Source organism: Bufo gargarizans, chromosome 6 (genome assembly GCF_014858855.1).
Source record: "Bufo gargarizans isolate SCDJY-AF-19 chromosome 6, ASM1485885v1, whole genome shotgun sequence".
NCBI classification, from domain to species: Eukaryota; Metazoa; Chordata; class Amphibia; order Anura; family Bufonidae; genus Bufo; species Bufo gargarizans.
In genome coordinates, this window is record NC_058085.1 from 286,520,983 (window position 1) to 286,593,071 (window position 72,089).

At 45.3% G+C, this 72,089-nt stretch overlaps 3 protein-coding genes across 4 annotated transcripts in view; all 3 read left to right on the top strand.

Annotated features, from left to right (window-relative positions):
- Nucleotides 1–28,030: 28,030 nt before the first annotated feature.
- LOC122940260 (MRG domain binding protein) lies at nucleotides 28,031–37,104 on the top strand. Its single transcript, XM_044296803.1, has 5 exons — nucleotides 28,031–28,220; nucleotides 29,260–29,381; nucleotides 29,498–29,579; nucleotides 32,483–32,557; nucleotides 35,803–37,104. Exons 1-5 carry the CDS (start codon nucleotides 28,082–28,084, stop codon nucleotides 35,991–35,993), a joined length of 609 nt encoding a protein of 202 aa, XP_044152738.1. The 5' UTR covers nucleotides 28,031–28,081; the 3' UTR covers nucleotides 35,994–37,104.
- A 4,584-nt stretch (nucleotides 37,105–41,688) lies between these two features.
- Nucleotides 41,689–48,918, top strand: LOC122941580 (opioid growth factor receptor-like protein 1). Of its 2 annotated transcripts, XM_044298929.1 has the most exons (7): nucleotides 41,689–41,721; nucleotides 43,176–43,292; nucleotides 45,974–46,040; nucleotides 46,278–46,356; nucleotides 46,697–46,763; nucleotides 47,175–47,323; nucleotides 48,322–48,918. In XM_044298929.1, exons 1-7 carry the CDS (start codon nucleotides 41,704–41,706, stop codon nucleotides 48,662–48,664), a joined length of 840 nt encoding a protein of 279 aa, XP_044154864.1. In that variant the 5' UTR covers nucleotides 41,689–41,703; the 3' UTR covers nucleotides 48,665–48,918. The 2 variants fall into 2 exon arrangements, with proteins under 2 accessions (XP_044154864.1, XP_044154865.1); XM_044298930.1 differs by lacking the exons at nucleotides 41,689–41,721; nucleotides 43,176–43,292 and adding an exon at nucleotides 43,529–43,774.
- Nucleotides 48,919–65,175: 16,257 nt separating this feature from the next.
- The window catches only part of LOC122940200, a 17,908-nt gene continuing 10,994 nt past the window's right edge, over nucleotides 65,176–72,089 (top strand). Inside the window, exons 1-2 of the mRNA XM_044296646.1 lie at nucleotides 65,176–65,285; nucleotides 69,104–69,229. Of these exons, the coding sequence (XP_044152581.1) occupies nucleotides 69,122–69,229 (108 nt within the window). The 5' untranslated portion in view covers nucleotides 65,176–65,285; nucleotides 69,104–69,121. The remainder of the gene's footprint in view (nucleotides 65,286–69,103; nucleotides 69,230–72,089) is intronic.

Below are 72,089 nucleotides of genomic sequence, written 5' to 3' on the forward strand. Positions count from 1 at the left end.
ATATATATATATATTCACCAAATGAAGAGGCAGCACTTCCAGTCATGACTGGAAGTGCTGCCTCTTCATTTGGTGAATATACATATTGGAGGACAAGCCAGCCTCTCTGAGGAATATTGCACCCAGCGCACAACGTCTGACTGTGCTGCTGCACTATCTGTTGTATTATATATATATATACATACATATGTAGGCTTGAGAAAGGCTCAGTTGGAGCCGAAACGTCGCTTTGCCATAGATGGGTGAATAAACTAAGATTTTCTTCACGAATTGCTGGGAGTGCAGTCCAATTTTTGTATCTACATACATATGTATATACAGACGTGGACAAAATTGTTGGTACCCTTTGGTCAATGAAAGAAAAAGTCACAATGGTCACAGAAATAACTTTAATCTGACAAAAGTAATAATAAATTAAAATTCTATAAATGTTAACCAATGAAAGTCAGACATTGTTTTTCAACCATGCTTCAACAGAATTATGTAAAAAAATAAACTCATGAAACAGGCATGGACAAAAATGATGGTACCCCTAGAAAACACAGAACATAATGTGACCAAAGGGACATGTTAATTCAAGGTGTGTCCACTAATTAGCATCACAGGTGTCTACAACCTTGTAATCAGCCATTGGGCCTATATATATGGCTCCAGGTAATCACTGTGTTGTTTGGTGATATGGTGTGTACCACACTCGACATGGACCAGAGGAAGCAAAGGAAAGAGCTGTCTCAAGAGATCAGAAAGAAAATTATAGACAAGCATGTTAAAGGTAAAGGCTATAAGACCATCTCCAAGCAACTAGATGTTCCTGTGAGTACAGTTGCACATATTATTCATAAGTTTAAGATCCATGGGACTGTAGCCAACCTCCCTGGACGTGGCCGCAGGAGGAAAATTGATGACAAATCTAAGAGACGGATAATCCGAATGGTAACAAAAGAGCCTAGAAAGACTTCTAAAGAGATTCAAGGTGAACTTCATGCTCAAGGAACATCAGTGTCAGATCGCACCATCCGTCGTTGTTTGAGCCAAAGTGGACTACATGGGAGACGACCAAGGAGGACACCATTGTTGAAAACGAATCATAAAAAAGCAAGACTGGAATATGCCAAACTACATGTTGACAAGCCACAAAGCTTCTGGGAGAATGTCCTGTGGACAGATGAGACAAAAATCGAAGTTTTTGCCAAGGCACATCAGCTGTATGTTCACAGACGAAAAAATGAAGCATATCAAGAAAAGAACACTGTCCCTACTGTGAAACATGGAGGAGGCTCTGTTATGTTCTGGGGCTGCTTTGCTGCGTCTGGCACAGGGTGTCTTGAATCTGTGCAGGGTACAATGAAATCTCAAGACTATCAAGGAATTCTAGAGAGAAATGTACTAGCCAGTGTCAGAAAGCTTGGTCTCAGTCGCAGGTCATGGGTCTTGCAACAGGACAATGACCCAAAACACACCGCTAAAAACACCCAAGAATGGCTAAGAGGAAAAAATTGGACTATTCTAAAGTGGCCTTCTATGAGCCCTGACCTCAATCCTATTGAGCATCTTTGGAAGGAGCTGAAACATGCAGTCTGGAAAAGGCACCCTTCAAACCGGACACAACTGGAGCAGTTTGCTCATGAGGAGTGGGCCAAAATACCTGCTGAGAGGTGCAGATGTCTCATTGACAGTTACAGGAAGCGTTTGATTGCAGTGATTGCCTCAAAAGGTTGCGCAACAAAATATTAAGTTAGGGGTACCATCATTTTTGTCCATGCCTGTTTCATGAGTTTATTTTTTTACATAATTCTGTTGAAGCATGGTTGAAAAACAATGTCTGACTTTCATTGGTTAACATTTATAGAATTTTAATTTATTATTACTTTTGTCAGATTAAAGTTATTTCTGTGACCATTGTGACTTTTTCTTTCATTGACCAAAGGGTACCAACAATTTTGTCCACGTCTGTATATAAAAAAGAATGGCTGACTCACAATATTTTGCAAGTATTTTTACTCAAAACATATATATAAAAGCATTTAATCAAACAATATACCATACATCTCCCAAACTATATTCACAATAAGTCCATAAAGTGATAAAAACTGATCCTTCTACAATGCGGAGCTCGCGCATAAAAAATAAAAAACATATAAAAATGCGGTTGTTCACTGATATTTGGGCGTGTGACTTGAGATTCAACAATATATTTTTAGCAATATGTTTTTTTAATAAAATAATTCGTTCATCTGATGTGGACAAGTAATACGATGTCCGTAACTCTTTGTTGCAGTCTGTTCACATTAGCGCAGTTTGTTTAGTGCACATACAGGTGTTGAAATTCAACTGCTAATCACAGTCAACTGGTTAGGTGGTTAGAATGATCCAAGCCTGCAGATTACAATGTGTGGCCGTTAGTATATAATAATGGCAGGTATTACTCGCGGCCTCCTGCAGCTCCTCAGCCGGCTTATGTTCCAGCCTCTCAGTATCTCAGCGTCAATGTTCGCTGTACATCTCACAGCCTTCTCTGAATTGCTCGCTGCTGTCGCTTTGATTACGCAGCGTAGATCTCCGCTATCCCTTTCTCGGCTGTGTCTTTTCCAGCGCATGCGTTCTGAGATTACTGGAATGCCGACTTCAATTGGTGAAAATGTCCGTGTTCACTTTGCTTGTAATACACTCCTGTACACACTGCCCTTTCACAACCGCCACCAGACGCGTTTCGGTACACGTATGTACCTTCCTCAGTGGTATAAAATTCCAAATAGGAGTGACTGTCATTTTCTTTTGCCAAACATTTGCTAACCAAATCTACCTCTGTCTACCACACACCAAATCTGTCTGTGATGCAAGAAGTGTACCTTTTTTTAACTACACACATAAATGGTGTTTGTACAAAAGTGTTTGTAGAAATTGAATTACCACTGAAAAAACTATTTTGAAATGTAAGTTTTCTCAAATACTCACCAAAATAGCGTGCAATGATTACATGCTGTATAAAATGCACACAAAAAAATAGAAAAAGACAATTTTGTCTGGCACTGCACTAGAGCGCACAGTCACTAAAGTGTCACATTTCTTTTGCGCAGATAGATTGTGTGGGAATTGGTGAATGGGATGCAGAGCAGTCAGTGACACACACAGGCTGTGTAAATGGCTGCTATTACCCTGCCTGGCACACTGTGCAGAAACTGCAGGGGTGACAGTGTAAATGACTGAGACTCCCCTCCCTCCCTAACACTTGGGGTCATTTATCAAACTGGTGTAAAGTAGAACTGGCATAGTCGCCCATAGCAACCAATCAGATTTCACCTTTCATTTTTGACAGCTTCTTTGAAAAATGAAAGGATGAATCTAATTGGCTGCTATTGCAGTGACCAGGATACGGGTATACGCTGACGCCACTTTAATGCAGTGGCTGGATAATAGTCTATATTTGTTTGTGACGCCAATTGCAGCGTGTGCAGGGTACTATCCCAGGGTCCTTCCAAGGTGTTATAACGGACGTCCCAGGGTAGGAATGTCAGAGTGGTGTAATGGCCTATAATGTCTCTAATTGTGTCAACGGTGTCTCCTACCTGGGTACGGCTGGACTCCTGGCTCACTTGCAATAAGTAGAGTAATTTTGCTGCAGCAATGATGTCCAGACCTTTAGATGAAGTTCAAATGTTTCTTTACTGAAGATAACTTTCATCCAAGCAGCATACAGCTCTGGTCCCAGCGGCGCTGGACTCAGGAAGGTGGCGATGGGCACCGGACCGAGGGGTGCGGCTGGGCACCAAGTTAGGAAAGGACATCCCCTTGGGCACCTTATGTAAGTCATTAGCACATCACTAAAATAGCTTTTATAAAGAAATTAATCAAGACTATAAGTTAATAAGGGCATAATTTAATACAGCTCAGGGAGACCTACAAGTAGCTATGTTTTACTGTAGGGGGTAAAATGTGGTGATAGAATCCCTTCAAATGTGGGGAGCTTGCAGGATAAGTCGTCTGCTTGGTAGCTCTGTAATTCTGGCAGGAATAAATCTTCTGCACTTTTCTTTTACTTCTGCTTTATGGGGACAGACTAGCTGAGGAGGAATGGCTTCTCCTAGGTCTCTGGAGATTGTAGTTTCTGCTTCTTTTCATCCAGCTGAGGCTGAAGTTGCTCAGTCTGGGGATGTGATCAGGTGTCAGCCGAGAAAAGATCCTTGCTGTCTTCCCTATGCAGGGGTTCTCCTACACACACACCCTACCCCTAGCAGGGGGTAGGCTAAACTGACTCAACCCATTCTCCACCCATGCTGCAGGATGTGGGCACAGCCCACTTCGCTCACGGAGGGGGAGCTAAGCTGGAATAATCCATTCTAGCCTAGATATACTAAACTAGGACTAGTACCTGGCCAATGTATTGCTGCCACCTGCTGGTGAACCTGGAAAATTACAAGCAACAATTGTGTTTAACATGGTTTTACATGCACATTTGTGACGACATACTATAAATGACATCAAATGACAATGTAAAGGCTCTTAGAAGATAGTAGCGGGGTGGAGGAGTGTAGTAACACAACTCTGGGGTGTTACACTATGGGCAACTGAGCCAGTTCTACTTTACACTAGTTTGATAAATGACCCCAACTATTTTTACTCTCTAAATCTATCTAGCTCTTAATAGCGATCTCTTCTCATTATCTCTGTCCGCTATGTGGATGCTTTATACTGATAATTAGTATTTTATACTTTCTCTGCTGGCAGATTAGCACATACATGATGCGTCTCTTCTCATTATGTCTGTCTGCTCTGTGGATGTTTTTTTTATGGATTATTAGTATTTTTAATACTTTCACATATATGACGCCGCCTGGTCTCTTTTTTTCTTCTGCACAAGATGGCACCGTTCTGGGTATCGCTGATGCCGCCAGAAGAATGCACTCAATGCTGCAATCAAATTTGATTAAAGGGTTTATCATGTTCGTGTGCATGAGCCCTTATGTAGTTTTATGGGTTTTGTTTTTACAGTGTTCCTTATAGAGTTGTTGTGATACCAAATTCTTTATTCGGTTTCAATACCATGAAAAATTATTGCGATACTCGATACCATGCGAAAAATATAAACCAAAAAAGCCAAGTGCATTCCGCATTTTAAAAAATGGCGAATCACACAGTTTTTATTAATTTTTTTTGTTCCGGCGTTCACCGCATAGATTTTTTTTAGATTTTAATAGTTTGGACTTCTCTGACGTGGCGATATGTAATATGTTTATTATTTATACATTTTATATGTGAAATTGGGAAAGGGGGTGATTCATACTTAATATTTTGGTAGGGTTTATTTTTACTTTTTATTTTTTTACACTTTTTATTTAATAACCATTTCCCCCCTTAGGGGTTAGAACCTGGGATTTTTTTCATCCCTTGTCCTATTCACCCTGATAGAGCTCTATTAGGGTGAATAGGACTTCACACTGTCCCTGCTGCTCTGTGCACACAGCATCAGGGATGTTACCATGGCAGGCGTCCTGGCTGCCATGGTAACCGATCGGAGCACCATGATTACACAGCTGGGGCTCCGATCAGATGCTGCCACTGCCACTAATGAGGGGGAGAGGACCCTGTGGCCACTGCCACCAATGATTTTAATACTGGGGGGTTTGAGAGGGGCCGGCGCACTGCGCCACCAATGATAATAACCCCTTAATACAGGAGGCGGGTCATCATAATCATAATTTTTCAGTACAGTAAACATAGGAATATAACTACAGGGGGCACTGCAGGAACATTATAAATACTGGGGGCACTTCAGGGCGAGCATTATAACCGTAGGGGGCATTATAAATACTGGGGGCACTGCATTTTAAATCCAGGAGACATTAGGCGTTCTTATTACTACTGGGGGCTCTATAGGAGGAACTTATAGATCTGCATTATTTCTACTAAGAGCACTATGGGGGACCTTATTACTACAGAGGGATCTGTAGAGAGCTTTATTTCCACTGGGGCAACAATAGGGGGCCTTATTTCTACTAGGGGCTCTGTAAGGGCATTATTAATACTGGAGGGCTCTTCTACTAATGGAGGCACTCTTGGGAACACTGTTGGGGGCACTGTAGGGGGCAGTATTACTAATGAGGGCATTCTAGAAGGAAATTACTATTGGTGGGACTATGAGGAGCACTATTACTATGGGCAAGATTATCTATATGGCAAAAAACAATCTTCAGGATAGTATTTGGGGGTATAGAAAATTGAGGAAGCTAAGATGTCTGTGTGTCACACTCAGAGACGAGGCGGCTGAGAGAAGTTGTCCGGACCGAATGGAGAAGATGATGGCAGAGAAGACCTACATCCGTGGAGACGTCACCTGGAGGCACTGGATGTGAGAGGTATGTGCTGCTGTATAGCTAATACAGTAAAATGTCTTCAGTGCTAGTGTTTGCCAGGGCTGGGGGAGGATTTGCGATTGGGGTCGGTTGGTCGACTTCGAGAATTGGGCCATATGCACTGGGGCTTGGGTCCCAGATCTTTTTAGACCCCAGCAACGCCCCTGGTCTATAAGCTAATATTGTATGCCTGGTTGAACACTCGCTCTTCACACTAATAAGCCGGAGAAAGCTAAAGTAATTTCTTAAGAAAGTGGCTCCATAGCAGACCTTTCAACTAAATTAAATGTCATGCTACTTTGACAGATGTCACAGGTGAATTTTGCGCTTACTGAAGGTTTTTAAGGATTTCTCTAAGAAACTAATAAGATACTTAAAGATATTCTACCAATTTGTGTCTACGGCTTATGTGAGCTGCATTGTTACAGACGACAAACCTTGTGTAGTTTAATCCCTGGTCCTGTGTTACTCCATTCCCTTTAGTCTCCTTCTTGTTTTACTAATCTAGAAAGTGGATTTTTATGTAATGTATAATTATGGAGATAAGTACACAGACGAGTCACATTATTATGACCACCAGCTAATATCCAGAGTAATCACCATGTGCAGCACGGACAGCAGCTAGATGGGCTTGGAGTGAGTCAATAAGTTCCTGGTAGGTTGTCACAGGTATCTGGAGCCATGCTGACTGCAGTGCATCCCACAGCTGCTGGAGGGTCCGTGGGGGGGTCCATAGAGCGAACACGATGATCTAGGTGGTCCTTCAGTTGCTGAAGGGTGTGTAGGGGATAAGCTGTATGATCAAGGTGGTCCCACAGATGCTCAATAGGGTTCAAGCCTGGGGAATTAGGGAACCAGGGTAGTACTTGGAATTCTTGGTCATGCTCTTCCAAGCAATGTCAGACATTTCTAGCATTGTGATATCTCGAATTGTCTTCTAGAAGATCCCATCCAACCCAGGGAAGACAATCAGCATGTTTGGGTGTACGTGATATACAAGGATGGATTCATACCCAAATATGTTGAGAATGCCTTCCACGTGGATGTATGGACCCAGAGAATGCCACATATACATTCTCGAGACCGTAACGCTGTCACCACCAGCTTGTGTTCTTCCAGTAATGGTTGCAGGATGTTTGTTCTCTGATGTTTCTGACCTGACACTCCAACGCCAATCCATTCAATAAGCAGAAAATGTGACTCCTCAGAGAAGGCAACCCTTTGCCAATCAGCAGAGGTCCAATACTGCCTTTTCTGCTGATGCAACTTCATTAACAGAGGTGCAGTGTGCATCTGTCTGCTTCAGATTCCCATACACAGTAGGGTTCACTGATCTGCTGTTTTAGCCACATGTCTGATAGCCCCTGGTTCATTTTAGTTGTGAGCCCTCTACTGTAGCGTGTCAGTCTGCCCTCGCGCACCTTCGTAGCCGATATTCACCTCTTACATCAATGGCACGTGGTGCTCCACAGTTTCGTCATCGCTTATTCACAATGCTGCCATTTGACCACTCACCAAACACTTTCACTACAGCAGCACACGAACAGTTCACAAACTGCAGAGTTTCAGAAATACCGCCACCCTTGGCCAGAAAGTCAATAATTATCCCTTTAGGTAACTCATGACAGCAACGAGAGATATGTGTGCAGACATCCTATCCCACATCTTATATACCCACAAAGCCAGCTCACCACATGTGACTTCCTTTTTTACGACCTGCCGACATCTAAAGTGGGAAGTAATCATAATAATGTGACTCGACTGTGTAGGTCTGCATAGAAGCTATATACTTTAAACTAAAGTTGCATTCCTCTGCCACTTCACCCATAAGATCAGCAGCAAGAATTTAGCCTTAAAGAGTGTGAGGAATATGGATTAATATTTTATGTCAGCCATGTTCCTACACCAGCCATCAGCTGTCAGATAGCAGAGGTAATTGAATAAATATGTACTCTGCACACCTTGGATCCAGTGTGGGTGCCTGTGAGAGTGGTTTAGACAGTATACGTTAAATCCACGGCACTCCAAAAGTTGATGCAAGATAAATAATCTCATTTAATTCTTAATAAACAGAATGCTGTTAGTATCCATCCAGTGTAAATGAATTTGCACTGGATGTATACTAACAGCATTCTGTTTATTAAGAATTAAATGAGATTATTTATCTTGCATCAACTTTTGGAGTGCCGTGGATTTAACTTATACAGATAGCAGAGGTAGTGAGCTCCTCAGGGGGGGCCTGCATCAAAGCCATCTAGATGGCAGAGAACTTCTTGCAGGCCACCTTTGTTTAGAATTTCACACATCCATTCAGCCAGCCAGGAACCCAGCTAATGAAACAGGAAAAACCTCTCTGCAGGGGTCTGGGCCATTCGTCAGTTCAATCAAATTTAGCAGACAACATGGAACCGGCGATTTATAAGGAATTATGAATCGCCCGGCCATCACAGGCACAAACCGGATACATATTTATCCCTGTGGCCATGATGAACAAGCCCGTGGTCATAGTCTGGCGGTGGGATGCCAGGGAAGGGAGATATACATATCTCCCCACAGAAACTAAATAACGGTACCATGCTTGGACTCTACTTGTAGCCGGAACCCAGGCGGGTCTGTTGGTCCCAGAACAATCTCTCTGTGACCTTCTGCTCTGGGGATATGAACCCTAAAGGGTTTTGTGGGTCGTTGAGTTGCCAGGATCAGCAGGGAGGGGAGACCCTTCCCAGAGGCGGAAAGAGGAGGGTCCGGCTACAGTTTAAAAGGCTTGTGCCAGCAAGCGGGCGTGTCTTTTCTCTGAAGGAGGGTCACATCATGCCATGTGTTTAGAGGGACCTGCAACCTGCTGACATCACTGACCTCCATGTGAATACAGCTAAGAACTCATCACAACCTAAAAGGACACATCCATCTGGTAAACTGACTTTTGTTCTACTTAGATCTATTTGTGCCATACCACCTATATTTGTAACCTCAGACCACTGCATATATTCCTTGTGTGTATGTTGTTATTTCTAGTGAACCCTTAAGGCGATTAAATATATAATTTATGCTTGTGCTGTCTTGTATCTCGATCACAAATTCCCACATCCGTGTTTTGGACTAGTTATACGCTACCGTGGGTTGGTTTCTTACCCTATATAATCCCGTTAGCGAACTGGGCTTATATCAAATAGGAAACTGGTAGCAGTCTTCCCGGGATGAGAACGCGCTGTTTCACTGGGGCAGTAAAAGGCTCTCTCAGCTTGTTGCCTCTCTGTGCCCGTGTGGGCAGGAGGAGTCTGTGAACACTGTACCAAGACTGACTATACCCACTCCTCCAGGAGGGTGTAACGTCACGACTTGGTAACCAGTGACCACACCGTATTTCGTGAGCTCAACGTAGTTGACGTCAAGTGGGCACGAGGGGTGGTATCCCTCACAAAGGTGTTATCTAATTTCTCAACAAAAAAAACACATGTGCCGGGCCCCTCACTGGTAATATACTTACCCTGCTCCCAGCGCCGCTCCTGGTTCCCGCACCGCTGCTGTTGCTTCTTCCTGCACACGGATGAAAACATCGGGTGCCGGGGGGGGGAAAACCAGCCAATGGCAGGCGGGGACAGGGACGAACCTCCCTAGCATTGCGGATGACGCTAGGGAGGCTCGTCTCCGCCTCCCATTTGCTTCTCTCACCCCCCCCCCCCCCAACACCGGATGTTTTTATCCGTGTGCAGGGAGAAGCAGCGGCGGACCAGGAGCAGGGTAAGTATATTACCGGTGAGGTGCCCGGCACATGTGGAGAAGGGGTTGAGAAATTGGATGACCCCCTTTAAACACAGCCAGGGCCCTTCCTCAACTATGTGCATCGGAGATAACTCAAAGGATAGGGGATAAGTGTCTGATTGGCGGGGGTTCATCGACTAGAGCCCCCACCGATCACTAAAATGGAGGCCTGTGTTCTCTGAATGAAGTAGCTATCTCTGACAGCTCTACAGAGTTCAATGGAGCGACAGACAAGCATGCGTGTCTGCTGCTCCATTCAAACACTGTGGTCAGACCCCTGCCAGTCAGACATTGTCAGGGGACATCCCCTTTAACCAATAAATTACAATACAATAAATTTGATCAAAGTGCACAGGCCCACTCACCACGTCACGGTGGCCACTTTCACATGGCTCCCTACACTAGTTTGGCTAAGCACCACATGGTGACCACTGGCGCCACAACAACACCTGCTAAGCCCCCTTGGCACTGGGCTACATCAACCCACTGGTAACCCTACAGTAACAATTGCCGCCATGCAGCATTACACTTCACCAAATAATAAATTACATGTACTGGAAAAATGGTGCCAAAAAAAATTAAATAAATGATTCATCCCACAAAAGTAAGCCATTTACAGCTTTGTCAACTTAAACATAAAAGGTTATGGGACTTGGAATGAGTCGATGGAAAAATAAAATCGCTCAGTTCTAAAGGCCCAAAATAGGCTGGCCCTTAAGGGGTTAATAAAGAAGCCTTTGTACAGATTCCATTTTGTCAGCAAGAAATATGTGACATAAATCCGAACATCTGCTGCAGATCCAAACTGTCCTGATAAATGACAGGAACACAAAGCGTCTCTTCACAACAGCGACATCATGATAGACAACAAGCCATGATGAATGCAGCACAAAGCTTTGTTAACGAGGCTGGCACAGCATGTGGAGTGGCATATCGTCACATGGAAACTGTTGTCCGTGTAGCTAAACGTTTGGCCAACACGACATCTTTCTTGCAAAGGGCATTCCTATGCAAATATTATTCCAACATCATAGAAAGCTAAATGGAGAATGAAACCGCCACACAGTGCCTATATTATATTGCCACCCTATGCCTACATATTACCACCATATATTGTCAATATAACACTGTAATATAGTGCCCATATAATATTGGCATATAGTGCCTACAAACTACCACCGCATAGTTCCCATTAAATACAGCCTCTATCACTCCCATGTCCCACCTCCAGCCACGCCCATATCCCGCCTCCACCCCCGGTCGCTGTCGCACCGCGATCGTTACGCTCCTGATCCCATCACTACAGAAATACAGCGCCCCATACCTCTTACATCCAGTGACGTCTCCTTTGATGTAGATGTTCTCTTTCCTCATCTTCTCCTTTCAGACCTTCAGACCTGACCACCATTTTGTCGCCATTTTTCATCTCTGCAGTTTGACAACAACAAAAAAAAATCTTAGTTTACTACTTTTCCAGCATCCTCCCATCTTCTGGACAAATCATCCTACTACCCCCAATACTGTGCCGCTGTGCTCCCCAATACTATTCTGTAGAAACAGATAAATCCCCTGATAATACTAGTACAATGCAGAGCCCCCCATATAAAATACCCCTTCTTTGTGGCCTCAGTAGAAGCACCCAAATAATGTGCCAGTAAGAAGTGCCCCCTATAGATGCCCCCCATGTGTCAGTAACAAGTGCCTCTTTTCTCCCGCCCAATATGTGCCAGTATAAGATGCCTCTTCCCCCCCCCCCCTTTCCTTATATGTGCCAGTATCAAGTGCCTCATTTCTCCCCCCCCCAATGTGCCACTATAAGGTGCCTCTTTCCCCCCCTTCCCCCCCATTTGTGGCAGTTTCAAGTGCCTCATTCCCCCCCCCACCCAATATGTGCCAGTAAAAGGTGCCTCTTTCCCCCCCTTCCCCCATATGTGGCAGTTTCAAGTGTCTCATGACCCCCCCAACCAATATGTGCCAGTATAAGGTGCCTCTTTCCACCCCTTCCCCCATATGTGGCAGTTTCAAGTGCCTCACCCCCCCCCCCCCCATCTGTGCCAGTATAAGGTGCCTCTTTCCACTCCTTCCCTTATATGTGCCAATTTCAAGTGCCTCTTTTCTCCTCCCCCTAAATATGTGCCAGTATAAGGGGCCTCTCCCCCCCCCCCCCTTCCCCCATATGTGCCAGTTTCAAGTGCCTCATTTCTCCTCCTTCCCAATATGTGCCAGTATAAGGTGCCTCTTTCCACCCCTTCCCCCATATGTGCCAATTTCAGGTGCCTCTCTTCTCTAAAAATAAAACACAAAAAACTTTTACTTACCTCCAACGATGCGATGCAGCAGGCCTCTTCCCGGCCTGTGTACTGTGCTGTACGGCTCAGGCGGTGTGATGACATCATCGCTCCGCCTGCACCGGGCCTTGTGCCTGCAGCCTATCAGGGGAACAGGGGAGGGAGACGCCTCTCCCTCCCCTGCCACAGCACAGCCGTCTGTATAGCTGTCCTGAGGACAGCGATACAGATGACTATGGAGATGAGCACTTCCACAATGGAAGCGCTCATCTCCCTGTGCCCTGCACCTGCCGCCATCATTCACAGCTGATCCTGTGCCCGGGTCTGAGAAAGGCTTATACCCAGGCACAGGATTGCAAACCCGGACTCTCCGGGTCATTCCCGTATGGGTGGCAACCCTAGACAGTCGTGGTATTGTCTGAGAATATCTTTAAATGTTTCTCTCGCTTGTAACTCTTTGTAGTTTGAGGATCTTTTCCCTACTTCTGACCACCTTCCATGCCAGTTTGTGGAGGCTACTTTTGCACCCCATCCGTAGCCGCTTGCATCGGTCAAGATCTGTATCTGTGGCGTTGTCCACCAGGTTAAACCTTTTAGTAGATTTGCCCTTTCCTTCCACCAGTTCAGATCTAACTTTACGTGGTAAGGAATTCTTATCCTTTCGTCTAGAGATGACTATTTTGTGCTATTTTCTCAGGATCCAGGATTGTGTTACTCTGGTGTGGGCCTGACACCATGCTACTGCTGGAATGCAAGACGTCATCAGTCCCAGGATTCCCATAGCTTTTCTGATAGAGCACTCTTTTTGAGCTTGGAAGTTTTTTATTCTGTTCCTTAAAGATGCCATCTGTTCCTGTGGGAGGGATGACGACTGAGATTTTGAGTCTAGCATTACCCCTAAGAACTTCCTTTTTGATGATGGTACTAGGCAGGACTTTTTTATGTTTGTTATCGAGTCTAGCTCTGAAAGTTTCCGTAACACAAAATCAGTTTGTCTGGATGTTTCTGGTTTTTAATTCCTGACTATAAGGAAGTCGTCTAAATAGGGAAAAATTGGTAGACCTTCCAGTCTGAGCAGGGCTATCATCTCTACTACCAGTTTTGTGAACACCCTTGGGGCTGACGAAATCCCAAATGGGAGAGCGACAAATTGAAAATTATTGATTATGCCCTTCTTGTCTTTTAGTGCAAATCTCAGATATTTTTGTGAATTTGCGTGGATGGGGACATGGTAGTAGGCATCTTTTAGGTCGATGGATGTCATATATGCTCCTTCCTTGATTAGTGGAATGATAGATGATACTGACTCCATCTTAAATCCTCTGTAAGTAATTGACTTGTTTAGCACTTTTAGATTATTACGGTAAGAACCGTCTGGTTTTTGGACTAGGAATAATCGTGAGTAAAAGCCCCTTCCTATTTCTAAGTTGGGTACTTCTATCACTACTCCAAATTTTTTTAGCTCTACAAATCCTTGGCAAATTTTTTATAGCACGTCGTTATTTGGTATCTTTTTGGAGGTTTTGAGGAAAATTCTATCTTGTAACCACATCTGGCCCTGCCCCTGCCTCCTTTTTGGTAACTCCACGTCCCATTTTGCCCCTACCTCTGTAAAGCTTAGGCTTTGAACTAAAGGGACAAAAAGGCTTCCTTTTATTCTTCTCAGGAAAACCCTTTTTCTTATCAGCTGCCTTCTCCAGGATAGCATCTAAAACTGGGCCAAATACGTACTCTCCTGAGAAGGCAATGAAGCACAATTTTGCCTTGGATGCCCTGTCGCCTCCCCAGGAATTCATCCATAGAGCTCTTCTGGCTGAATTTGACAGGGCCCCATCTTTTGCAGCGAATCTGACCGATTCGGCAGAAGCATCCGCTAGAAATGCTGTTGCTGACTTAGGCTCCTTTCACACTAGCGTTGTTTGAATACGGCGTTCAATTCCGACACCGGAACTGCCCACCGGATCCGGAAAAACATGTGAAAACTGATTACATTTGAATCCTGATCAGGCTTTCGATCACAATGGAAAAATGCATTGGAAAAAACGGATCCGCCATTTATGGACTTTAACTTTTTTTTCCTATTTTTCGGGTTTAACATGCAAAAGCCGGATCCGTTTTGACTGAACACACGGCGCCGGATCCGGCGTTAATGCAAGTCAATGGGCCGGAGGTAAAAATACTGCATGCTACGTTTTTCTGAAAAGCCTGATCAGTCAAAAAGACTGAACAGAAGACATCCTGATGCATCCTGAGGGACGGACTCTCCATTCAGAATGCATGGGGATAAAACTGATCAGTTCTTTTCCGGATTTGAGCCCCTAGGACGGAACTCAGCGCCGGAAAAGAAAAACGCTAGTGTGAAAGTACCCTTAAGAAGAGGAATGGAGTTTAACATTTCCTCTCTAGGAGTTTTATTTTTTATGTGTGTTCTTCTAACTAGTTGAGGCAAATATGCATGGTCCTGGCCACGGAGGTTGCAGCTATGTTTGTTTTCACCCCAAACATAGAGGCCTCCCAGCTTTTCTTCAGAAGTGCATCTGCCTTTCTTTCCATGGGATCCCGTAACTGTGAGGAATCCTCGAAGGGTAGGGAAGTCTTTTTAACCACTTTTGCAACCTGAATATCAATTTTTGGGGTCTTGTTAAAGATTTTGGTTTCAGACTGGTCAAATAACAATCTATTTTTAAATTCACTGGAGACACCTAACCTTTTTTCAGGATCTGTCCATTCGTCCATTATCATGTCCCTGATGTTTTCATTGACCGGAAATACTTGAAACTTACACATAATCCCCCAAACATTTCATCCTGAACTGACCGGGGCTTCTGGATATCTTCGATACCCATGGTGGCTCTAACAGCCCCTAATAGTTCCTCCATATATTCAGATGAAAAGTCATATTTTTTTCCATCTTCAATTTTTTCTCCCTCTGACAAAACAACTGCATCAATATTTTGTCTAGAGGTGGAGGCCCCCTCGTCCATGTCCTCTGCATCAGAGGAGGATGGAACAGATATTTTGGTCTTTTTGGCTGGAGACGTATGGGCGACTGGCACAAGGGAGACCAGGGAGGACTTAATTTCATTTTGGATCATAGATTTCACTTCGTTAAGGATAGATGGTTGCGCCTCCTTTTAAAGTTCACTAATGCAAAGCTTTTTTTTTATAATTTTCAGAAAAGCGTCTTTGAACAAGTTGCACATTTTGCAATCTTATGTTTAACTTTAGCCTCCTTTAATCCCTAAAAAGAAGAGCAACCGGGTATCAGCAAAATAATAACATGAAAGTAAATGCAGAAATGCACAGGAACTCATGACAGGAGCAACCGAAGGTAGGTCTGAGCTTTCCATGTGGCTTGAGGAGGTGACATTCTGTAGCTGGTTGGGAGCAGGAATCAGTGTAGACCAGGATGAATCAAGTGGACGTGGGCGTGCCAAAAGGCGAGTAGACGGAGCCTCTAGGTGCTGCAGCAACACCCTCATAGCACCTAGAGGCTTCAGTAGCATATTATAAAAGTCTGTTTTGTAAGAGACCAGCGGCAGGCAGGGTGTTAACAAGCATATTGTTATGTTCTGCTGACATTAGCACATCGCTAATGTCAATCAGCTACATAACAATTTTTCCCATGGCAGAAACCCTTTAAGGTGACTTTTTTGAAAAAAATTATAAAACTCTTCACCTCCACCAGGGAGGTCTTTCTGTGTGATGCCCCATAGGGACAAGAAACACTGACGGGTGAGTGTGGGTGGTGGCTTTTAAACTCATTGTGTGTTCCTGCCCCTATAGAGGTCAAGGGGTCAATCTTATGTGTAGCCGTCATGGTGGATGAAATGGAAACACTATGGTTTACAATTATATAGTTTGCAAAAGCTGAGCGATTTTTACTGCCAAACAGTGCCTACACAATACCACCACACAATAGACATATAGGGGGTAATTTATTATACTGAAATACGCCTATATTAGGCATATTTCAGGCGCAGATGGCGGCACAATGGTTAGTTGCGCCGCTATCTGCGACTTCTCCCCGCTCATGCCAGGTCCAAAATCTTGGCAGTGGTGTGAGAGAGGAAGGGGCCGGTAGGCCCGTCTCATTTACCATTTTCTATGCCTGTTTACATTTAGAACTGGCGCTGGATGTGATGAAGTTATGGAGAAGCCTGTGCCTCTTCAAAGCTTCGGCAGATCCTTGCCAGGTATAGGGGTTAAAACGCCGGTCTTAATAAATGTGCCCCATAATACTTTGATACAGGTCCCATAAAATCCGGCCATACAGTGTTCAAATAGTAGTAATATAATACTGTCATACTGTGCTTACATTCTACCACAAAATATTGCAATACATTGTCTAGCTAAGATAACCACACAGTGCAAATGAAATACTGTCATGAACTACATAATACCAGCTATAGTACACATAATACTGTCATAATGCTACCTTAAAGTAACAACACTGTACTGCTACACATAGAAGATATAATGATTGCTGTGCAGAGAACACATAGAAAACCCAGAATTAAACTAAGAATTAGTGTTATCTTGTGATACATCTGACAAGTTAATCATGTACGTAGAAGAGTGGCCCTTGTGTGGGTGAGGCTGGTAGCTCAAGGTTCATAGCTGACATGTGTAGGAGGATGACAAGATGATGAGGCAGACGTAGTAATAAAACATCTATTTATACTGATTCATTGCGTATGTCTCCAGTACTTATCTGATTACATGGAAAAACTTAAATATTGAGTATGAGTTGAGTTGCACATGTGGAGGAATATAGGAACTATAATATTGCATAGACAAGACGATATACAGCCAGCTCCTCACAAGATCTGGGGCACAGGAGGGCGTTAGGATGCCGAAACACAGCAGACGAAGAAATCATCTACAACCATAATATTGCCCCTATTGTACAAGAAAACAAGTACTATTATACTGCTCTCATGTACATGAATATAACTACTATAATACAGTCCCTATCTACAAGAATATAACTATGATAAAACTGCCCTCTATGTACAAGAATATAACTACTATAATACTGCTCCCTATGTATAAGACTATAACAACTATAATACTGCCTCCTATGTACAAGAATATAACTACTATAATACTGCCCCCTATGTATAAGACTATAAGTGCTATAATACTGCCTCCTATGTACAAGATGTAGGAAAGCGCAAGGGTCAGTCATTGACAGAAGATATGTGTCACCGAGTTTCTGGCCTCGGTGAGGTAAGAGCCGGTAATTTCAAGTGTCAGCGGCAGCTAGTGCTTACTGACACTGTTTATTATTTAGTGTGGCTGTAAAGCCGATCCGGGCCGGCTCTTACTGGGAGCAGCCAAAGTGCAGGGTGGGTGGCTGTTTCCCACGTTCCAGGCCGGGATTTGGTTTGGGATAAAAACCCAGCCAGCAGTGTCAGCTGGGCGGATTATCCTCCATCTGATACTGGAGCTTTATCAGTCTGGGTGTTGGAGTCTAAGAGTTTGGGCTGGCACTAAGGCCTGCTACACTGTTTGGGAAAAAAGCACATGGACTTCTGCTTCACCCAAGGACTTATGTGCTGCACCCTGGTGTGAACAAACCAAGGTGACTGTTTTTCCTTGAAACTGTTTTTTTTGTTGTCACTTTACTTATGTGTGAACACTGAACTGTTTAAGTTAAAGACGTTGTCATTGCCTCTGTACTGCATCCTCAAGCCTGTCTACCAGAGCAAATCCTCACAAGAATATAACTACTATAATACTGCCTCCTATGTACAAGAATATAACTACTATAATACTGCCTCCTATGTACAAGAATATAACTACTACAATACTGCCTCTTATGTACAAGAATAAAACTACTATAATACTGCCTCCTATGTACAAGAATATAACTACTATAATACTGCCTCCTATGTACAAGAATATAAGTACTATAATACTTCCTCCTATGTACAAGAATATAACTACTATAGGGGGCGGAGCTTGACCTCTGAGCTGAATGGCTGCTTGTTCCTGAGCTCCTCTCCCTGTCAGCTATTATAGCCCCTTTTATTAGCTATTTACTCGGTGCCAATGGGGAAACCAGGCAAGGACCATCACCCTGAGACACCAGAGCCGACTGGGGCCCGTTCCAGGCAACCGGAGATGGATAAATACCTCAAGAAACAGTCCAGGACTCCTGCTGCTTAAGCATCCAAGAGGGCGCGGCAGCTCTCTGAAGCAGATGAAGGCTCTGAGGCAGGAAGCACTTCTGATGTCTCTGATTGCAGACCACTGTGAAAGAGCTCCTCACTCTCCAAAGCAGATCTCAGGGACATTCTGGAATCTGCTCTTGCACCTCTTAAAAAGGACTTGGAGGAGATAAAAGGAGATCTGCGGCAGATTGGGAATCGTGTGGAGTCCCTGGAACTAGCACAGGAAGCCATCCTGGTGCATGAGGGTAAGACCAGCGCAGCCCTGCAAACCCACAGAGACTTGCTAAACGATGCGCTGATGCGCATAGAGGATCAGGAGAACCGGAGCCGGCGGCGAAATATTCGCATCCGCGGCCTACCCGAAAATATTGCGATTGACGCGCTTCATTCAGTCGCATGCGAAATTTTCTCCTCCCTGCTGGGAGCTGAGAGAGCAGCTCCGATTGTGATCGAGCGCATCCACAGGGCCTTAAGGCCCAAGCCAAAACCTGGTGAGCCGCCGCGGGATGTAGTATGCGGCATCCTAAGCTATGTGGACACTGCTGCACTGATCAAGGCGGGAAGGGAGGCCGACCACATCATGTACGGTGAGACCCCAGTCCTTTTCTTCCAGGACCTGGCCCCCTCCACCTTAGCCAAGAGGCGCATCGTGAAGCCGCTCCTAGAGGCCCTTAAAGCCACAGCTACGCCATTCCGATGGCTCTATCCCTTCGGTCTGCCCATCTTGAAAAACGGGAGGCAGTATACGGTGCGGACCCCGGGTGACCTGAAAGCTATTTGGGGCCCTCTTGGGATTGAACCCATCACAGTTCCCTCGTGGATGCCGGCTGATCAAGGGGATCCCCTGCCTACCCCTCCGGGTATAGATTCGTGGCAGCAAGTTTCACCTTCCAGAGCTGGAAAACAAGGAAAAGGCCGGTCGCAAGCACCTGTTACCTGACTTTGTTCCGGGAAGCGCTGAAGGCGCTTTTGTTCACTCTCCACTGAGTTCAATGTTCTGTGACTTTGCTGGGTCCCAAGACGTAGGAACTCTGTCTGGCTCTGTCTGAGCTGAATTTTCATCATTTGTCTATTGGTTTTGGACTTATTTTAGGTCTTGGCCCACTGCCCCGTTCTCATGGGTTTTGGGCCTGACCCTATACTTTACTACCTTGCCTGCATGAGATGCAGGTTACGAGCTGTGCACTAGAGCACTGATTGCACTGTTAGTTATGCAGGGGTTACATGTCTGCACTGTTGTCAGTTATGTTACTGATTATGTCCTCTCCCTCACCCCCTTTATTTCCACCCCCGGTGGCCCCACAGGAGCCCCCCTCTGATAGATCCCAGCTGTTTGCCGCTATGAAAAAGGATCTCCATTGTGTCAGATGCTGGGTGGGGTCACGTGCTCCCTGTCCATGGGGAGACATTCTTTGTTATTTGGGTTGTGTTACTGTCTCATTTGTTATGTCTTTTATTTTTCTTTTGACTTTCCTTGTACCCTCCTTCTCCTTACTCCGTCCGTTGCTTTCCAGACTGGATGTCCTCTTGCTCTGGGCCAACAGGCCTCCTCTGTCTTCACTATGGCCTCTGTTGTAGTTGCCTCACTGAATGCCAAGGGTCTGAACGAGCCATGTAAGCGGTCTCAGGTGCTCTCTTTGTTACTGAAAGATGAGGCCTCCGTTGTATTCCTCCAAGAAACTCATTTTAAATCAGGGAAGATCCCAAAACGCATTCCCACAATGGTTTCATAGCTCTTTTGCCTCGGCTAGCAGGGGCGTCAGCGTGGCCGTCCACAAGCGCCTACCCTTCAAACACTCCGCTGTCCTTGCGGACACTGCTGGTCGCTTCTTATTTGTTAAGGGGCACATCGCTGACACGCCTGTTACCCTGGCTAATTTATATGCCCCTAATAGGGGTCAGATCCCCTGGCTCCTTCGGACTCTTGAGCAATTACAGGCTTTTAGTGAGGGCATGCTTATACTAGGGGGTGACTTTAATGTGACTATGGAGCCAGGCCTTGACTCGTCCTCTCAGAGGTCTGAGTTGTCCCACAAACTTCTGCGACGTCTGAAGACTGCGCTGAAGAAGTTGCGGGTTATTGATGTGTGGCGCACTATGCATCCCTCTGGTAGGGATTATACGTTTTATTCCAACGCTAAAAAATCCTTCCATAGGTTGGACTACTTGTTTTTATCCTCCCCCCATATTTCTCAGGTGGTAGACACGAGGATTGGGAACATTACGCTTTCTGATCACGCCCCAGTATTTCTCCGAGTGTCTATGACAGCTCTTCCTAAACGTGAGAGAATATGGCGTCTTAATGACACATTGATTTCCGACCCTACCAATGCAGCTAGAATCTCCCGGATTATGTCTGAATTCTTCTCTCTTAATGCAGTGGGCGACCCTCCTCCCTCCCCCTCCATCTTGTGGGAGACCCATAAGGCGGTGGTTAGAGGAGAATTAATTTCCCTGGGCTCGCATGTTAAACAGTTGCGCTCCAAGGCTGTAGATGACCTGCTGTCCTGCATAGCGAGTCTTGAACTGACTCATAAGCAAACCCAGGCTCAGGCTGTTGCTGCTGAATTGGCGGAGGCCAGGACGGGACTGAAAAACTTGCTCAACGCCAAATCAGCGAAACTTATATTCCGCTCCAGGTTTAAAGCTTATGCTCATGGGAACAAAGGGAATAAACTGATGTCTGCCATGGCTAAGCAACGCCACATGGATTCATTTATCCCTGCTATTCTAGATGCGAAAGGCAATAAGCACAAGTCGACACACGATATAGCAAAAGCGTTTAGTGCTTTTTATGCGGATCTATATAACCTCCCCACTCCAGACCATCCTGGTTCAGCCTCTATTGAGCAAGCCACAGATGAGTTCCTGTCCACTCTGAAGCTGCCCTCTGTTAGTCCCCTGCAAGCTTCCCAACTAGTCGCCCCTGTATCAAGAGAGGAAATTGGCAAGGTCCTTTCCTCCTTTCCTTCAGGCAAAATTCCAGGCCCGGATGGACTCCCTATATCGTATTACAAGACCTTCAAAGACGTTTTGACTCCTCATTTTCAGGCACTCTGTAATTTCCTCCTGTCTGGAGGCTCTCTACCCCCCCAAAGTTAGAGGCCCACATATCTATAATCCATGCTAAATGCGGATGTCAAGTGGTGGGCCAAGATACTGGCGCAGCGAATACAGCTGATCCTGCCGGATATTATTGATAGCGAGCAAGTGGGGTTTGTGCGTGGCAGACAGGGCTGTGAAAACACAATACATTTGCTCCATCTTATGGACTGGGCTAGAAGCTCCTCTACGCCTCTGGCTTTGCTGAGCACGGACGCGGAGAAGGACTTCGACAGGGTCGGTTGGCATTATATGTCACGGGCCCTGTCGAGGTTTGGTTTCCCAGATTCGTTTATATCTGCGATCTTCACACTGTACTCGGCCCCGTCTGCCAGACTCAAAATAAATGGTACGCTTTCTCCCTCCTTTTCCATATCCAATGGGACAAGACAGGGGTGTCCCCTCTCCCCATCTCTGTTTGTCATAGTGATGGAGACTCTGCTGTGTAAGATCCGGCAGGATCCTGCGGTTAGGGGCTTGACCATTGATTCTCGGACCCACTTGACAGCCACATTTGCAGATGACCTACTTATTATTACTTCCAATCCCGAAACATCCTTCCCTAGGCTTTTGTCTCTTTTTTAGGAGTTTGGCTATGTGTCAAACTTTAAAATTAACTATGGCAAATCAATGGCCCTTAACGTTACTTGTCCAGAGTCGGTTAAAGAGGCCCTTCAGAATACTACCCCCTTCCACTGGGCTACAAAAGACATAGTATTTTTGGGTGTGCACGTCCCGGCTCAGGCTAAGGACTTATTTGCTCTGAATTAGGCCCCCTTGTTATCCTCAGTTAGGAAGCAGCTGCACCCTATTAAACTGCCGTTTATTTCTTGGTGTGGCAAGCGGAACTACCTTAAGACCTTTATAGCTCCTAAATTTTTGTACCTTCTGCAGGTGTTGCCTATCTGGCTGCCGCACTCATTTTTTGTAGACATCCGCAGAGTTTTCTCCCTCTTTTTGTGGTGAAGCAAACCCTCCAGAATTGCTTATTCAGTGCTGACCAGAGAGAGGAGGTTTGGTGGCTTTGGTTTGCCCGACATGCGTTCCGACTATATGGCCTTTCAACTATTTAGAGGTCTATCCCTCCTCAATAGCACTTATAGTGCTCCATATGTGTGTCTTGAGCGCTCTCTGCTTTCCACCAGAATGAAGCGGATTCTCTGGGGGCTGTGCCCTTGTTCTCCGGGTAGTTCCTCTTTGCCACTCCTATGGAAGGGTATGTTGGTTGAGTGGGCCAAGCAGTTTAAGGATAGAACACTTGAGTTCCCCATACCGGGTACTCCGCTTTCCTCTTTACAGTTTTATGTCCATCCGGAAGCAGAGAAGCCCTCAGGTATCTGGCTTCTTTTGGCCGAGACCCCTTTAAGTGAGATTAGGTCCCCGGATGGGTCTCTGGATTGGTCCACGGTCTTGAATGACCCTAACGTCAAAAAAGCTTCCTTCCTACAGAGTTTCGCCCTGCAGAGGGAGATTAAGATGATTAAGCTACCGCCCCCCACCACCTCTGGAACCCCCTCTTGGCTGTCTAGGAGACTATCAGACGCCCGTAGGATCCCTAAACCACTGTCTACCATATATAAGGAGTTACTTTCGGCTTCCCCCCTGAGCTACATTTCCTTTCTTCATGGGAAAGGGAATTGTCCATCCACCTTACAGACCCGGAAAGGGCTTTTGTCCTCACACACTCTCACGGCTTTAGTCGCTGTATTAAGGTACAAGAAAACTCGTATAAGCTGCTTACGAGATGGTACAAGTCCCCAGAGTTTTTGCATAGGCTTAACGCAGATTTCCCAAGTGAGTGCTGGAGGTGTAGAAAAGACGTAGGCTCTCTATCACACATTTGGTGGCACTGTGAAAAGATTAAAGAGTTCTGGACCAGTATAGAAGCTCTGATAAATGAGGTGTGTGCTAAGCAGGTTAAGCTGGATCCTAAACTGATTCTGCTTTGGTGCCCTAATGACTCGCTTTCCCCCTGTAGTTCTGATCTTCCTACTATGCTCATCACGGCGGCGAGACTGCTCATCCCGCTGCTTTGGAAGGATACTAAACCTCCCACTGTTTCGATGTGGAGGGATAAGGTGGATCAGATCTACAGGTTTGAAGAGCTGGCCCACTGGGAATCTTACATGCGTTCCCGCTTTCTGAAAATCTGGTAACCCTGGAAGACATATAGGAAGTTCCCCTGACGGAGTTGGGGAAAACTCCCCTCCCCCCCCCCCCCTTTCCTTTCCCTTCCTTTCCCTCTCTTTTCCTCTTATTTGTGTTATATTAGATTTTTATTGTCTGTCACATTTGATGTATCATTTTGTACAACATGTGTTGCACTGACATGCATTTGTGGTCACTTCCATGACCGATTTGTGACTATGCCTTACCAGTGATGCTACGATGGTTTGTGATCGATTGATATGCCTTACTCTTTGAATAAAAATAAATTTGGTTAAGAATATAACTACTATAATACTGCCTCCTATGTACAAGAATATAACTACTATAATACTGCCTCCTATGTACAAGAATATAACTACTATAATACTGCCTCCCATTTACAATAATATAACTACTATAATACTGCCTCCTATGTACAAGAATACTGTATAACTGCAGTAAAGTGATATGTACAAATCAAAACATCATGGCGACTGCAGTGGGGGAGCAAATAGCCGGCCGCAATGGGGATGAGCCTCCCTAGCATCACGGAGGATCTGCGCAATGGGGAGATGCAGCGGCGGTCGTGCGGTGATCAGGAGCGACACCGGGGAGCAGGGTAAGTATAACCTTTATGAGGTGCCCAGGCATTGGGGGGTCATTATAGGAGTTGGAGGACCACTTTAACCCCTAAGTACATGCAATTTCAATGAAAAAATGGGGGGTTCTCTTGTTAATGTTACAGATAAAGTTAGCAGATAGCTGGAACATATAAATAAACGAGCGACTGGCTTGATCCCAAACTAAGGAGCTTATAGGTAAGCCCTATAAAACCCTAAGAGCTCTCTCTGACTGCTATGCACATGCATGGGTCTGTATGGTAGACGATTGCATGCCTGCGTACCTAATACTGTGTGACACCTGAAAACCCTATAATAGTGAGGGGACACGACCACCGGCTCCCTGCACTTAATACGGACGGAGTCAGGGTCACCTAGAATCAAGCCAGCAAGGAAACACAATAAAGTAAAAGACTTATCTGAGCAAACAGCAGACGCAGCCTCCAGCAGTGAACACTTCATCCAGGAAGTAGTATAAAACGCAAAGTGAGGCAGTATGGGAGGGACTATAAAGGAAGACGATTAGTCGAAATAAGTGACACCTAGCAGAAGGAAAGGAGATGAGAAAGTGAAACCGAAACAAAGAACATCCTACAAGAGGTAGAGAAAAACTTCTGCCAGATCTTCTCACAGAACTGGCGGTGACAGTTAAATACAAACACTCTTTAGTTGTTGTTAAAATGTAATATAATAAAATTTACTAATGCACTTGTAACAAAGCAGATGTGTCACTTAGACAGATTTAGCTAGGGGCTCCTAAGAGAGTTACCTAAGTAGCCCCTGTACAGGGACTTGCAGGGGAACTACCAGGCTGCTACTTCTTGGAGTAGTGTTTGCTCAAGTGGCTGCTGACTCACGGGGGTCAGGAGACACTCGGATCAGGCAAAACTGTAGTCAGGGGTGCAACTTCACTCAATCTGCTTCTCCTTCTCTTTGCTGCTACCTTGCGCCATGTCCCGCCACTGGAGTCGTCTGTGTCTCAGCAGGCCGCAGCCTGCATGGCCCCTTCTTTCTGCCAATAGGGCCAACACGCACCAGCTTCCCGGCCCTTAGGCTACTTTCACACTAGCGTTTTGGCTTTCCGTTTGTGAGATCCATTTTAGGGCTCTCAGAAGCGGTCCAAAACTGATCAGTTTTGCCCTATTGCATTCTGAATGGAAAAGGATCCGCTCAGAATGCATCAGTTTGCCTCCGTTCCGTCACCTTTCCGCTTTGGAGGCGGAAACCAAAAAGGCTGCTTGCAACATTTTGGTGTCCGTCTGACAAAACTGAGCAAAACGGATCCGTCCTGGCACACAATGTAAGTCAATGGGGACGGATCCATTTTCTATGACACAATCTGGCACAATAGAAAACGGATCCGTCCTCCATTTACTTTCAATGGTGTTCAAGACGGATCCGTCTTGGCTATGTTAAAGATAATACAAACGGATCCGTTCTGAACAGATGCAGACGGTTATATTATCTGAACGGATTCGTCTGTGCAGATCCATGACGGATCCGCACAAAACGCGAGTGTGAAAGTAGCCTTAATGAGCCAGTGCACACACCCTAATTCACACCAGCAAAGGACTGGTCACCTTGGGATACTTATGGGAAGATGTCTGAGCAAAAGATTGTGTAGCTTGATAGTTCCTGCAAAGGTGTCTGCTCGTGCACTGACATCGACCCTCCACTGACTGACCTTCATATTGACTCTTCAGAATCTGCGCTGTCTATGGTTTTGCCTGATCCCTCGGTGCTCTTCACTGGTGTCTCTGAACTCCATGAGTCAGCTGTCAATCACACAGAGACTACTCCAGGAAGTTAAAGCCTGGTGGTTCCCCTGTAGTGGGATTAAAGGGTGAATACCATGGGACCACCAGGATAACGACCTTAGAATTAGCCAAAAGCATGGTTGGTGGACACTGCCATACCAATCATCCATGATGCAGGAAGTAGCTGGCTTAATAAACTGAGAAAAACACATAGCCCATTCAACATGTCCCCAACACAGAGAAGGAAAGGAGACAGTGGGGGTAGGGGAAGCTACCTTTGCTTGCCTTTGTAGGAACGAATGCAGTACTAGAGGTTCCGGGACCAGCAGAGAAGGGCTGAACGGCCAGCAGGGAAGCGTTCACAATACAAATACAATAGTAATGTTTAATATTTTTAATAATTTTACATTTTGACAACAGCTAAAGAACTTTTTATCTCATGGACAACCCCTTAAAGAGGCCCAACAGTCCATCTGCAACTTAAAGGGATTATCCTACAAATGTAATAAAAACATCTGGATTAATTCACACTGTTACTTTATATCAATGTTGTCCAGTAAATTTCACCTTTTTTCCATATATTTGGATGACTTTCGTCTCTTTCTGTTAGTGAGCAGCATCTCCCAGGATGCAGTGCAATCAGCTCTTGTTAACTCCTTCCTCCCTCGCATAGAAAACAGGGCGCTACCAGAGAAGAAAATGTTAATTTATTGCATAAATATTACAATAATATGTCTTTTGAAATGGCATTTATTGCATAGCAATCCTTTTTGTGAGATAATCCCATTAAGAGGACAGCAGTACTGTAAGGGCTCATGCAAACATGTGGAAACCCGATTTATGCTACTGCACGAAATGTGAGGTGCGGTATGTGCCCATATACTGCTATGGATGCTGTTTCACAACATCATACATTTTGTAGTTTACTCCCCTAACAATGACAGTCACAATACCCACAGGAGTTCACAGTGTGCCCATTGCCAGTTACAGTACCCCTCTGAAAGCCACAGTACCAAAGGCGACTATAAAGAGGCTCCAGGTCTCAGTCTTAATGGTCCCCAATAATCCAAATTGTCTCAGTGACAACCATAGTGCCCCTAACAACCCAAATTGTCCTAGAGACAATAGTGCCCCTAATAACCCAAATTGTCCTAGAGACAATAGTGCCCCTAATAACCCAAAATGTCCTAGAGACAACCATAGCGTCCCTAATAACCCAAAATGTCCTAGAGACAACCATAGTGCCCCTAATAACCCTAAATGTCCTAGAGACAACCAGAGTGCCCCTAAGTACGGTACCACACAGTTAGGCCTCTTTCACACGACCGTATGGCTTTTTCAGCGTTTTTCGCAGATCTTTTGTTCCGTTTTTCCATAGGGCATATACAGTATACAGTAATTACATAGAAAAAATTAGGCTGGGCATAACATTTTCAATAGATGGTTCCGCAAAAACGGAACGGATTGCATTAATTTGAATGGAGCCACGGAACGTGATTTGCGGGCAACAATAGGACATGTTCTATCTTTCAACGGAACGTAAAAACGGAAATACGGAACCGGAATGCATACGGAGTACATTCCGGTTTTTTTTGCGGAACCATTGAAATGAATGGTTCCGTATACGGAATGCAAAAAATGGCCCGTAAAGGGGGGAAAAAACGGTCGTATGAAAGGGGCCTCAGTGCAATGTTCCCCTGACGGGTGTACATCAGGATCTCCTCTAGGTGGCACTGTACTTTTTATTTTTCAACCTCGAAGTTGTAAATCTGTCTGCAGTACCTACAAGCCGACACTAGATGGCCCTGTGTGCAGTACCGCCTTCCTCCAGCAGAGGCAACGGTTCTCCGGTGTTTCACGGTAGTGGCGGCTACGATGGGTGAGACAGAGACCGGGGAGGGAGCTGTGGAGCGTACGGAGCCGGTCCCTGGACCCCCAGCGGAGGAGCCGGTGCTGTGGAGCCCGGAGGTGGAAGTGTGCCTGTTTCACGCCATGCTTGGCCATAAGCCAGTCGGTGAGTGAAGGCCGCAGCTGATCCCCGGGCTGGAGTAGATGGCATACCCGAGGGGGATAAGGGGGAGCGGGGTGGCGGAATGTAGCCAGGCCGGGGATTTAATACCGAGAATCCCGTCCTGTGTTCCCGTACAGTTAGTGCTATGGCCTCCCGTAGGAATTCCATTAATATACGTGTGTAATTAGACACAAGGACACAATAGGGATCATCGTATTATTGCGCATGCTCAGTGCCCACCTGCCGTGCACCCCATAGTCATAGACAATACCTGCCATAACGTGACTTTAGTGCATTTTTTTTTTTTCTTCCTCCATAGATGTCAGTGGAAACTGCATGGATTAGCATTGCTGTGCACCAGGGGATGGAGACACGGGCTTACAAGAAAATCACTGTCCTCAGGATAGTCCACCAATATGTAATTGGAGGGGGATATCTGAGCTCTACAGCAGTTATTTACAGCGCCACTCACATCCATGTGGCTGTGTCTGGTACTGCAGCTCAGCCCCATACACTTGAATAAGACTGAGCTGCAGTACCAGACACAGCCACTAGGATATTGTCTGCGCTGTGTCAGGACGAAGTGCTGGAGTTCTGCGCCCTCTTCTCCTCAGTATATCTTAGTGCAAGGGTCGGCAACCTCCAGAATTCTAGCTGTTGTTAAACTACATCTCCCAACATGCTCTAATCACTTCTCTGAGTGCTTTGAGAACAGGCGAGCAAGTATGCATGCTGGGAATTGTAGTTTTCTAACATCTGGAGTGCCAGCGGTTTCTTTTACCCCTAGTGGCTATGCCTGGTACTGCAGCTCAGCCCCATTTGAGAAAATGTGTCCTCGCTGCAGTACCAGACACGGCCACATGGACGAGAGCTGCGCTGTGTTGGGTGCTGTAGTGGACAGGGCCCTTCCGTCTGTAGATTGTGGGGGTTGCCAAGCTATCCTTAGCACAGACTATCAGTGTTTTGCCTCTTACATGCATTGCCTGCTGCCATGCCATCCTGGACTTGCTGACTGTTTCCTTTCCTTGTGTCTTCGCTGCAGGTGTGAACAGACACTTCCACATGATCTGCATTCGGGATAAGTTCAGCCAGAATATCGGCCGTCAGATATCATCGAAGGTTATATGGGAACATCTGCGCACCATGTATGACATGCAGGCCCTGGTGAGTGCTCCAGTGTAATGGAGGCCGGGACTGCGCCAGTACGGGTTGTCACTTCACCATGTAGGATTCATTTTCTTCTGGGATTTATCGTTATGTGATTTATTTATTTTTCTCAGCATGAATCGGAGATCCTTCCTTTCCCAAATTCCGAGAAGAACTTTATTCTGCCTGAAGAGATTATTCAGGAGGTGAAAGAGGGTGAGTAGCTGTGAGGTAGATCCAGGATCTTGTGTCATCAGGGGAAATAGTGACCAGACAGGTTCTGTAAGATAAGCATCCCCTTTAACTCCTTAATGACTGCCGATACGTGTTTTTACAGAGCTTTTATTCTAGGCCGCCATCACACCCTTTTTACTATGGCCTAGAACAAGCGCTGCATGGGTCTCCCCTTCAGCTAAGAGCAGGAGTTCAATATTTATGTGACCGCCCCTTTATGGGACTAAATATAAGAGTTAAAGGGGTTATTCAACCCCTATAATGACCCCCCCCAATGCCCAGGCCCCCATATAGGTTATACACCCGCGTCGCTCTTGATGGCTTCCCGGCTGCCTCTGCATCTCCCTAGCGTCACTTGCGATGCGAAGGAGGCTCGTCCCCGTCGCGGTCTGCTATTGGTTGCTCCCCCAACAGCTACACCCCATTCAACGCCCTCTCAGTTAAAAAAATAAAATAAATATACCCTTTTCAATAAAAAAAAATTATAATTTCAATGGAAAAAAAAATGCAAAAATAAAATCCCCTCCACATATTTGGTCGTCCGTTACGACCCGTACAATACAATTATCCATAATAAATCCCACAAGGAGAACACCATAAAAAAAAAGGCAAAATTGGTGTTTTTTCTTATTTGCCACACAAAAAAAAAACATTTAAAAAGTGTTATGTACCCCAAAATGGTACCAGTGAAAAGCACAAGTCGTCCCACAAACAAAAATCACGCCCTCACACAACTCTGTAAATAAATTTAAAAAGTTATGGGTCTTGGCATGCATCAGTGCAAAAACATTTTATTATTTTAAAGGATTTTTATTGTGCAAAAGTAGTAAAACGTCATATATCTACAGTGCCTTGAAAAAGTATTCATACCCCTTGGACTTTTCCATATATTTCACTTTACACCCACAAAGTTAAATGTATTTTGTAGGTATTTTATGTGATAGACCAACACAAAGTAGCAGGTATGTGTGAAGTGAAAAGAAAATGTTACATGGTTTTCAACATTTTTAATAAATTAAATTCTGGAAAGTGTGGCGTGCATTTGTATTCAGCCCCCATAGTCAATACTTTGTAGGACCACCTTTCGCTGCAATTACAGCTGCAAGTCTTTTGGGGTATGTCTCTACCAGCTTTGCACATCTAGAGGCTGACATTTTTTCCCATTTTGCAAAATAGCTCAAGCTCAGACAGACTGGATGGAGAACATCTGTGAACAGCAATTTCCAAGTCTTGCCACAGATTCTCAATGGGATTTAGGTCTGGACTTTGACTGGGTCATTCTAACGCAGGAATATGCTTTGACCTAAACCATTCCACTGTAGCTCTGGCTGGATGTTTAGAGTTGTTGTCCTGCTGGTAGATGAACCTCCGCCCCAGTCCCAAGTCTTTTGCAGCCTCTAACAGGTTTACCTCCAGGATTGCCCTGTATTTACCACCATTCATCTTCCCAACAACTCTGACCAGCTTCCCTGTCACTGCTGAAGGAAAGCATCCTCACAGCATGATGCTGCCACCACCATGTTTCACCGTGAGGATTATGTGTTCAGGGCAGTGTAAGTTTTCTTCCACACACAGTGTTTTGCATTTAGGCCAAAAAGTTCAACCATGGTCTCATCTGACCAGAGAACCTTCTTCTACATGTTTGCTGTGGCAAAGTGCAAATGGGACTTCTTATGGTTTGCTTTCAGAAATGGCTTTCTTCTTGCCACTCTTTCATAAAGGCCATATTTGTGGAGAACACGACTAATAGTTGTCCTGTGGACAGATTTTCGCACCTGAGCTGTGCATCTCTGCAGCTTCTCCACAGTGATTATGGGCCTCTTGGCCGCTTTTTTAATAGTTCTTTCCTTGCCTGGGCTGTCAGTTTAGGTGGACAGCCATGTCTTGGTAGGTTTATAGTTGTGCCATACTTCTTCCCTTTTCAGATAATAGATTGAACAGTGCTCAATGTTCAGAACTTGGGATATTTTTATTATAACCTAACCCAGCTTTACACTTCTCCACAACTTGATCCCTGACCTGTCTGGTGTGTTCCTTGGTTTTTATGATGCTGTTTGATCACTAATGTTCTCTAACAAACCTCTGAGGCCTCCACAGGTCAGCTATAGTTATAATGAGAATAAATTACTGTGACGTCTGAAGGAGAATGGTCACACTGGATCTTATTTAGGGGTGTAAGAGTGCAGGAGGCTGAATACAAATGAACGCCACACATTATAGATTTTTATTTATTAAAAATTTTGAAAATAATTTTCTTTTCACTTCACACATACTTGTTACTTTGTGTTGGTCTATCACATAAAATCCCAATGAAATACATTTATGCTTGTGGGTGTAACGTGAAAAAACGTAGAAAAGTTTTAAGCACTGTGTGTGTGTGTGTGTGTGTGTGATCGTACTGACCCAGAAAATAAAGTTATGTTATTTATGCTGCAAAGTGAATGTTGCAAAATTTACAATATAAAAATGTTTTTCATACCCCAAAATGGTGTCATAAAAAACAAGCCTCATACAGCTGCATTGATGGAACGGCCATCTGAATAGCCCTATATACTTGATTGGATCTTTAAACGGCTGTTTTTCACCATCGTGTGAATGCAGCCTGAGTCACTCAGGGACCAAATGCATAAAGGGGGAAGGGGTTAATATCAGAACCTTTCCTAGGCCTCTGACAAAGGGGAAGACCTGGTCAGGTATACAGCAGACACTACAGGAGAAATGTGGTATTACATGCAGTCATTCAAATGAATGGCCAACCATGTAATACATGGAGAGCTGCTTTTTGTTAGCGGCTCTGCCTTGTAGATGAGGGTCTGATGAGGGGATCCCTTCTGTATGTATGGACCAAGCAACTTCTTAAGAAGTTTCCTTTCATATTGCTTTAGGTAAAGTGGCCACAGAGGACGACATCAAGGAAGAAACAAAGGAAGACGTAGATCTGCACTCAGTGTCTGATGAAGGTAAGGCTTTCATTTCCTTCTTCCACCAATCTAGGCTGCTTTTAAATTATGGGAGCAGGGGTGTATCGATGCATAATGAGGAAGGTACAATCAGCGGGTGGCTTTAATATCAATCTGTTATTTAAAGGGTTTCTACCACCTCTTCAGTTTGACCAAATTAGCTTTCAGACACTAGCGATCTGCTAGTGTCTGATCTCCATAACCATGCAATTCTTAGACCTTTGTGTGGAGCCGTTTCATTAAAAAACTAACTTTTATTCCTAAGCAAATGAGCCTCTAGGTGCTATGGGGGCGTCTTTTCAGCACCTAGAGGCTCGGTCTACTCACACTGTATGCCCGCCCATCTCGTCTTGAATGCCTGCCTCCATCACAGCCATCGGACGAATTCACGTGCCTGCGCCGTTCACTTCTGTCTTAGGCGCAGTGAGTAAAGGCCGCTCTCCTGATGCCGGCTTCCTCACTGTGACGTAGTCGGCGCCAGCGCAGTGAGGAATCCGGCACCAGGAGCGTATCATTTACTCACTGCGTCTGCGCCGATGACAGAAGTGAACGGCGCAGGCGCGAGAATTCGTCCGATGGCTGTGATGGAGGCAGGCATTCAAGACGAGATGGGCGGGCATACAGTGTGAGTAGACCGAGCCTCTAGGTGCTGAAAAGACGCCCCCGCTCATTTGCATAGGAATAAAAGTTAGTTTTTTAATGAAACGGCTCCACACAAAGGTCTAAGAATTGCATGGTTATGGAGATCAGACACTAGCAGATCGCTAGTGTCTGAAAGCTAATTTGGTCAAACTGAAGAAGTGGTAGAAACCCTTTAAATAACAGATTGATATTAAAGCCGGCCGTTGATTGTACATTGGAATAGAGTTGTTGTGATACGGTTTTGATACCATGAAAAAGTATTGCGATACTCGATACCATTCGATACGTGAAAAAAATAAACCAAAAAGCCACGTGAATCACGCAGTTTTTATTTATTTTTTCTGTTCCGGCGTTCACCGCATAGATTTTTTAAATATTTTAATAGTTTGGACTTTTCTGATGTGGCGATATGTGATATGTTTATTATTTATACATTTTATATGTGAAATTGGGAAAGCGGGTGATTCATACTTAAAGAGGACCTTTCATCAATATAATTTTATTTAAATGACCCCCCTACCTAATAGTCCGGCATCCACTGATGTTCCCCCTTTTTTTTTTTTTTCAAATCGACCCCCGAATCTTGAAATAACAGCCTTTTTCTTCTGCTGCAGCGTCTGTCAATCAGACGCTTTTTTGTAGGGGGCGTTGCTCAAGTCTTTTCTTTGCTATTCTCCTTGGCTGAGAGCGCAGCCAATCGCAGCGCTCTCTCTCAGCCAGGGAGAAGGAGCTCAAGTTCTCGCGAGAATCGCGAGAACTTGAGCTACCTAACATCCGGGTTCCAGCGCCATCTTGGATTCCCCTGACGAGGATCGCGGCGGGTGAGGAAGCAGCGCAACGAGCGGCAGGGTAAGTATTAGAATATACCCCTTATGTCTAGGGGTATATTCTAATACTTACCCTGCCGCTCGTTGCGCTGCTTCCTCACCCGCCGCGATCCTCGTCAGGGGAATCCAAGATGGCGCTGGAACCCGGATGTTAGGTAGCTCAAGTTCTCGCGATTCTCGCGAGAACTTGAGCTCCTTCTCCCTGGCTGAGAGAGAGCGCTGCGATTGGCTGCGCTCTCAGCCAAGGAGAATAGCAAAGAAAAGACTTGAGCAACGCCCCCTACAAAAAAGCGTCTGATTGACAGACGCTGCAGCAGAAGAAAAAGGCTGTTATTTCAAGATTCGGGGGTCGATTTGAAAAAAAAAAAAAAGGGGGAACATCAGTGGATGCCGGACTATTAGGTAGGGGGGTCATTTAAATAAAATTATATTGATGAAAGGTCCTCTTTAATATTTTGGTGGGGGGGGATTCCTATATTTTTTTTTACACTTTTTATTTAATAACTATTTCTCCCCTTAGGGGCTAGAACCTGGGATCTTTCATCCCTTGTCCCATTCAGCCTGATAGATCTCTATCAGGGTGAATAGGACTTCACACTGTCCCTGCTGATCTGTGCTCTGTGCACACAGCATCAGGGATGTTACCATGGCAGCCAGGGCTTCAATAGCATCCTGGCTGCCATAGTAACCGATCGGAGCCCCAGGATTACACAGCTGGGGCTCCGATCAGAAGCTGCCACTGTGCACCACCAATGAGGGGGAGGGGACCCTGTGGCCACTGGCACCAATGATTTTAATACTTGGGGGTTGAGAGAGGCCGGCGCACTGTGCCACCAATGATTTTAGTGGGGTGGGGGGGGGCGCACTGCGCCACCAATGATAATTACCCCTTGAGATGTTAACTGGCGCTGATCGCAGCTCCCTGTCAGGGGCAGGGTGCCGACAATGCAATTCTGCTGCCGGCACCTGCCTCCTGTATTATGTGTTAAAGATTACTTTTCCTGGGTCCAGACTTTAAGTATTAGGCTACACAGAGCGGCGCCCAGCGATGTCCCAGCACTTACTATTAGTCCTGGTCGCCGCTCCGTTCGCCCGCAGTGCCCCATTACTGTCTCCTCTCCTGCTCCATATGCTAATTACTATCGGAGTGATGGGGAGGAGAGCTTCTGTAGTGGGCGTTCCTTCTCCCTGGCTGTAGCACTGTCCAATCGCAGCACAGGGAGAAGGAACGCCCACTAGAGAAGCTGATGTCTCCTCCCCATCGCTCCGATAGTAATTAGCATGTGGAGCAGGAGACAGTAATAGGATACAGCGGGCGAACGGAGCGGCGCCCAGGAATAATGGTAAGTGCTGGGACATCGCTGGGCGCTTCTCTGTGTAGGAAAAGTCGTATTATTGGTGGCGCAGTGCGCCCGTCCCTCTTCCGCCCCTCTCTTCTGATTGGTGACAGCAGCAGCACAGGGGTAGGGAGGACAGCTTCCTTCTCCCCTGTGCTGCTGAGAGAACATGAGTGCGCTGACAGCAGCGCTCTCATGTTCAGAGATACTAGACTGCACAGAAGCGCAGCCCAGTATCGAAAAAATGGAAATCCCGGTATCGTATCGATACCGGGACAAAAGTATTGAAATTTCGATACCCGCAACAACCCTACCACAGCTAGGTGGTAAAGCGGGCTGTGCTTGTATCCCGACTGAGCTCCTTTAAACACGTTGTATAATAAGGAAGGGTTGATGTTCTGGGTGATAGTTTCACATCACCTTTTTTGTGTGCTTTCAGCTTTTACAAACTCTTCAACGACTTCAGGGAAGACTGTGGAGAAACCCAGCAAAGAGAAGGAGAGGACTCTGTCAGAATCTGGCTCCAAGGAGTCTGGTGATAAGAGGAAACGAAGCCGCCTCACCGAGAAGGTGGTTAACGCCAACAGCAACCCATCGAGTCCCAATGCCAACAAGCGGAGACGCACATAAGGATGAGATCCTCCAAACATGCTTGTGGGACATTACAAGGTGGCCCCAGGGCTTCTCATCTGCCTGCAAAATATCCTACTACCAGTCTTGTGATCGGTAACACATATGTTGCAGGGAGTGGGCTTTGTTCTCGTTTTAGTACGGAGAAGTTGAGGCTTTTGTGTAAGGTTCACAGGGTCCTGTGGGATCACCTAGCACATCTAGTTTCTGTTTAAGGGAGGAGGACAAGCCCTCTAGTTTGGATTTTTCTTAATTAGCTATAGATAAATTTGTTAGAGGGGGATTTCACCTTCCACGAGACACGAATTGCCGGACTGAGCTTCTTTTTGGTTCTGACATTTACATGGTTTTATAGGTGAACTGTGCGCCTGAAGATCATGCTTATGTCAGATTATAGTCCTCTATAGCCGGCCATTGACGTTTGAAAGCTAACGATGCCTACCTCCTTTATATAGATGAACATATGTCTGCACATAGTATTTAAATTGAAGGGTGTGGTTCTTGTTCCCCCCTATTGATAAAGTGTATAGATCAGAGTCCATAAGGAAGCTCAGTCTGCTAACCCCAGCTGAGAGAAGTGAAATTCCCCTTTAGGCCTCGTTCACATCTCCGAATTGCCTGCAATGAGGTCCCGCTGTGAACCAGAAGATTTCCGGCATAAATGCAGAGTTTCGGCCAGACAAAAAGCATTGCATGAATTGTTTCTTCGTCCAGCCAAAAGCCGGCATTTGCGCTGGATCTACTAAACAGACATGTGAACACGGCCTTAAAGGGGTAGTCTGAGAGTTTAAAGGGAACCTGTCACCTCCAAAACACATTTTAAACACATTCGCCGGGCTATTCCATTGTGCGTGCGCGACCGGCGCATGCGCAGAGAGGGAGGAAAGCGGCCGGCTGAGTGCGGGAGCCGTAGACGGGATCGCACAGTGACAAGGAGCGCACCGCGCATGCGCGAGACTTGCACGATCCCAGCTTTACAGCAGAATGTCAATCACAGTGAAGTGAGGACAGGTAAGGGGCGGGCTTAGCTTGACTTGAAGCAAGGAGGCCGTTGCCCCCTTGACTTCAAGCTGCCTCTGAGGATAGCGAAAACACAGATTAAGGCTGAATGCACACGGCCGTGTTCCACGGCCGTGAGCGGTCCGTGGTATCCCGGCCTGGATTCCTGCTGAGAGCAGGAGCGCACGGCGTGATTGGTTGCTATGACGCCGTGCGCTTCATGCCGCCGCTGCACTACAGTAATACACTCGTATTCGGCCTAAAACAGCGTTTTTATAAAGTATACAACAACCGGTGGAGGAATAAAATACATGATTAGGAACACACTGGGGGCTACTGTGAGGTAATGATGTCTGTTTAAAATGGGTTTTGGAGGTGACAGGTTCCCTCTAAGAACTTAAACTAGCTGCAAGAAATGGGAATAAAATAAAAAAAGGAGACATTACTCTTCCGATAAATTCCCCACTGCTCCAGAGCTGACACGGGTGGTCCCTTTTATTCTCCTCTTGGAACAACACCATGCTGTACATCAAAATGACTAGCTAGCATTTTAGCGTAACTGCTGAGGCCAATGATTGGCTGCTGCTATCACATGGATGTACATCCTGTCATCGCTCCAGGAAATGAAAATAAGGCCATGGGGCCAACAGAGCATATACACATCAATGCTGTAATATGAGAAAATTTTATATAAAGGGGTTCTCCAAGGCTTTTATAGGATCCTGGCCTCTTCTGTCCTGTGTAGTAAAGATAGCTTGGTAAGTATTTACGCACCTATCACTCCGCCATGTCCGCTGCGCTCAGACTGGTTGTGGGCTCTTCCTGTCTGATTCCGACCGGGCGTGTTCTGGAGTCTTCCTGTATATCCAGCTGAACAGGAAGATTCAGGAACATATCCGGTCAGAACCCAAGCGCAAGAGCCAGCAGCCAATCTGAGCGCAACAGACAGCGGCATTGGTGGCACGACAGACAGGTAAGTACTGTCCAAACTATCTTTCCTACACAGGGCAGAAGTTCAGAGAACCCCTTTAATTTCTCTCAGATAAGTCCTTTAAGCTGTGGGAATACAGCAGATGCCAGTAGCACAAGTAGACTATGGAAAATCTCATTGCGATGAACCCAATCATCATTTGAAGGGAGCAGATGGACTTGCACTTCTGCTCCGGTTCCTGCCATTTCAATGCCTATATCATTCAGCGAGTTCTCCATAATGATGTCGCATGATCATTTTAGCCACTTGCTGTTTCGGGAGGTTATATCGCTATGGACAATCCTTCACACTATAGTCCTACAGCCATTGGCAGCTATGGTCACATGACGTGATTATGACATATCAGCCCTTTGGTATCTAAATGTTGAAGCAGAAGAAACCAGGGAGAAATTGAAAAGGTTTGGGGAAGACTCAAGAGAAATCTATCTAGGAGGTTCCCACACACTGGCAGCAGTGGACATGGTGGAGTTATTTTTTATACTGTACACCACTGACGCTACTGATGGAGCAGCCTTCACAAAGTGACAGAATCCTGAAGAAGTAGTCACGTCATAGATCAGCTAGAAAGGTTAGTTGTGTGACTACCACTCCAGCATTCAGCTTAGTCATAATACGAGCCTTCCAAGGTTACATTGCATCTGAAGAACTGTTTTAAAGCCGCAGTCTGTTGTAGTGACATCCCTTAGCTAGTGGACACCAGCACACGGTGCCTTGTATTTTATGGGAACTGTGTAGATTCTTGTAGGCTCTTGCCAATAGTTATGGGGGTAGCTTTTTAGGATGACCCCTACAACCGGTCCCCAGCACAGGACTGCATTAGTATTTAATGTTTTTAATATTTTATAATTGTTTTGTATATAAACCAGTTCTATGGTATGTTGTGTCTTGTGTTCATTTCAGATTTTTTTTTTTTGCGTCGGATGTATAGTAACAGTGAACACCCATGTTGTCTAGACTGTACCACCAGGACAATATAGGACTGTGTCTTTAAAGAGGACCTTTCATCTGTTTAGCTCTAGTCTAATTAGGGTCTTACCTTATAGGGCGGCCCCCACTGATGTCATCGCACTTTATATATATATATATATATATTTTGTTCTTTCAAAGACCCCCCTGTTTGTCTGCTGTTGTCCCCCGTTGATTTTGGCACCTTATATTCTAATTAGCCGACTTGGTTATACTAGGCGGGGACTGGAGCGGTTCTCTTCTCCCTGGCTGTGAGCGCATCCAATCAGAGCGCACCACTCATAGCCAAGAAAAGTGCGATGACATCAGTGGGGGCCGCCCTATAAGGTAAGACCCTAATTAGACTAGGGTTAAACAGATGAAAGGTCCTCTTCAAGGCCTCATGCCCACGACGTAGCTGTTCTTACGGTCCTCACATTGTGGATCCACAAAACTCTGATACGTCCTGCCCCTTTTTTTTTTTTTACAGGGCACGGAACAGACGTGTGGATGCGGACTGCACACGGTGTGCTGTCTGCATCTTTTGCAGCCCCATTAAAATTAATGGGTCCGCATTCGATCCGCAAAAAAATGCAGATCGGATGCGGAGCAAAACTACGGTCGTGTGAGATCTATAGGGTACCTAACAACATTTTAACAAACTTTGCATTAGGCTACATGCACACGAACATATGTATTTTGCGGTCCGCAAAATATACGGGTGACATCTGTGTTGCATCCGATTTTTTGCGGATTAATTGTAAAAAAAAAAACGGACAAGAATAGGACATGCTCTATATTTTTTGCAGGGGTACGGATGCGGCCTCATTAACTATAATGTGGAGATTGACGCAATCCATTGCATCGGTTTCTCTGCATATTTGCCGGGCTGCAGCCAGATCTCCACTCGTCCCGGACAGCCTGCCAGATATTAAGCGCTAGTGTGAAACTAGCCTTTCCCAATTCTTCTTCAAGGGAGATAAGCCAAAGCCCTCTCCCCACTGAGAACACAAGCTCTGTGTATGTCAATGGGGGAGTTGCTCTGCGATTCTAATGAATGTTGTTTTGTTATTTTACTCAACATGTTTTACATTTTACACTTTCATTTTGACATAGTTAGAGTCCATTCACACGTCCGTAAGTGTTTTGCAGATCTGTAAAACACGGACACCTGCAATGTGCGATCCTCAATTTGCGGACCGCACATCAAAGACACTATAATAGAAAATGCCTTTTCTGGTCCGCGGACAAGAATAGGACATGTTCTATTTTTTTCAGGAACGGAATTGCGGATCCTGAAGATGCGGTTCCCGGAAATGCGGATTCGCATCCGTTCCAGCCCCATTGAAAGTGAATGGGTCCGCAAATTGAGGAACGAATGCGGACCCAAATTACGGATGTGTGAATGGACCCTTAATACGTATGAAAAAAGACATAAGTCCATCAAGTTCGACCAAGAGATAGGTAAGCACACGAATCCCAGAGGGAATTTAAGTCACATGCACCTGCATCTCATTTAAAACATTAGCAATTTTGTATATTTTTGTCTCATATCCAGAGCAATGATGTGCTGTAAATGCAGTTGACTACTGCAGCCAATCACTGGCCTCAGTCATGATGCTAGCTCTGGAAAATTATAGACCAGCGGGAACCATCTAAGCATTGAAGCTGGAATGGTGGTGGATTAAACCTGTGAATAACGGTTGTTTCTTTTTCGTATTTTTATTCCCCAAATTCATACAACCCCTTTATCAATAAAAGTTCCTAATGAATGACAGCAATCGGAGATCTTGAAAAGCATGCAGAATTGAGACATAATATTGGAAAATTGCGGAACATTTTAATACAAACAATAAGGTTAATTTCACACAGGCGAATTTTCCGTCCAGACGCTTTCTGCTCTGTGAACGAACAGCTTCTAGACTGGACCCTGAGCCGTTCGTTTCTATGGGTATATGCACATGATCATTGTTTTTTACTGACCATCTGTCCGTTCAGGAAAAAAAATCGCTGTATATTCTATCTTCAGGTCATGATTAAAGGGGTTGTCCAGGTTCACAGCTGAACCCGGACAAACCTCTATTTTTACCCCGGCAGCCCCCCTGACTTGAGCATCATAGCAGTTCATGCTCCGATGCTCTCATTTGGGCTGCACTAAATCGCGCAGGGCAAAGGCTCTTTTGTTTAGAATAACACACTGCCCGGCGTAGGCTTCCGCCCGGCAGTGTATTCGGTGATGTCACCGGCTCTGATGGGCGGGCTTTAGCGCTGCCCTAGCCGTTTTACTGGCTAAAGCCCGCCCATCAGTGCCAGTGACGTCACCGGGCTCCCTGAGCAGCCGGAAGAGGCTTCAGCGCTCCTGCAAGGAACCTGGTACGTCATTGAGTATAAGAAAACGTCACTTCCGGCGAATAATTTCCTATAAGAAAATGGGGCTTCAGAAACATGTGGAAAAGGTAGGACATGGATGTATGTTATATGTATGTCTGTCTTGTACTAACGGAACAAAGTCCTCAATCCCGGACAACCCCTTTAAGGATTTTTAATCGTGCCTGTGGTACCTGCTCACACAAGCTTTTTAATGGACATTTAATTAATCTTGGATTTTTATGGAGACATCAGATGCGTTTTTTTTGTTTGTTTGTTTATAACATGTTCTATCTTCATTTGTTTTTCTCGCAGGAGTAGTCCAAGTGAATGGGTCCGTGAAAAAAAACTGACAGCACATGCATGGCATCTGGATGCAGTCCGTTTTTCACAGATGGCTGCTAGGAGATGCTGTGTTATTCTTCAGTAAGGATGAGCACACTTGTGTTCTCAAGTTCTGCACACAAGGTTCGGGTTATCTAAGAATTCCGTTATGGATTCCTCTATTCTTCAGTTTTTCTTCACACATATAAAAAAAATGCATGCAATCTTGATAGAAAAGGATTGAAACACGGGAGCTCATTTACAACGGGCGCTATGCCAGTTTTTGGTGTAAAAAAAAAAAAGTCACAAGACTTCATTTAGGGACTTAAACACTCATGCGACAATATTTTTTTTAATCTTTTACACCTGAAAACAGAAAAAGCAGAGTATGGGCTCATGGACTCAAACGTGCCATTTTTTTGCCGTCTGAAAATTGCAGATTCACAAAAAATGGATGCCGCCCGTGTGCCTTCCGCAATTTGCGGAACGGTACAGGAGGCCCATTATAGAAATGTCACAGAACGGAGCAACGGATGCGGACAGCACACAGAGTGTTGTCCCCATCTTTTGCGGACCCATTGAAATGAATGGTTCCATATATGGAACGCAAAAAACGTTTGTGTGCATCAGCCCTAAGGCCCCTTTCACACGAGTGAGTTTTCCGCACGGGTGCAATGCGTGAGGTGAACACATTGCACTCGCACTGAATCCGGACCCATTCACTTCAACAGGTCTGTGCACATGAGCGTTGTTTTTCACGCATCAGTTCTGCGTTGCGTGAAAAACGCAGCATGTTCTATATTCTGCGGTTTTCACACAGCCCCGGCCCCAATAGAAGTAAATGGGGCTTCAGTGAAAAACACATTGCATCCGCAAGCAAGTGCGGATGTGATGCGTTTTTCACTGATGGTTTCTAAGAGATGTTTGTAAACCTTCAGTTTTTTTTATCACGCCATATGGCCCTAACCTAAGTGTACCACCTAGGCGCAAGAGTAAGATCAGTCAACAGCAGTTTGCGTACAGATTTCCAGGTCACAGCAGGAGATTTCTGTATCTACACTACAGTTAGAAGGAACTAGAACATACCGTAAAACTGCTAAGGACTTTGCCTTTGGGCTCATGCACACAAACGTATTTTCTTTCTGTGTCCGTTCAGTTTTTTTTGCGGACCGTATGTGGAAGCATTTATTTTAATGGGTCCGCAAAAAAACAACTAAATGTACTTCGTGTGCATTCTGTTTCCATATGTCCATATTTCTGTTCCGCAAAAAAATAAAACATGTCCTATTATTGTTCGCATTACAGACAAGGATAGTACTGTTCTATTAGGGGCCAGCTGTTCCGTTCCGCAAAGTACGGAATGCACACAAATGTCCTCCGCTTTTTTTGCGGATCCGTTTTCTTGTGGACCGCAAAATACGGTCTTGTGCATGAGCCCTTTAACTGAGGAGAGGCCTAGTAGGGAGGTTCAGTGTGTGCTATGTAACCTGACACTTCATTAGATGATCCTCGCTAACCTGAGTTTCACTTTCTTTTACCAATCCGGAATGGGACAGATGGGCACCAAAACTAATAAAACTGTTCCCCCCCTACGTTATGAACAGAGGGAGACGGACTACAACTCCACCTGGGAGAAGGAGAGACCCAGGGAACAGAAAAAGTACAAGAATCAGGTAATATGTGTGAAACAGGTGGGGTCAGTCTGTCACCCCAATACTGTAAAGTGGCTCTTTTCTGAATATCCTATGATCACTGCTGTGGTCTAGAAGTGACGGATTTCCAGCTGCTGCAGAACAGCTTGTAGATCACTGGACTGCTAGGTAAGCTCCTTGCTATGTTACAGTACACAGATCTGACTGGATTTAGCCCCGCCTACTCTTGTGTGACAACTTTCCGAGAAGCAGGTTCACAGGAAACAAGGCTCGTCCGTGTATGTTCTATTATGTGCTGTGCAGAGGAAGCTATTGTTCCCTGTGATCAGCCATTCCAGACTGCTGAAGGACAGCACCAGAGCTCTCCATGGTGACTACCTTCTGCCATACCAACAGTGCTGACAACATACACAGTCTTATAACGCTGCTGCTATGCTGTAAGCTCAAGACGTCTGTGGAAACTGGAAGGGGGGGCTGGATCAGGGGCAGAGATATTGAAAATGGTGAGTAATGAAAACACACTGGGGGACATGCAGGGGCAGACTGGCCATAGACCCTACAGGGAAATTTCCTGGTGGGCCGATGCCCCAGGGGGCCACCAGAGCCCTCTTCATGGCCGAGTTCATATTAATCTGATGCTCTCAGCATTAATTAATGCTAGGAACATCTCGTACATGTGCAACGGCTGGGCCAATTACAGAAAGTGACCCAGCATTTTGCTAAGGGGATCTGTCACTTGTTTATGTTGCCTTTAGTTCCGAGACCATAAAACTGGTGACAGATTCCCTTTAACAAGGCTCATAGAAAGCGAAACTGGCTTAGTTGCCCATATCAACCAATCAGATTCCACCTTTCATTTTCCAAAGGAGCTCTGAAAAATGAAGGGTGGAATCTGATTGGTTGGTATGGGCAACTAAGCCAGTTTTGATAAGTCTCCCCCACTGTATTTAGTAGGTGTGGTATTCTTTGTCGCAAAATATTGATGTCAGTAGTAGTCAGTCGTGAGGTGGTGTATGGAAGACAAATGGGGGAGGCAGGATGCACATGTCTGTGAACCAGTGAAAGGGGCCCAAATTACGCCAAATTTATCATTGCCCATACTGATAGGGAACTTGGAATATATCAGCGCTATATAGGTGAGTAAAATAAATAACTGTCTCACACACATCTCTTCCTTTTTTCAGTTTTTGCCATGTTTAACCACTTCATTACCAGACTTACCAGGCCAATTTTTCCTATTTAACAATGGGCCTATCTAACTGCAAATAACTATTTACCGTATTTGTCGGACTATAAGGGCTCATGCACACGAACGTATTTTCTTTCCGTGTCCGTTCTGGTTTTTTTTGCGGACCGTATGCGGAACCATTCACTTCAATGGGTCAGCAAAAAAAAAACGGAAGTTACTCTGTGTGCATTCCGTTTCCGTATGTCCGTACTTCCGTTTCGCAAAAAAATAGAACATGTCCTATTATAGTCCGCATTACAGACAAGGATAGTACTGTTCTATGAAGGGCCAGCTGTTCCATTCTGCAAAATACGGAATGCACACGGATGTCATCAGTATTTTTTGCGGACCGCAAAATACATACGGTCGCGTGCACTTTTTTCCCCACATAAGCCTTATAGTATGGATGCTAATGATCACTTCCATTATGGTCATCAGTAGGAATAAGCAAATTAACTTCGGACGAAACATCCAAGGTCAATTTGCATACCACTTGGAACCGAACCTAAGTTCGGGAAAAGGTTTTTAATAGTAGAAATTAATTTTTGAAGTTATTACCCGAAGTCTTGCAAGACTTCGCGAAGTAATAACTTCGGCTCATCTGAGCCAATACATTCTAATACTCGATTCGCTCATCCCTAGTCATCAGCATGCAGGAGGTGCAGGGAGGTCAGACAAGCGCTGCACAGCTGTACTAACCCTCCCTGGTTTTCTGTCGGCTCGCGCTGCCCTGTTTCCTGACTGCGTTCGGCATCAGGACATAGTGCACGTTGTGTGATGCCAGTTCACAGTGCAGCCTGGGCCGGAAGAAGACCAGGGAGCGGTGTGTCTTGGATCTGCAGTGTTGCATTTTTTTTTTCTTTCTACAGTGACAGTATAGATGGATGGAACAGCTGCCGGGCCTGGTCTGAGAGAGTGATCTTTACTAGCCACAGGAATGGGGGCTGCATAAAAAGGAAAGGGTTGCAAAAAATTACTGGGGGAGGGGGGCCCCATTCAAAAATTTGCTGTGGGGCCCAGTCATTTCTAGCTACGCCACTGCCTATAACCCTTTTTGTTTTCTTTATTTCACTTTTTATTTTTTATTTTTATGAAAAAAGTGAATTAGGGCACAAAGAGGTTAATTCCCAGCCTGCAGGCTCACAGTTAAAGGGGTTCTGCACTTTGTTTTAACTGATGATCTATCCTCTGGATAGATCATCAGCATCTGATCGGCGGGGGTCCGACACCCGGGACCCCCGCCGATCAGCTGTTTGAGAAGGCAGCAGCGCCGCGGCCTTCTCACTGTTTACCGCCGGCCCACTGACGTCACGACTAGTATCACCGGCCTGGGCCCGGCTAAGCTCGGTTCACTTGAATGGAACTGCTTGCCGGATCACTCTGCTGCAAGTGTGAAAGTAGCCTTAGCAATTTGACTTTCAGGACCATAATGTATTGAAAAATTATTTTGTTATGCCTGTGTTCTTCTACTTAGGAGAAGACTTCAAACCTTACACCGAATCTGGATTTTTACCGAAACAAGAAGCCATTCAAGCCAAATGGTCAGTGCAGTTCAAGTGGTAGAGATTGTATGTAGCCATTGCTTAGTGGTACTTACGGTTCCCAGAAAACAACATGACCATCAATATGGCTACTACAGCGTTGTCACCCAGCTTTTCTGGGATACAGAATGGCAAATCTATCTATGCAGTTAAAAATCTATATTCTTGAGTGAGCTTGTGTTGTGCTGCATCTGTTATAAGATGGCCGTAAGGTGTGACCTGATCTCTGTCTCACAGGGGTATACATCGAAGTGCTACTTTCCGACTGGAAGCGTGACTACGACAGATTGGAGAGAAATCATTCCTATATCCAGTGGTGAGTAAGGCAGTTACATTCGCCCTGATCTCCTACTGATCTCTATAAGTGTCAGTCTTCACTGTTGTTCTGCAATTAGATTAAAAAACCAGGAAGATCAGAACTCTAGATCTCACCCACCTGTAGCAGTGGAGCAGCCTCAGGTTTCAGGCCTGTAGATTTAGATCATAGATAGCCAACCTGAGGCTCTCCAGCTGTTGCAAAACTACAACTCCCAGCATGCACAGACTGCCTACAGCAGGGCATGGTGGGAGTTGTAGTTTTACAACAGCTGGAGAGCCACAGGTTGGCCATCCCTGCTTTAGATCATCACGTTGTATTTTCTCTTTTTCCATTATAGGCTTTTTCCACTGCAAAAACCAGGTAGAAATTCAAGTGCCAAACCACTGACCATGACTGAGATCCAGGTACCTGACACCAATATAGTGACTATCTTCCAGCTCAGACGTAGCCTAATCTGTACAGGGCCACCCCATGACATTTTATGTGTAGCAGCCTTAGGAATACATAAGACTAGGGGTACAGCCACACAGTCAGGTTTCTGCATGGGGTTTTGTAAGCCAAAACCAGGAGTGAATTTAAAAAAAAGTGGAAAAGTAGTATTTGCCCTTTATACTCCTTTTATGATCCAGTTCCGATTTGGAGCTTCCAAACTGCATTAGGAAACCTGACCGTGTGGTCATACCCCTATTCTTATGTGGTTGAGGGATTTTGGCCCAATTAATCACCTGGGCCCATAGACAATGCCAGCTCCTATAACTATGACCGACCACCTATGCTGTTTTACATATTGCCAAATGATTATAAATATGTTCTAGATCATGAAGAGCGACCAAGAAGTCAGAAGAAGGTTTCTTGCAGCATACAAGCTCATGCTGGGTTTTTACGGCGTCAAACTCCTGGACCTTGAGACTGGAAAGGTGACAAAGGCAGAGAATTGGAAGGAGAGATTCCATAACCTGAACAAGTAAGAATACTTTATGTTATAATTTCTGCTTCTTCCATCTTCCACATTTCTGGTTCAGTCCCACTTTTTTTTATCCCTTTCCTTCTCTTTCTGTCCTCGCTTTTCTCATATCTATCAGAAACTTTAGTTCTACATATCATTCCAAGCAGGCGGCTGGAGAGCCACAGATGAAGAACTACGGCACAGGAAGCAGCATGCATGTCACAGGCTGTGTGCAAAGGGAATAGGAATATCCAATGCACTCCAATTTGAGTAGATGCAATTATTTTTAATAATCAAGTAGGTTCACATCACTTAGTTTACCATACAATGTCATTTCATATCCAGGAATAGAACAAATATATTAGCCACATTATGTTCCCGGACGTTTCGGTCTATCATTAGACCTTTTTCAATGGGATCTCATTGGTGGCAGGAGGGTAGGCGCAATCCTGGATGGACACATCCCATTGAAAAAGGTCTAATGATAGACCGAAACGTCCGGGGAACATAATGTGGTTAATATGTTTGTTCTATTCCTGGATATAAAATGACATTGTATGGTAAACTAAGTGATGTGAACCTACTTGATTATTAAAAATAAGTGCATCTACTCAAATTGGAGTGCCGTGGATATTCCTATTCCCTGAGTATTCTTCTCTCACGAGCATCCGGACTACAATATAGGAGTGCAGATCACGTACTTCTACAATTACAGCCTGTGTGCAAAATCAGGACCACTGTAGGAAGGCCCTCTGTACCCTGGAGGCCATATTAGTTGTAACCCAACTTTCTTCTCCAATAGCAATGGACTCTTTTTAGGAAATCTGCCCCCTGATCCCCACGGATGAAAGCCTACAGCCATTTGTCCATATTAAGCATGGCCTCTGTATGCAAAGCCTTGCTGGGCTTTGAACAACAGGGACTGTGGGCAGATTCATGCAAAAAAGATAATCTTTACTAAAGCCCCTTTAGAAATGGCCGGCACCTTCTAATCTACATCTCTATTTTCCCCACAGTTACAGTCACAACAACCTGCGGATCACCCGGATACTCAAGTGTTTGGGGGAGATGGGCTACGAACACTTCCAGGCCCCTCTGGTCAGGTTTTTCCTTGAGGAGACCATGTGTAACAACAACTTACCCAACGTGAAAAGGAGCGTACGGGACTATTTCATGTTCACCGTGAAGGACAAGCAGGAACGCGCAAAGCTGATGACATTGCTTGAAAGAATTGAGAATCCCACAAACCATTTATCTGGGGACCAGTGGAGAAGCTCAGAAGTTACAGAAATGGGAATGGAACTAGGAGTGCAGGGGAGGGAAGAGTCTACAAGTAGGAAAAGGAGGCAAAGAAGATAATTAAGATAGGGAAGTGTAAGTACTCATATCAATCAATCCGATCCCAACCATGAAGAATTTCAACACTCTTTCCCTTGTTTTAGACTGACTAGCAAGCATTCACTTCCTCTTTGGGTGACCACTATTTGTGAATGCTACATAAAGGTCTGGCCTTAGGTTACATGACGCCCTCTGCGGTATATACATACAGACGTGGACAAAATTGTTGGTACCCTTTGGTCAATGAAAGAAAAAGTCACAATGGTCACAGAAATAACTTTAATCTGACAAAAGTAATAATAAATTAAAATTCTATAAATGTTAACCAATGAAAGTCAGACATTGTTTTTCAACCATGCTTCAACAGAATTATGTAAAAAAATAAACTCATGAAACAGGCATGGACAAAAATGATGGTACCCCTAGAAAACACAGAACATAATGTGACCAAAGGGACATGTTAATTCAAGGTGTGTCCACTAATTAGCATCACAGGTGTCTACAACCTTGTAATCAGCCATTGGGCCTATATATATGGCTCCAGGTAATCACTGTGTTGTTTGGTGATATGGTGTGTACCACACTCGACATGGACCAGAGGAAGCAAAGGAAAGAGCTGTCTCAAGAGATCAGAAAGAAAATTATAGACAAGCATGTTAAAGGTAAAGGCTATAAGACCATCTCCAAGCAACTAGATGTTCCTGTGAGTACAGTTGCACATATTATTCATAAGTTTAAGATCCATGGGACTGTAGCCAACCTCCCTGGACGTGGCCGCAGGAGGAAAATTGATGACAAATCTAAGAGACGGATAATCCGAATGGTAACAAAAGAGCCTAGAAAGACTTCTAAAGAGATTCAAGGTGAACTTCATGCTCAAGGAACATCAGTGTCAGATCGCACCATCCGTCGTTGTTTGAGCCAAAGTGGACTACATGGGAGACGACCAAGGAGGACACCATTGTTGAAAACGAATCATAAAAAAGCAAGACTGGAATATGCCAAACTACATGTTGACAAGCCACAAAGCTTCTGGGAGAATGTCCTGTGGACAGATGAGACAAAAATCGAAGTTTTTGCCAAGGCACATCAGCTGTATGTTCACAGACGAAAAAATGAAGCATATCAAGAAAAGAACACTGTCCCTACTGTGAAACATGGAGGAGGCTCTGTTATGTTCTGGGGCTGCTTTGCTGCGTCTGGCACAGGGTGTCTTGAATCTGTGCAGGGTACAATGAAATCTCAAGACTATCAAGGAATTCTAGAGAGAAATGTACTAGCCAGTGTCAGAAAGCTTGGTCTCAGTCGCAGGTCATGGGTCTTGCAACAGGACAATGACCCAAAACACACCGCTAAAAACACCCAAGAATGGCTAAGAGGAAAAAATTGGACTATTCTAAAGTGGCCTTCTATGAGCCCTGACCTCAATCCTATTGAGCATCTTTGGAAGGAGCTGAAACATGCAGTCTGGAAAAGGCACCCTTCAAACCGGACACAACTGGAGCAGTTTGCTCATGAGGAGTGGGCCAAAATACCTGCTGAGAGGTGCAGATGTCTCATTGACAGTTACAGGAAGCGTTTGATTGCAGTGATTGCCTCAAAAGGTTGCGCAACAAAATATTAAGTTGGGGTACCATCATTTTTGTCCATGCCTGTTTCATGAGTTTATTTTTTTACATAATTCTGTTGAAGCATGGTTGAAAAACAATGTCTGACTTTCATTGGTTAACATTTATAGAATTTTAATTTATTATTACTTTTGTCAGATTAAAGTTATTTCTGTGACCATTGTGACTTTTTCTTTCATTGACCAAAGGGTACCAACAATTTTGTCCACGTCTGTATATACAGCACCAGAACCAAGCACGGTACATAAATACAGTGTTTGAACCAAGCATGGTACATAAATACAGCACCCGACCCAAGCTCATTCCATAAATACAGCACCAGAATCGAGCCCATTACATAAATAGAGCACCAGAATCAAGCCCATCACATAAATACAGCACCGGAACCAAGCCCATTACATAAATACAGCATTTGAACCAAGCATGGTACATAAATACAACACCAGACCCAAGCTCATTACAAAAATACAGCACCAGAACCAAGACCATTACATAAACAGATCACCAGAACTAAGCCCATTACATAAATACAGCACCGGAAATCAAGCCCATTACATAAATAGAGCCCTAGAATCAAGCACATTGCATAAATACAGCACAAGAGCCAAGCACCGTACACTACAGTGTGAAACTACAGCTCCCAGTATGTCCTTAACAAGTGTAAAGCTATGGTGGGAGTTGTTTTACATGGAGAATGCTACCACCCATCATCATGCTGTAGAGCATGGATGAGCAACCTTCGACACTCCAGCTGCTGTGAAACTACAACTCCCAGTATGCACACTTACATGGCTGTTCTCATAGAAGGATTCTAGGAGTTGTGGTTTCAGAACACCTGGAGCGCTGGAGGTTGCTGATCTCGGCTAAAGACCACACATGAGGGACTGATAGCACTGATCAGACCCTGGTAGAATAAACAACAGAGTTCTTCTTTTTCCTATTCTTTCCATTAAGTTCCGACCACCACAGCTGGATTCTCCAGGCCACGACTCGTCTCTACAGCATTTGCCATTAACTAATACAAACTCCTCTCAGTGCCACAATCTGTGCCCTGAATATAATAGTATCGTATATTGTGCCTCTGAATACAATCATGTCACATATTTCCCCACATGAAAATAATGGACCACACACAGTGTCCCCTAATGGTAGTGTACCCTATAGATAGTGCCACACTCTGTGCATCTGTAGTACTCCAGAAGGGGCACTACCATTCTTATACCTAGCTACTGTCTCTAATGGCTAGCAGAGAATGTCATCTATGTATTTCATTCCAGATCCTCTGATATTGTGCCTTAATGATATTGTTATGCAACTGTTATTACATATAACGTGCCTGGTTGACCAGCAGGTGGCAGTGTATTTGGAAGATAGTACTTTTAGATAGAATGGAACTTACCAATCCATTCTCCCCTCTTTTAGGCAGAAGTGGGCTAGTCCGGTTTCCTACCAAGGGAGTGGCTGGAGAAAGAGATCGTGGAGTCCAGAGTGGAGAGAGTTGAGATGTTGAGTAGAGAGTTGGAGCTAGAGAGTGAAGCAGTGTGGTGACGGTGCGTTATCCCCTCACTGCTGTAGGAGCTTTGGGAATGTAGCTCAGAGAGCAGCACATTCCTGATATATGAAAGGACTTAGTACTTAGAAAACAGGTCACAGGATACTTCACTCTCATAAGAAGCAGTAACTGAAGCTGATAGGAACCAGATTGAAGGCAGAGAATAGCACAGCAGTAGAGAGAGAAAGTAAAGTTTTCAAGTGTACCTGCCAGTTTACCCTTAGCCTGCTGGAGCCAAGAGAAAGATCAAGTATTATTTGGATGGCACAAGTTTATTCAAGTAAAACCCATCGAACTTTACCAAGTCTGGACTCTACTTACTCCACCAACTACAACTCCTTTGTTGCTATTGAGCCTAAACCAGGGGAGTGACAGTATCTAGATAGGAGCACCGAGACACAAACTATTAGGTCCACAACATACCACTCAGTATTCCTAAACAATTGGACTCGATCAGCCCTGGGGGGCGGCCCACCGAACCTCCATACTGTGCCACATGCTCTGTGCCCCCATACCTAGTGCTACATGTTCTGTGCCCCCATACCTAGTGCCACATGCTCTCTGCCACCATACATACTGCCACATGCTCTCTGCCACCATACATACTGCCACATGCTCTGAAACCTAATACATAGTGCCTCATGCTCTGTGCCCCCTTATATAGTGAGACATGCTCTGTGTTCCTTATATAATAGTGAGACATGCTCTATACCTCCATGTTCTGTGCCCCCATGTTCTGTAGCACCTCATATAGTGATTCATGCTCTGTGCCCCATGCTGTCTCCCCATGCTCTGCCCCCTTATATGTGCTACATGTCATGGTCTTATATAGTGCTACACGCTCTGTGCTTCCTTATATAGTGATACAGGATACTGTATGTGTCCCTTATATAGTGATACATGTTCTGTGCCCCCATGTTCTGTGCTCCTTGCAGCGAGCCAGACCGCAGGGGAAACACGTGAGGCTAGGGTGGGCCGATAGAGGTAGTAGTTAATTTACTCACCGTTTTGCAGCTCCCTGGGACGGCGTGCAGTGGATGGGGAAGACAGCACTAAATCCTCCAGGGCACTCTCTATTGCAGGGAACACCAGCCAGATGTTGGTTGAGGTGCCCTTGATGGAATAGGTGTTTAGGGTTCTTTGGTGGCTGGGTTCCTGTGTTCGCGACGCCAGTACCGTAAGGTGCAAATGTTGAGTGTAGTAGTAGAAATGATGAGGAGTCAGTTGTAATCAAACTGTTGAACATTTACTGAATCAATTGTCTTCAGGTAGTCAGTACAGATACAGTTCATTTGTATGGCATGAGTGATGACTCAGAAATAGGTTCAGTAGTATTTATTTTATCAGGTTTAGGAAATTGTCAGTTGAGGAGTTCTCTTTAAGGCTGACACTTTACAGGCAAGACGTCTCTAATTAGTCTAAGTCCAAACTATAGCACTCTGGTACTAAATATACTGTTTTCTCCTTAACTTGAGCTATCCAATAAGGGCGTTTCTCCCTCACAGCAGGGAAACTCCCTGTGACATTATTTGCAGGATGCTCTCCTGAAGTATTCAGGTTCACTATATCCCGGAAGGCTTCTAGTGCATAAGGATAATTATGGCCTTTAATCATCCAGTCGTGTCCAGGAACTTGGAAAGTTACTCTTGGTCACTTGTGCTTGTGAAGTCCATAGGCCAGACTCAGCTCTAACCTTCTCTAGGCTTGCTTTATATTTAGAAGTAGACTTACTGTCCAGTGCTAAGCTTCTGTAACTACTCTTAGTTTGTCCTCTCCAGGATTGATCAGGTCCCGGAGGAAAGAAATTGCAGCTACATAGTGAATAAGACCTGTTTCTCTCCTCCATTCACTTGCTTTCCTCCTCTCTACAAAACACTACACTCTGAACTGAATTCACTTCCTCTTTTTTTATTTTTATTTTTTATACTGTAGATTTTTATTAGCACATAGTGTGCAAATTTTCAATAATACAGAAAGGAAGAAAAGGGGAAAACATGAAATGGTACGACATAGCTCATACACAGTCATTTGGCAGACCATCAAAATGGGAACATGCACAATAAACATCGCGTGTAGTAGTACAGGTCCCACAATTATATCCAAAGATGTAGCACGTAGAACTCAGGACTAGAGATAAGACAACTGACAAGACACAAAAGGAAAGGAACAGGTAAGGGGGGAGTAAGAGTGAGGATGGTAGGGTGGGAGGGGAGACCATTAGGGGTATGCCAGGTATTTTTCCCAGGGTAGCCATATTGTTTGGAATTGTTCCACGGAGTTGTTAAGGGACGTCGTGAGACATTCCATGGACCTGAAGTCACGGACCCTTGCTATAAGCATGGACTTAGTCGGAGGGGTAGTCTGCTTCCAGGATTTAGCGATCAAGGATTTGTCTGCAGTACATAGTGAGAGAAACAGCCTGGAGGAGTGCTTGTTCAACCCCAGAGATGGCAGGTTAATTAAGTAGACCTTTGGGTCTAGCGGTACAGGGGATACAAATAGGGAATGAGCCACGTCCATTACCTCCCACCAAAATGGGATGATACTGGGGCACGTCCAGAAAATATGATACAAAGAACCCACGTCGTTCAAGCACCGCCAGCAGACAGATGGCACAGTGGGGTTTATGGAATGTAGGAGTGCAGGGGTATTGTACCAGTGCATTAGCAGCTTGCATATTCTGAAGCCTGAGAGTATGCAAACTATATTGACCCGTGAGATGGACATAGACATCTCAAAAAGAGTTCAATCGAGAACCTGATTATTTTGTGCAATCAGTAAAACAGGGTACAAGCGTCTATGCAAAAATATACATGGTTTATTATACAATAGTTTAAAATACAATCAAAAATTAATCAACATTAATTTCAATAATATACAATGATATGCAGTACCCAGAATTCACCACTATATGATACCAATAAAACACTATTCAACCAACACAAGAATATGATGAAATACAGATTTGAATTTGTGAGAGATATACAATCAATGGATTTTGCGGAAAACTCAATCAAGAAGATGACAGATACAAGCCCTTGCTCCGCCCAAAAATGATGACCAATCTTCAGATAATGGTAGTATTGCAAAAAACGTATAAACTATTGGCTTGATATCAAACTAGGGAATAGAAAGATTCCTCACAGAGAGTTTCTCCAATATTGTCCCCTTTATTCAGTTATATGCATCATGACTGAAATCAGAGAAAAAACTGATGTAGCAACTAACGTTACACATCCGCAAATGAGCGGGTATCTGGCTAAGTATCAAGCCAATTAATTTAGATCAATACTACATAAAACAAAATTATACATTACCCAAGGGTCAAGTGATGTGCAGAGTCTTGGGGCAGCCAGTTCTCAAGAGTTTTTCCCGATAATCCAAATGATTCTCCAGAGATCGATAATCCAAATGTTTGTTTCTTTTTCCTTTTTTTTTTTTTTTCTCGTATCTGGTTTCTTAACCCAAAACTTATCAGATGAACACGCCCTCCGAATTTGGAACTTTCCAATCATTTTTGGATGGGTGTGTGCATTGATAAGGAGCATGACGTCATAATGCTACCCAGAATGCAATTTTGCTACTCATGTAGTATTAACTGCTCATATCTAGGTGGCACTGTTGTATAAGCAATAAGCATCATACCATTAAGGGTTAACTCATACATGCCTGATATTTTCAATACTTCACACCTCTGACATCTGGAGGCCTTGTCTCAGGGCTGAGGGACAAACTTTGATACATGAATATATACTTTGAGGAACATCTAGACCATTCTCACACTGGAATTCATGTTCAGATAGGAAAAACAATGAAGCCTCAGAATCTGCAGGTGCGGTGTATCTTCTAACTTTCTAAATGTATAATATATTGTTACAATAACACTAGCTTTTAAACCGCACAGTAATCTTCTCATGGACTTACTTCAGCCTACATGAAAATCCATACAAAACAGTGAATCTAAATCAACATTGCTCTTAAAGGCAATGAATACCCATTATAACTAAAATAAGTAGATATAACTGTTTAAACTTATGAAAAAGCACAACAGGGCTTCCCAGAGCACAAACCGGGATGAAACCGAGCCAGGTGTTTTCAATAAAGAACGTGCGGATATATCCCCTTGAGTCCGCACGGGTGAGCAGTGATTTCAGTAGGGAATCGTTTAGGCGCCAATGACAAGTGCGTTGTGGTACAGGTTTAGAAGAGAGGGTGAGGGTAACGGGGGCGTGGTCTGACCATGAGATAAGTCCAATGGTAACATTGCGCATCATCTTCACAGTCAGAGCATTACCAAAAAAGTCATCTATCCGGGTGTGCAATTTATGGGGGGGGCGATAGAAACATTCTACCCGAGGGGTTATCCACCCTCCATAGGTTGTAGAGGGCAAAACGCCTGATAACGCTATGAAAGTTCCTAGCCAGGCAGCACTGGGACAAGGGCTGGAGGGTGGAGAGAAGGAATAAGCGGTCCGCATTCGCGGAGAAAAGCATATTAAAATCCCCACCCTGGATCCACGCAGCTGGAGGCAGACCTTGCAGTTTGTGTAGGACCTGACGCATGCACATTACAGAGTACAATGGAGTGACTCTGGTAAATCCCTTCCTGAATGACATAGAGACCCGGGAGGAGGATACTGAAATGGGACATGGGCTGACAACAATATGGCAACACCTGCCTTTCGACGACTATGATGGGCAGAGAAGGCGTGTGGGAAGTGGTGCTTGGCAGACCAAAGGATCCTGTCTGGTCGAAGTGGGTCTCCTGAAGGAGGGCCACATCTGACCGTAGGTTGCAGAGCTCCCGGAGCACCAGACGCCTCTTAGAAATTGAGGCCAGGACCCTTAACATTTAAGGTGACACACCTAACCATTGAGGAGGAGTGAGTAGCAGAGTCTTACCAGCTATGAAGGTAGTAGCAGAAGCGCAGGAGGTGTCCACTCTAGGGAGGGGGGCCTCCTCCAGGCTGCTCTCTGAGGGATAGGAAGAGCGTGGGGTATGGGAGGGGGAGGTTGTGGGATGATAGGGAGCGGGGAAAGACACGAACACCACAAGACTTCACAAAAAACAAACTGTAAACTAAATCTGTAGAATAAACAGACTAGAAAAAAAAAGTCTAAGAAGGGACCGACCCCGCCGGACCAATAGCCAGCAAGGCGGACTCAATGAGCCCCACTGTCTCGGGACCGAACCAGTTACGTCCCTAGAGGTGGGGGAGAGAACCTGAGCAAAACCAATGGGTCAGAAACAGAAAAAAGAAAAATAATTGTGACCAACAGGCAGCGACTAAAGGGATACAAAAAAAAAAAAGAGACCGTCCAGGCATGTCGATGGCCCCTCAGCGATGGGGAGATGTTCTTCCGGGTTCAGTGAAGGGGATGCTTCCTCAGGATCAGCAGACCTCACTTTGGGCGAGGGCAGTCTCTTGTGACCCCCCCCCCCCCCCCCGTCATCTGCCAAGCAAGAGGGGTGGGCAGGGATGTCGTGGCAATCTCCCAATCGGAGAGGTCAGGTACTGGCAAGTCCAGCGTGACACAGAATGGGTCGAGGTCAGCGTAGGAGTGTAAGGCCACAGTGCGGCCATTTATCTGGGCGTTCAAGGAGAAGGGGAACCCCCAGCGGTACGGGATCCGGTGGTCCCTCAAGGTGTCCAGCAGAGGGCGAAGGTAGCAACGTTTCTGCAGCATGGTCCATGAAAAGTCCTGAAAAAGTTGGATCTGGCTTTCATTACGGGAGTCTCTGGCTTTCATTATGATCGCCTCATTCCGGGCGAAGTCGTGAACGCAGCAAATAATGTCCCTGGGTTGGGGGGTGGATCTTTTGGATCGGAGGGCTCTGTGGGCCCTGTCCAGCTTAGTGGTATGAGATGGTAATGATAATTTTGTTGGAGAGCACGTCCAGGATTCCCTGTATTCCCTCCTCCCCTGGGGGCTCTGGGAGACCACGGATTCTGATATTATTCCTCCTCCCACGATTGTCTAAGTCCTCTATATCAGTGTTTCCCAACCAGTGTGCCTCCAGCTGTTGCAAAACTACAACTCCCAGCATGCCTGGACAGCCTTTGGCTGTGCGGGCATGCTGGGAGTTGTAGTTTTGCAACAGCTGGAGGCATACTGGTTGGGAAACACTGCTCTATATGACACTGCAACTCGCGGAGCCCTGTGACTTGTGAGGACACTGAAGTATGGAGTTGAGAGACACAGGACCGTGTAACTTTGTGATCTTTCTCTAGGATCTCCACTCGGGTGGCAATAGAGTGTAGGTTGCGCCGAACCGCAGAGATTTCAGAGCGGCATGTTGCGGTGACCTCTGTAACCAGAGCCTAGAAGTCGCCTTTAGTAGGCAGCTGGAAGAAAGAGCATAGAAGCCCAGTCCATGGGGGGGGGGGGGGGGGCAGTATAGGTGCTGTGGTCAGAGTATGGTGAGTGTGCAGGGGTGGGGGCAGTGTACCATTGAGGGGGTAGCCCCTATGTCATCCTTAAGTTCCAGAGAGGAGATGGGGGAGAGGACACAAGCTCTGCAGGGAAGGATGGCACCGCGAGACACCAGGCACTCCGGCTGCACAGGAGCCCCCAGCACGGCTAACGTGGCCACAGAGACCTGCCAGCCACCAGCCTCTCCACCACCGCCCCGGACGTGGACCCAGCAGGAAGCCCTCGATCCCAAGATGGCGCCTGCATGTGCCGAACTACAGACAGCGGGGGAGCCCCCCTCTCTGGTCAGTGACGAGTGGCGTTCCTCTGACCCCCCTCAGCCATCCTCCCCCTCTTCTGCAGGGAGAGAGAGACGGGGGGAGGATGGCTGAGGGGGTCAGAGGAACGCCACTCGTCACTGACCAGAGAGGGGGGCTCCCCCGCTGTCTGTAGTTCGGCACATGCAGGCGCCATCTTGGGATCGAGGGCTTCCTGCTGGGTCCACGTCCGGGGCGGTGGTGGAGAGGCTGGAGGCTGGCAGGTCTCTGTGGCCAAGTTAGCCGTGCTGGGGGCTCCTGTGCAGCTGGAGTCCCTGGTGTCTCGCGGTGCCATCCTTCTCTGCAGTGCTGAGGGAGCGCTTCTGCAGGGGTAGCCAGGTCAGGCGGGAAAAATGACAGCACGCTCTGTCCTGAGCGCAGGATGAAGTCCTGAAGCGCGCCTTTGTGCGGGGGGTCTGGAGGAGGTATGACACCATGTGGGGGCTTCTTGGGCAGATTCTTTCTCATGTGGGGGTCTGTGCTAAGGACTCAAGGCCCCAAATGTTGCGGCTTGGTGGCGGAGCTCGGCGCTCACGTGTCCTGCTCCATGCGCTGCTAGGCTACGCCCCCCCATTCACTTCCTCTTAACCCCTTCAGGACCCTGCCATATTTCACCCTAAGGACCAGGCCATTTTTTTGCTAATCTGACATATGTCACTTTATGTGGTGATAACTTAAAAAACGCTTTTACTTATCCAGGCCATTCTAAAATTATTTTCTTGTCACATATTGTACTTCATGACAGTGGTAAAATGGAGTAAAAAAAAATCATTTTTATTTATAAAAAAAATACAAAATGTACAAAAAATTTAGAAAAATTTAAAATTTTCCAAATTTCTATTTTTCTACTTCTATAATAGATAGTAATACCTCCAAAAATAGTTATTACTTTACGTTCCCCATATGTCTACTTCATGTTTGGATTATTTTGTGAATGCCTTTTTATTTTTGGGGGACGTTAGAAGGATTAGAAGTTTAGAAGCAAATCTTGAAATTTTTCCGAAAATTTCCCAAACCCACTTTTTAAGGACCAGTTTAGGTCTGAAGTCACTTTGTGAAGCTTACATAATAGAAACCAACCCAAAATGACCCCATTTTACAAACTACACCCCTCAAGGTATTCAAACATTGTTAACCCTTTAGGTGTTCCACAAGAATTAATGGAAAATGGAGATGAAATTTCAGAATTTCACTTTTTTGGCAGATTTTGCATTTTAATCTATTTTTTCCCGTTACAAAGTAGGAGTTAACAGCCAAACAAAACTCAATATTTATGTTCCTAATTCTGTAGTTTACAGAAACACCCCATATGTGGTCGTAAACTGCTGTACGGGCACATGGCATTGTGCAGAAGGAAAGGAACGCCATATGGTTTTTGGAAGGCAGATTTTGCTGGACTGGTTTATTGACACCATGTCCCATTTAAAGCCCCCCTGATGCACCCCTAGAGTAGAAACTCCCAAATAGTGACCACATTTTAGAAACTACACCCCTCAAGGTATACAAAACTGATTTTACAAACTTTGTTAACCCTTTAGGTGTTCCACAAGAATTAATGGAAAATGGAGATGAAATTTCAGAATTTCACTTTTTTGGCAGATTTTCCATTTTAGGTAAAGCAAGGGTTAACAACCAAACAAAACTCAATATTTATGGCCCTGATTCTGTAGTTTACAGAAGCACCCCATGTGTGGTCGTAAACTGCTGTAAGGGCATACGCCATATGGTTTTTGGAAAGCAGATTTTATTGGTATAAGGCCTCATGCACACGACCGTTTTTTTTTACGGTCCGCAAAAACGGGGTCCGTAGGTCCCTAATCCGTAACCGTTTTTTCCTCCGTGGGTCTTCCTTGATTTTTGGAGGATCCACGGACATGTCCGCCAGGCCGTGCGGAGCCAAACGGATCCGTCCTGAATTACAATGCAAGTCAATGGGGACGGATCCGTTTGACGTTGACACAAAATGGTGCAATTGCAAACGGATCTGTCGGATATGAGTTAGATCGTGAAACTCAAATCCGACAGTATATTCTAACACAGAGGCGTTCCCATGGTGATGGGGACGCTTCAGGTTAGAATATACTAAAAGAACTGTGTACATGACTGCCCCCTGCTGCCTGGCAGGTGCTGCCAGGCAGCAGGGGGCAGACCCCCCCCCCCCCTGTTTTTAACTCATTGGTGGCCAGTGCGGCTGGCCCCCCTCCCCTGTAGTTAACGCTTTGTTGTCCAGTGCGGCCGGCCCCCTCTCCCTCCCCCTCCCCCTCCTAATTAAAATCTCCCCCCCTATCATTGGTGGCAGCGGAGAGTACCGATCAGAGTCCCAGTTTAATCACTGGGGCTCCGATCGGTAACCATGGCAACCAGGACGCTACTGCAGTCCCGGTTGCCATGGTTACTTAGCAATTTGTAGAAGCATTATACTTACCTGCGAGCAGCGATGTCTGTGTCCGGCCGGGAGCTCCTCCTACTGGTAAGTGACAGGTCTGTGCGGCGCATTGCGTAATGATCTGTCACTTACCAGTAGGAGGAGCTCCCGGCCGGACACAGACAGCGCAGCTCGCAGGTAAGTATAATGCTTCTACAAATTGCTAAGTAACCATGGCAACCTGGGCTGCAGTAGCGTCCTGGTTGCCATGGTTACCGATCGGAGCCCCAGCGATTAAACTGGGACTCCGATCGGTACTCTCCGCTGCCACCAATGATAGGGTGGGGAGATTTTAATTAGGAGGGGGAGGGAAGGGAGAGGGCCCGCTGGCCACCAACGAGTTAACTACAGGGGAGGGAGGGGGGCCGGCCGCACTGGACAACAAAGAGTTAACTAAAGGGGAGGGAGGGGGGGGCCCACTTGCCACCAACGAGTTAACTACAGGGGAGGGAGGGGGGCCCACTGGCCACCAATAAGTTAACTACAGGGGAGGGAGGGGGGGGGGGGGCGGCCGCACTGGACAACAAAGAGTTAACTACAGGGGAGGGAGGGGGGGTCCCGGTCGCACTGGCTACCAATGTTAACTACAGGGGGGGGCCTGCCCCCTGCTGCCTGGCAGCAGGGGGCAGTCATGTACACAGTTCTTTTAGTATATTCTAACTAGAAGCGTCCCCATCACTATGGGAACGCTTCTGTATTAGAATATACTGTCGGATCAGAGTTTTTTCACGAAGTGAAAACTCAGCTCTGAAAAAGCTTTTATGCAGACGGATCTTCAGATCCGTCTGTATGAAAGTAACCTACGGCCACGGATCACGGACATGGATGCCAATCTTGTGTGCATCCGTGTTCTTTCACGGACCCATTGACTTGAATGGGTCCGTGAACCGTTGTCCGTCAAAAAAGTAGGACAGGTCATATTTTTTGACGGACAGGATACACGGATCACGGTCTCGGCTGCAAAACGGTGCATTTTTCGATTTTTCCACTGACCCATTGAAAGTCAATGGGTCCGCGAAAAAAAATGGAAAACGGCACAACGGCCACGGATGCACACAACGGTCGTGTGCATGAGGCCTAATGTTAAGCTGCCATGTCCCATTTGAAGCCCCTCTGATTCACCCCTAGAGTAGAAACTCCAAAAAAGTGACCCCATTTTGAAACCTAAGGGATAAGGTGGCAGTCTTGTTACTATTTTAGGGTACATATGATTTTTGGTTGCTCTATATTACACTTTTTGTGAGGCAACGTAACAAAAAATAGTTGTTTTGGCACCGTTTTTATTTTTTGTTATTTACAGCGTTCATCTGACAGGTCAAATCATGTGGTAATTTTATAGAGCAAGTTGTTACAGACGTGACAATACCAAATATGACTACTTTTTTGTTGTTGTTTGTTTCAGTTTTACATAATAAAGCATTCTGAAAGCCATAGCTTTTTCATTTTTTTGGCGACTGTCTTTTGTAGGGGCTCATTTTTTTCGGTATGAGATGATGGTTTGATTGGTACTATTTTAGGGTGCATATGACTTTTTGATCGCTTGCTATTACACTTTTTGTTATGTAAGGTGACAAAAAATGGCTTTTTTGACACCGTTTTTTAAATATTTTTTTTACAGTGTTTATCTGAGGGGTTAGGTCGTGAGATATCTTTATAGAGCAGGTTCTTATGGATGTGGTGATACCTAATATGTCAAATTTTATTTATTTATGTAAGTTTTACACAATAATATCATTTTTTAAACAAAAAAAAACATGTTTTAGTGTCTCCATAGTCTGAGAACCATAGTTATTTCAGTTTTTGGGCAATTGTCTTAGGTAGGGAATCATTTTTGCGGGATGAGATGACGGTTTGATTGGCACTATTTTGGGGTGCATATGACTTTTTGATCGTTTGCTATTACACTTTTTGTGATATAAGGTGACTAAAAATTTAATTTTCGACACCATTTCTATATATATATTTTTTTTACAGTGTTCACCTGAGGGGTTAGGTCATGTGGTACTTTTATAGACCAGGTTGTAACAAACGTGGTAATACCTAATATGTATGTTTTTTTTATTTACTTAACACAATAACAGTATTTTTAAAACAAAAAAATTATGTTTTAGTGTCTCCATATTCTGAAAGCCATAATTTTTTTTATTTTTTGGGTGATTGTCTTAGGTAGGGGCTCATTTTTTGCGGGATGAGGTGACTGTTAGATTTGTACTATTTTGTGGGGTATATGCCTTTTTGATTGCTTGGTGTTGCACTTTTAGTGATGTATGGTGACCCCCCCCCCCCCAAAAAAAATTTGCAGTTTTTATTTTCTTTTTGGATGGTGTTCATCTGAGGGGTTAGGTTATGTGATATTTTTATAGAGCCGGTCGATATGGACGCGGCGATACCTAATATGTCTTTTTTTCCCCTATGCTTTACAAATTGTTTTCACCGATGCCGCATCAGTGACTGCCAAACCCCTTCTGCAGATCGGGTGGGCGCAGCTCCTGTACCTGCCCGTTCATTGCGCAAACATGTACGGCGCTGGTCCTTAAGTCACGGACATCTGCGCCGTACATGTACGGCGTGGGTCCTCTACGGGTTAACTAACTTTATTAGCAAACCCCTGGCTAAATATATATATATATATATGTGGCGCCAGCACCACCTAGGGGCAAATGGGTGTAATGACATTGCCAGACTGATACTAGGAAATACCATACATTGAAAAAACATTAGATGAATAGGCAGATGTTTAAAGTGTCCCTTTTAAACACATGGGACGCTGCACCCTTATATAGTGATACATGTTCTGTGCACCCATACTCTGTGCCCCTTATATCTGTGCACCCATACTCTGTGCCCCTCATATAGTGATACATGATCTGTGTCCCCATTTACTGTACCCTGATGCTCTGTGCCCCCTTGCTCTTCACTTCCCTTGTTATGTGCCTCTGTGTTCTGTGCTCCCCCATGCTCTGTGCCTCCATCTACTGTGCCCCATGTTCTGTGCCCCCTTGCTCTGCGCTTCCATGTTCTGTGCCCCCATGTACCATGCCCCATGTTCTGTGCCCTCTTGTTCTGCGCTTTTATATTCTGTGCCCCCTTACAGTGTGCCTCCATGTTCTGTGCTCCCATGCTCTGTGCCTCCATGTACTGTGCCCCCTGCACTGGTCAGCTTATACCCACCTTTCCCTAATGCCACAAAGTTATTAGTTATGCACTCCAGGACTCTTCAGGCATCATTACTATCCTGGACCAGCAAATATGTCACTGTTAATTCTTTCTCCATTTTAGGCAAGGTTCATGTAGAGGAAGTTAATACAAGGCACTTACTAATGTATGACCCTGATAGTGCCTGCCACAGATACCCCACAGAGCCCAAGATGACCCTTATACTGCCTGCCACAGATACCCCACAGAGCCCAAGATGACCCTCATAGTGCCTGCCACGGATACCCCACAGAGCCTAAGATGACCCTCATAGTGCTGCCACAGATACCCCACAGAGCCCAAGATGACCTTCATAGTGCCTTCCACAGATACCCCACAGAGCCCAAGATGACCTTCATACTGCCTTCCACAGATACCCCACAGAGCCCAAGATGACCTTCATAGTGCCTTCCACAGATACCCCACAGAGCCCAAGATGACCCTTATACTGCCTGCCACAGATACCCCACAGAGCCCAAGATGACCCTCATAGTGCCTTCCACAGATACCCCACAGAGCCCAAGATGACCCTCATAGTGCCTTCCACAGATACCCCACAGAGCCCAAGATGACCTTCATAGTGCCTTCCACAGATACCCCACAGAGCCCAAGATGACCCTCATAGTGCTGCCACAGATACCCCACAGAGCCCAAGAAGACCCTCATAGTGCCTGCCACAGATACCCCACAGAGCCCAAGAAGACCCTCATAGTGCCTGCCACAGATACCCCACAGAGCCCAAGATGACCCTCATAGTGCTGCCACAGATACCCCACAGAGCCCAAGAAGACCCTCATAGTGCCTGCCACAGATGCCTCTGCCCCTGGTTCTCTCTGATGTCCTCATGTCATATACAGTAACTGACATTGCTGCAGGTGTCAGTTACAGTGTAGAAACTGGGCATTCCCCATCCACACTACAGCCTAAGATCATTTGTGTAGGAGTTACTGTCCCTTTAATGGGTGGGGAGTTTCTTAGTAATAGAAAGTGAAATCCTAAGGCTAAAGTTTGCTCCATTCTATAATCAGGGGGAAAATTTAACGCCAGCTTCCTCCTTTGGAGCTGCAGCGAGAAACTCACAAACGACTTTGTAACCCACCCTTGACTAGGGGTAAGTACATAGCTCTGTGCAGATGTAGCAGAGCTGGCGAAGAGTGAGGACTATTAGATTTAACTGTAGTCCTATGTAAAAACCATAGATAACACATTGTGATATGACATGAGTTGTGGCACAGAACAAAAACAGCTTTCCTACATCTGACACAGTCAGCTCTGCTTCATCTGATGTTAGTCCTTGTCGGTCATGAAGGAAGGCAGAACGCGGACAAGAAACTGTCAAACTATAGGGGAAACGTCACATACTTTGCTGTATTGTAAGAGAAGTAAGCAGAGTTGCTGATCAGAACCTTAGGAAACCTGTTAAAAACCAACATGGCCGTCATTAAGCTATTATATCACCCAGCTTTCCCTGACTCCTGAATGGCCAAAGGCTACTTTCACACTTGTGTTTGGTGCGGATCCGTTCAGATAATACAACAGTCTGCATCCATTCAGAACGGATCAGTTTGTATTATCTGTAACATAGCCAAGACGGATCCGTCTTGAACACCATTGAAAGTCAGTGGAGGACGGATCCGTTTTCTATTGTGCCAGATTGTGTCTAGATATGAATGCTCCAACTCAGTCCCTTTATCTTGTATTGTTAGGCAAGTAGTCAGAGTCTAGTAAAGCTGGGCAATAGCCAATATGGCCACCTCCTAGGGTTGTCACACAGTTTCCCTGACTATGACGTGGCTGTATGTACCGCTATATGCATGCTGATCAGTGTCATCACATTTTTAGTGCTGTGTTTGATCGATTCAGCTGCCACACAGCTTTTACAAACTCTGAATGGCATCGACCCTCCCATATATTGTATTGTGGACAGACTTGCTAGTTAGAGTCCAAGAAAAGCTGGGTGACAACCAATATGGCTGCCATTAAAGCTATCGCCCAACTTTCTATGGCTCCTAAATGGCCTAGTTATGACTAATCCCTCCTCCTGATCCTGTATTGTTAGGCCTCTTAAACATGAACTTATTTTCTTTTCGTGTCCATTCTGTATTTTTATTTTTTTTTGCAGACATTATACGGAACCATTCATTTGAATGGGTCCGCAAAAAACCCCAGAAGTTACTGCAAAAAATAGAACATGTCTTATTATTGTTCCGCATTACGGACAAGGATAGTACTGTTCTATTAGGGGCCAGCTGTTCCGTTCCGCAAAATACGGAATGCACACGGACGTCATCCGTATTTTTTGCGGATTTGTATTTTACAGACCGCAAAATACATACGGTTGTGTGCATGGGGCCTTAGGCAACTAAGGGAGTTGTAGGTGAATCTCGGGGTCTATGAACTATAGTTAGACAGTGGGGGTCATTTATTAAGGTCGCCTGGCGTAAGAATAGTCTCAAGGGCATTATTTTAACTCCCGTGCAACAATATCTTGACATGCAGGTGCTTTTACGCCGAGTTTGACAGATGGACGGAGCGAGGGTGTGTTGGGGCAAAGTTACTACTTTTTTGCATGGAAACCGGCAAAAAAGTAGACAAAAAACTCAATGCTTATTTTTTCTGACAGACACACGGACTGCCATATATGTGGCAAATTTATGATTAGGTGCACCCCTCATCATAAATTAGCCCTATATTACGTTAGCACACAGGGGGACAACTAAGACCAGCGTAAACAGCCCCAGTATGCATTGTATGAACTGTTGCTTTGAAATATACCAAGCATAGGCAGCAGAGGGCGCCACAAATTTTTGTACTGAGTGAGAGACACATTGGGACACAGGCCTCTTTCACACGTCTATGTCAGTGATGACCTCTGTGGCAAGATGGTTAGTGGTTGGCATGTGAAGAATCTGTGTTTGGTCCGTGTGCCACCTGTATTTCACGTACACTGCTAGGCTGAAAATTGGATTCCAGAGCATCTCCTATGAATGGTCCATAAAAACCATGGACCAAACACAGATGGCAACCATGGTTTTCACTGACCCCTAGACTGTAATGTTCATGAGGGCTCTGTCACTATAGACAAAATAGCGCATGTTTCCGTGTTGTCATCACAGGCCAACGGTCAGATGAGAAGCACTGATGTGTGGATACACACATTAAAGTCAATGGATACGCGAGCGCTCTGTGGAGACCACAGACAGCACACATCACTGACGTATGAAAGAGGCCTTAGGCCCCTTTCACACGGGCGAGTATTCCGCACGGATGCGATGCGTGAGTTGAACGCATTGTACCCGCACTGAATCTGACCCATTCATTTCTATGGGGCTGTTTACATGAGCGGTGATTTTCACGCATCACTAATGCGTTGCGTGAAAATCGCAGCATGCTCTATATTATGCCCTTTTCCACGTAACGCAGGCCCCATAGAAATGAATGGGGTTGCGTGAAAATCGCAAGCATCCGCAAGCAAGTGCGGATGCGTTGCGATTTTCACGCACGGTTGCTAGGAGACGATCGGGATGGAGACCCGATCATTATTATTTTCCCTTATAACATGGTTATAAGGGAAAATAATAGCATTCTGAATACAGAATGCATAGTACAATCGCACTGGAGGGGTTAAAAAAATTATAATAATTTAACTCACCTTAATCCACTTGCTCGCGCAGCCGGAATCTCCTTCTGTCTTCATCTTAGCTGTGTGCAGTAACAGGACCTGTGGTGACGTCACTCCGGTCATCACATGATCCATCACCACGGAGTGACGTCACCACAGGTCCTGTTACTGCACACAGCTAAGATGAAGACAGAAGGAGATGCCGGCTGCGTGATCAAGTGAATTAAGGTGAGTTTAATTTTTTTTTTTTTTTTTTACCCCTCCAGCGCTATTTTACTATGCATTCTGTATTCAGAATGCTATTATTTTCCCTTATAACCATGTTATAAGGGAAAATAATACAATCTACAGAACACCGATCCCAAGCCCGAACTTCTGTGAAGAAGTTCGGGTTTGGGTACCAAACATGCGCGATTTTTCTCACACAAGTGCAAAACGCATTACAATGTTTTGCACTTGCGCGGAAAAATTGCGCGTGTTCCCGCAATGCACCCGCACATTTTCCCGCAACGACCGTGTGAAAGAGGCCTTACTCTTGTGTGGTACTCCATCATCACTAGCAATGGTTTCACATTGTGTGCTCTATTCTGTATGTGTGGTAAAGGGAGGTCCACTCTGTTTCCCATCAGCAGTGCTGTAGTTCAGATTTGCCGGCCCGGAAGGGACTATAGGTGCCAGCATGTCTCACAAACTAGTGCCCTTAGTCATTTGCAGGGAGTGAACAGCCTATGATTTCTCTGCTAATCCCAGGTGATGGCTTCAACAGAAAAAGGGGTTGTCCAATTTATTTTTACTGACCTCAGGATAGGTCATAAATACCAGATTGGCGAGGATCTGACACCCGGCACCCTCAGCTGGTTGAAGAGAAGGCTGCGCGCCATGCCCACGCTGCCTTCTCTTCATTGTTTACCTGCTCGCCGTCGACATCGCAGCCGTGAGCAGGTGTAATTACACCTAAGCCGTTTCATTCACTTCTATGGGACGGATCGGTAGTATACACTTGAACAGGAATGAGCCGTCTCATTGAAGTGAATGGGATGGCTTCTTGTAATTACACCTGCTCACCGCTGCGAATGCGATGGTGAGCAGGTAAACAATGAAGAGAAGGCATTCTAAAGGAACAGTATTGACAGAAAATGCCTTTTTTTTTTATATTGCAGTTTTCACTTTTACCACTAGATGTCATCACACAGACTAGTCTCCACTCGCTTTACAGCCTACAGTAAAACTGTTACATAAATCTGAACAAGTGCTATTTCTAAACTTTACTGTACACGTGTCTGTAATCTGTATGTTTTCTCCCCCAGTTTTGTGATCTCCTCAGCATGTATAACTATGACATAGCTGCAAGCTGGAATTCAGATTATGATTCCACCTGGGAAGATGAGAAACCGGAGCCCCCTAAAAAGAAGAAGCAGAAACAACAGCATCAGGTACAGACTCCAGAAGCCTACACCCAGCTTCCTATATAGATATATCGCGGTAGCATTCCAACCTGCTCCCAGCCAAATATCTCGGTGTAGCACCTGCCTACTCATGGTATGAAAAGCCTGCCTTGTCTGTCACCCTCCATAACATTCTGATGATCTCTGCTTGCAGTCAGCGAATGGAAATAATCTTGTTTACATTCAGAGACTGAAAACCTGTCCTGATTTAAAGGTTTGTTAGGGCTCATGCACACAACCGTATCCACTCCGAGACATACGGTCCGTGAGCGGGCCATATGTCCCGGAGAGGCATACATCGTGCGCACGGGAGCGCACAGCATCATAGGTTCATAGATCATATAAGTGCGGGACAATAGTCCCGCGGGCAGCCCGATGCGCACAGCATCATAGTAACTCATGATGCTGTGCGCACGATGTATGCCGCTCCGGGACATATGGCCCATTCACGGACCGTGTGTCTCGGAGGACATACGGTCGTGTGCAGGGGCGTTGCTAGGGTCTCAAAAGATCCAGGGCCCAAGCCCCAATGCATATTGCCCAATTCTCTAAGTCGACCAACCGACCCCAATCCCCCCACCACCGCAAACACTAGCACTGAAGACATTTTTCTGTACTTGCTATACAGCAGCACATACCTCTCACATCCAGTGCCTCCAGGTGACGTTCTTCTTTCATGTAGATCTTCTCTGTCATCATCTTCTCCATTCAGTCCGGACAACTTCTCTCAGCCGCCTCGTCTCTGAGTGTGACACACAGACATCTTAGGTTCCTCACTTTTCGTTACCCCCAAATACTATTCTGAAGAAAAATTAGTGCCTTACAGATAATCTTCCCCATAGTAATAGTGCTCCTCATAGTCCCACCAATAATAATTCCCATATAGAATGCCCTCATTAGTAATACTGCCCCCTACAGTGCCCCCAACAGTGATAGTGCTTCCCAAGAGTGCCTCCATTAGTAGAAGAGCCCTCCAGTATTAATATTGCCCTTACAGAGCCCATCAGTACAAATAAGGCCCTCCTATTGCTCCCCCAGTGTTAATAAAGCTATCTTCAGAACCCCGGGTAGTAATAAGGCCCCCACAGTGCTCTTAGTAGAAATAGAGGCCCCAGTAGTAATAAGAACGCCTAATGTCCCCAGGATTTAAAATGTCCCCATATTTATATCGCCCCCCCACTGTTATAATGCTCACCCTGAAGTGCCCCAGTATTTATATCGAACCCATCTGTTATAATGCTCGCCCTGAAGCTCCCCCAGTATTTATAATACCCGATGCAGTGCTCCCTGTAGTTATATTCCTATGTTTAGTGTCCTCAGAAATTATAATTCCTCAGCCCCTCCACCATACAGTCCCATGTAAATAAAATTATTTCCCTCCCTACATCATAGAGTCCCATGTAAATACCATCACACCACCTCTCCAGCCCCCTCCAATATACAGTCCCATGTAAATAACATCCCTCTCTACCTACAGCCCCCTCCAAAATACAGTTCCATGTAAATAACATCACACCATCTCTCCTGCCCCCTCCAATATACAGTCCCATGTAAATAGCATCACCCCCTTCAAAATACAGTCCCATGTAAAGAACATCACCCCCCTCCCCAGCCACCTTCAACATACAGCTGCATGTAAATCACATTACCACTCAACATTCAGTCCTGTGTAAATAATATCACTCCCTTCCACAGCCGCCTTCAACATATAGTCCCATGTAAATAACATCACCCTGCCCTAGCAACCTCCAACATGCATTCCCATGTAAATAACATTACCCCCTTAATTTAAGTCCTATGTAAATAACTTGCCTCCCTTCAGCTCTAACATACAGTCCCAGTTAAATAACTACAACTCCCAACATTGCTCTGCCTCTCACACTGAGTAATCTACCCCTTCACTTACTTCTCCTCATGTAGCAGACCTCACCTCAGCTTCTTCCCACAACTTCTCTTCACTGCTGAGCTGACCTCTCCTCCACTGGTCACATGATGGTGACATCATCACAGGTCCTTTTCAGGTACTGCATTTAGAACTGATCACATGACCTGTGATGTCACCACAGGTCCTTCAGCTCTTGCAGTACATTAGATTCAATTGTACTGCCGTCCTGAGGATGGCAATACAGTTCTATCTATCTCGCAGGCAGGACATTCGGGGCCTGGGACAAAACATCAGGGGCCCAGGCCCCGAATGTTTTGACTTAGCAACGCCCCTGGTTGTGTGCATGAGCCCTTAGAATGTATGAGTGCAGCCTGGTAGTCCTCACGATTAGCTCTAGACTGGATACATTATTGCAAACATCTAGTCATGAAATATACAAAGTCTGAGCAAGCAAGCAGAAGTATTGAAATTTGAAACACAAATTACAGCATGCATAAGAGAGCTCCCCATGTTTTTTGCAAAATCATTTAGTTATTCCCCCTTCATGGCTCCCTTAGGCCTCTTTCACACATCTGTGTCCTTGATGATATCTGTGACAAGATGGTCAGTCGTTAATCTGTGAAGATGTCCATGAAGGATCTATGTTTGGTCCGCGTGTCCTTTTTTTGCCCTCAGTGTGTCATCTGTATTCCATGGCTTATTCACACGAATGTAAGGGCTCCATGGCCGTGCTGCGGGCCGCATACGACGGTTCCGCACTACACCGGTCACCAGCCATGTGCATTCCGCATCACGGATGTGGACCTATTTACTTGAATGGGTCCGCAAATCCGGAGATGCGGTGCTGAACGGAACTGAAGCACGGAACGGAACCCCACGGAAGCACTACGGAGTGCTTCTGTGGTGCTCCGTTCCGCAAAAAGATAGAACTCCCCATTTAAGTGAATGGGTCTGGGATCTGCA

What these genes read in the sequence shown, in the direction of transcription:
- LOC122940260 (XM_044296803.1), top strand. Translation starts at nt 28,082, where the DNA reads ATGGGTGAGACAGAGACCGGGGAGGGAGCTGTGGAGCGTACGGAGCCG. An exon ending in TATTCAGGAGGTGAAAGAGG is followed by an intron (nt 29,580 to 32,482) that starts GTGAGTAGCTGT and finishes ATATTGCTTTAG; the next exon opens with GTAAAGTGGCCACAGAGGAC. An exon ending in GCACTCAGTGTCTGATGAAG is followed by an intron (nt 32,558 to 35,802) that starts GTAAGGCTTTCA and finishes GTGTGCTTTCAG; the next exon opens with CTTTTACAAACTCTTCAACG.
- LOC122941580 (XM_044298929.1), top strand. An exon ending in GAAGCCATTCAAGCCAAATG is followed by an intron (nt 46,041 to 46,277) that starts GTCAGTGCAGTT and finishes TCTGTCTCACAG; the next exon opens with GGGTATACATCGAAGTGCTA. An exon ending in AATCATTCCTATATCCAGTG is followed by an intron (nt 46,357 to 46,696) that starts GTGAGTAAGGCA and finishes TTTCCATTATAG; the next exon opens with GCTTTTTCCACTGCAAAAAC.